This window comes from Schistocerca nitens, chromosome 6 (genome assembly GCF_023898315.1).
Source record: "Schistocerca nitens isolate TAMUIC-IGC-003100 chromosome 6, iqSchNite1.1, whole genome shotgun sequence".
NCBI classification, from domain to species: domain Eukaryota; kingdom Metazoa; phylum Arthropoda; class Insecta; order Orthoptera; family Acrididae; genus Schistocerca; species Schistocerca nitens.
In genome coordinates, this window is record NC_064619.1 from 687,956,868 (window position 1) to 688,028,956 (window position 72,089).

Sequence of the window (72,089 nt, forward strand, 5' to 3'; positions counted from 1 at the left end):
ACTACTCTGGAGATTCCGAGAAAATCGCAAGAGAAAGTTTCCGCGTCTATTATGTAACTGATGTACCTGTGCATAGGTGCCAGTCGTAAGAAGTCCTTGTAGTCAGGCTGTTCGTGCAGGAGGCGACGGTTCCAATTCCGCTACCATTTACTTTTTAATCTATATTTTTTTCATCACTGGTCACATCATTTAATTTATATGACATTTGAGAGGTAATATAATGACCAAAAAAGCAAAGTGCATTTTCATGAAGTTGTAGTCAATTTCATGTATCATTTGACTATTTGCTATTTGTAATTAAACTTTCAGGGACGAGGGACAGGCTTGGAAAACCCAAGTCAAACCTCGATGACTAGTGACATCAATGACGTTATTCACAATCAGTAATATAATAAGTGACAGTGTCCCAGACACAAGAGTAATGTACAATTACTCGTCGGATGTGCTCTCGACATCAGACGTTGCAGGATGATATATGTCGTACAGACGTGGAAAACATAAATTGTAACTTCAGGCAAATTCACGTTGTTTTTTTATTATATTATCTTTCAAATGTCACATAAATTAAATAATATGACCAGTGATGAAAAAAATAGAGTAATGATTACGTTCGGCAGGAGTCGAACCGTCACGTCATACACGTTCGTCTTATGAAGCTGGAATGTTTATCACTTGACCTCCAGGAATCTGACTTGTAGCATCAACCCATAGATACACAAGCCACATAACAAACGCGTAAAGCTTCTCTTGCGGTTTTCTCTGAATTGCCAGTGTAGTGCACCTTACTGCTTGCAGATTGTATTGTTTTAACGGCCTACTAAGAGCACACAAAGTTTGAAGTAAATCTGTCATCCCAACATCGTGGTCCCCCTTGCGAGTCTAAACAAACATTATAATGATGGATATATAATTGCAGTAGGCTAACTGAAGATGAACCAAATTGATAACGCATCTGGCGTGAATAAAGTTATAAAAATGGCTGGTTCCTGTATATTTTTTTTCAAGAAATAGTATAACAAAACATTTCATGGAGGACTGTGAGGCAAAAGACTGATGTAGTCATGTTAATTAATCCTTCCGTTACTGTCTGGTACAACAAATTCTTAATCTAAATGAAAAGCTTGAAAAGCTCAATATTATGGATCTTCTGGAGTATTATTTCGTTAACCAGTTTTCGGCTGATAAGGCCATCATCAGACTATAACATACTGCAGGTGTTAACGACGATACAGTACTGTCGAACGCTAGAAAAGGTATTCCATATGGATAGTGAGGAGAAAACATATGCAATGTCATCTTTGAGAGTGAAATAGTAATTGACAATGATGGAGCAAATCAGTAAATGAAGTTACATAGGACATACCGGGAATCACGAGTGTGTGTGTGTGTGTGTGTGTGTGTGTGTGAGAGAGAGAGAGAGAGAGAGAGAGAGAGAGAGAGAGGGAATAAGGCGGAAGAAGAGGAGGACAAAATGAACAAACAAATACATTCAACAGAAGAGAAGAGATACGTCTGGTGTAAACAGCCGAGCAGCTTATATAACAGTTTAAATTAAATTAACAATCTGAGTAAAACGAAACAAACGAAATACAAGAAGTACTGTAGAACATGAAACATCTACAATTTTGTGCTTTTCTTTTATGATATTGATCTACTTGAATAATTTTTTTTTATGAAATTGGCAACAGCTGTTACATATTTTAGAAATAGGATGACAAAGACTGTCTGTTTTTATTTTAATATTACAACCGATTTTTTTAGCAACCATCTTCAAGGTCTAAGAAATCAGGTATGTGTTACGTCCCACGTCTATCTTCGATGTGATATTTTATACCGTGAAGATGATAGAGAATCGAAACCGGTTGTAATCTCTCTCTCTCTCTCTCTCTCTCTCTCTCTCTCTCTCTCCCTCTCCCTATCTCTCTGAACGTCCTGACTGACTCATTATTGCGCAGCCCAAGCCGCTAAGGACAGAAACGTGAAATTTGGAGAGGGTGTTGATCTGATATTGACTCATGGTTTAAGAAGGGATTTTTCGAAATTGCACTCTAAGAACGTGAACTAGGGGATGAAAGGTTTTCTGAAAATTGTCGATATTAAGGTAATTTTGATGCTAGAACTACGAAAATTGGTATTTGTTTCCTCGGACCGAAATAAATAAATATGTGTTTTAGCATTTTTGGAAATTTAGCCCATATGGGGTGAAATAGTGGGTGAAAGCTTTTTTAACAAATAAATCATGAACTAATAAAGCATTTTAAAGCGATTTATGTAACATCTGACATTTGATTTCTTGGTTGGATATTTAAAAAGATACGTGTTTCAGTGTTTTTGGAAAATTCGTTACCAAAGAGGATGAAAATTTTTATGGAAGTAATTCATTACGAAGCATTTTTGAAGCACTGTCTATGAAAATATGCATGTGAATTCACGGTGGAAGCAAAAAATATTGTTTCAGGGTTTTTGGAAATTCAATCCCTGAGGGGGTAAAAATAGGTGATGAAAGTTTTTATGAAAATATTTCATTACGAAAGCATTTTTCAAACTAAATCTCTCAAAATTCGTATTTGACTTCTCGGCTAGAAACAAAAAAAAAAATGCATGTTTCGTTGCTTTTTGCAAATTCAGCCCCTAAGGTGGTGAACAGGGGATGATAATTTTTTCTGAAAATATCTCGTTATGTTAAAACATTCTTAAAGCAAAATCTATGAAAACTTGTATTTGAGTTCTTATTTAGAAATAAAGAAGTGAGTGTTGAAAGATGAGCCGGCAGAGGTGGCCGAGCGGTTCTAGGCGCTACAGTCTGGAACCGCGTGACTGCTACGGTCGCAGGTTCGAATCCTGCCTCGGGCATGGATGTGTGTGTCGTCCTTAGGTTAGTTAAGTTTAAGTAGTTCTAAGTTCTAGGGGACTGATGACCTCAGCATTTAAGTCCCATAGTGCTCAGAGCCATTTTTGTTGAAAGATGGAAGTTTCTATGGGAATATCACCACTAGACCTCAAAGGGTAATATTAACGAAGACCTCTTACTCCGACTACTAGAACCGCTTTTCGGTCAGAAGTACATTTGGAAAAGGCCATGCTTCTACGGCCTTAATTAGCGCCACAAGTTTAGAAGATGTTGCAGTCTGTGAACAGCATAAAAATTTGATTACATAAAAACAAAACAAAAAAAAAATCTCTGCGGTGCTCAGCTGGTGCTAAGATAGTAATAAAACAAGAAGACAGCTTTGTGTTATGCGCTTCCTAAAACTGAACTGCTCGGATACGGAATTTGAAACGGGCAGTGCTCTTTGAGTGGGAAAAGGAATGATCTTGGGCTGTCAGGGAACTAGCACAAAGAATTCCAAGTTTTCTTTTTATTTTGTTTTATTGTTTCCCTTTCGTATCTGTTCGCCGTTTCTTATTTATTTGCGCGGCACAGTCACAAACAAGATACAAAAGACAACTGGTGCACAAAACAAAAACACACATACAAAACGAGAACTCAGACCGAGCGTAAAACACACAAGTTCCGAGAACAGATAACGTACCGAGAGGGCGGCCTTGCAGCTTTCAGATCGGCCACAATGGCGTGCAAACAGCAAGCGGCGCGGCTCCGTTTATATGCGAAAGGTCGCTGGCGGCGCCGGAACGGCTGCTCTACCTGCCGCTACAGTAAGTAGACACAGTAGGTGTGCCGCCTAAGCCACACGCTGAGCGGCCCTTGAACACTAGCAGACTACGGCACACACAACGTGCCCCACCACCGTTAATTCTCGAGCACTACCTTAAAGCCACAAAGTGCATTCTAATTAGATTCAGCGTTCAATGCTTGTAGTATAAGAGTGGTCACTACGTTACGCAAAAGGACAGCTGCAACGGAAGATATTATAGGTCAGAATGCTCTATCCATTCTTTAAAATAGTGCAGGTAATGCAGAAAAAAGTCAACTAAAGACAGTAGGATATGGTGCCATTAAAGAACGTTAGCAATTCAGTGTGAGATAAATAACTACAGCCAGTGCTGAAGCGTGTAAACAAAGAAATAGTGTTTCTTGGAAAAAAATTAAATGAGTAGAAGAAGAGTTATTGTCGGAGTAGAAATACGATAGAGAAGAATATTGGAATTGTTAGAGTTAGTGCAGGACATCAAAATTCTGAAATTTAATTACAGAAGCAATGTTAGTTGTAGCATTCTAGCCAAGATAAAAATAGAAGCATTTCAACAGAGATGAAAATAGGAGAAAAGAATGGCCTTAAAAGAAGGTAGTACAGAGAAAACAAAAACAATCAGTAAGTATTTGGGATAGAAAAAGAAGTATGACGTATTTAGTTACAAGCGAACACATTAATCTAAGATAAATCGGACGTTAACACACAGGAAAGTGAAGGTGGAGGCAAAAGACAAAGAAAGAACAGTATGAAGAGAAACAAGCATTTACATAGAATTAGCATTAATTGAGAGGAATTATATCCAAGGGCAATTACCAGGAACAAAATGTTTGTATGATACATATAAATGGCAGAATAAAGAGAGAGATATTGTATACAGACACGAAGATGAGAAGTATTTCTCAATAAGATGAGTGAAGAAGAACAGCAAGACGGAAAAAATAGCTATGTAAGGTTACAAAATAGCAACGAAGTTGTCAAAAAGTTCACTCACAATGTTAAAAATGTTATCAAAACATAGAGAACAAAGAAGTATTTATTCAGCATATCAGCAACGAAGAATGTTATGAGACACATATTTAAAACATTATGGAGCCGTCTTGAATGGTAAAGAATATTGGCGTTAACAGTAATGAATCCAAGAGTGGGTTAAAGAGTTCAGAGATAGATGCAAGTTACATGCAAGCACTTGGTGCTCCAGCAAGATAACACCCACCCACGCCTTGCAAGCCACAAAGCCGCCTCTCGGTGCGTCGTTTTCCGGCAGCGAGACTCACGGGTTTGAGAACAGCGGAGTCCACCTCGGCGCAGCAGAACAGCAATAGTCCCGACTTCTGCAACAGCAACGACACTCACAAATTATTTATATATATAAAAAAAATTATCACCAGTCACTTTTGCGAGATCTGTTCTGATGCGCACGAGGTGGAAGAAATGAAGTCCGCTACCCAAAACCGTGTCATGTGTACGCTTGCGTCGGTTCACATATAAGTAAGTACATACATTTTTGATTATCTGTAATACAAAAAAGTACTTTGCAAAAGGATGGTAACGTAGAAGAACATGTACATCCCTCTTTGGACAGAGATAGGTAGAAGAGAGAGAGAGAGAGAGAACTCATCAAACAAAATAGAGTATTGTACCGTATTTACACAACCGAGTACATTTATTTACATTACCAATAATCAGAGGGAAAATATTTCGTGTAAGATAAGGAGCAGAAATCAAAATAATAATGCTATACATTAGACCCACTCGCTGTAAGATGCAGTACAGGAGAAAGACAGTAGGAGCAGGAGCAGACTGAAAGTATGCAAAACACATTATAGAGAATGATGGTTGTAGTAATTACGTTAAGATTTAGCAGAAGCATTAAGCTAACCTAAAACCTGATTCCTTTAAAAAAAAAAAAAAAAAAAAAAAAAAAAGAAAGAATCGAAAGCCGATGACTACAAAAAAAGGAAAGGAAAAAAAAAAATAGAAACGAAGAGGAAACTTCGAATGTTTGGAAATTAAGGAGAAGTAATGGAGTTTATCTGAACAAGGGTAAGATGCCAGAGCAATGAGGATGTGGAGATTGCTATTATTTGGACATATTTACAGAATGGATGACAACAGACTAACAGACTAACCCAAAAGACTTGAAATGTCATTGGCAAGATAAAGTCAACAACCACATGGATTGAAGCAGCCAAAAAAAAAAAAAGTTGGAAGAACCAATACAAGAGAAGAAGACGTTATGGAAAAGGAAATATTCCGTAGGGAAGCTTTAAAAATGGAAGTTTTCCAAGGCAGGAAGCGAAACAGGGAGGAAGTGGCCTAACGAGCGGAGAAAAAGAAACACTAATGTCAAACAATGGAGGAATACTGAAGGAAAAAGAAGTAACAAGAAAAAATGAAGAGAAAGTGCTATGTGCAAGACTATAGCGCAAAAAGAAAAAGAAGAGGAAGGAGGGAGGGAGAGAGAGAGAGAGAGATCATGATATCTGTAAACATTTAAAGTGGGAAAGACGTGTATATAAAAGAACATGAGAGAGATCAAAGTAAACTTATAATCGAAAGAAAATAGCTCAGTGACTCTCCTCATTGGCTCCGTAGATTGCTCATAGGACCGGAAGCGATGGTGCAGAGGTCGTGGTGCTGGAAGCGACCCAGAGACCACAATCGGGGTCTCACCGGCGGACTTCTCTTGCGGAGGTCGAGGTTTCGAATGTTGGACAACGCACTAGTGCTGCCATGTTGCTGCCCCGCTACTGGCGAGTATCCTGGCTACAGATTTCAACACTCACTCGCTTAATACGCGCAGAGTGTGTCTTTGCAACACGACGTACACTTGTAGCAGAAGAGATGTTGTGCAAGTCAGTACCGCTCCTAATTTTTCACTACTGTTCGCCTGTCATCAGTGGAGCGTCATGTGTTATGGATCGGCGACTGGTTGAAGCTTATCCTCAGTGAATCTATTTCGCCATTTCACTTTCTCCATTACATTTGGCAAAACTGTGACTGTAATACTTCAGATGTATGTGCATGTAAATTCCATCGTCAGCCACTAATAAATTCGGTGTATAAGAAACACTGGATATATCCAACATAACTGATTAAAATTTTGTACCAGCCATGGCAGGCATTAAAAACCGCGGATTTATTCCACAGCATTGGAAGTAAATTTATTTGTTAAGCTTATCCATTGCGGATATTGCAAAACACATGCCACTATATTCCAGTGTATTTACAGTCAAATTTATTTATCACTGAAGGCGGAATTAATAGTTACAATCATGCAGATTTTTAAAAAATTGATGCTTTTTTTTAATTTCATTCACCCCATACAGGAGAAACGTTTGGATGCTCTGGACAGAAACAGTTGAGATGTAATTACTTTCCTTGTGAAGACTCGATTTCACTTTTAGCAGATACAGTCCAGCTTTAGTGTCTTTAACTTTGCACTGAATAATTTTCCTGTGGTAAAGGCACGTCACATGGTGAATTTCGTCAGTCTACAGATACAATATTAAACACTGCCTTTTTAAACTGATGTTTTCTTTTATCCTGCAAAAGTAGTTACACGTGTCGTTAATACGATGTTCTTCAACTTGGAGAGATTTTGGTGATCGCTATAAGTATTTGTAAATCGTTGTGCATCAGTTTTCATTTTGATGGTATCTGGGAGCGGAGACGTCGTGGCATAATTGGCTGCAGACTTTGGTATGCCTCCTTGAACAAGACAGCAACGCTTCTCCGGAGTATTTCACGTAATATGTATACATTTTTGGTCCACTGACGGAATTTTTGGATGGCAGAAATGCAGACCTTGAGCAGGGATTTTCCGTTCTGACATAAGAAGTAATTACCTCAACGTTTTTAGCCCACTTTCGGAGCTATCGCATGGCACGAAATCTGAACTTCAGAGAGCATTTCTAACGGTAATTGCAGATTATTGACAGTCTCCCATAAGATTGGATAGTATTAACATATTTGGCCCTGCGCCGGACGTTTTGAGTGGCAGAAAGGCTGATGTTCAGTAGGCACTCCGGCGGAAATTACAGAGTGCATTTTGCTTCACACAAAACGTAAGTATCTCAAATGTTTCGGTCGACTGGAACTTCGATCGGTAGGAAGGCAGCTTCAGCAGGCAGATTTCCAGGCAATTTTAAAATACTGTGTGTCTCAGATAAAATATAATCGAGTGTGTGGCCCACTAATGGAAGTTTTTTGCGGTACAGAGACTGAACGACTGCAGAGGTTGTTGGTCCATTGTGTGTCTCGTTGGGTAAATATTGCACCTACAACGAGTGTGGGACCTGCATATTCACAGAGATCTCCCAATTTTCTTCCAATTAACACGTATGGGGGTGAGGGTTGACACGTTGAAATGGACGCCTTCCTGACCATACGGTAGCTAATCGCAAAGTGTTCTCCTGACAGGTGATGACACTCCAAAACGGCGTGGCTGCTGGTGGTTCCGGGTACCGACGCGCTTTTCCTACGGTCGACGGTGGACGGTAAGTTTGTGAGAGGTCAAGTCGGAAAGCCTGGCGCGGTGGTTGGGGGGTGGAGGGGCCCGGCGGCCTCAGTTGGCCTCCACGGTGACGGCCTCCTTGTCGGCGTCGGCCTTGGCGTCGCCGCCGCTCTTCTGGTCGGGCTTGTCCGCCGCCCCCGGCGCCGGCGCGGGGTGGGCGACGGCCAGCGGCACGGGCACCGTCAGCGGCAGCGGCAGGTAGTTGTAGCCGTAGTGCAGCAGCGGCGGCACCAGGTACGGGTTGTAGTGATACGAGTACGCCGAGTAGTAGTACGGGCTGTAGACGGCGAGCGGCGCCACGAGCGCGGCCGCCGTGTGGTTGGCCGCCGCCTCCGCCTCCGAGGCGTTCTTGGCGGCCGGGGGCGGCGCCGCCTCCTCGGCTACGATGGCGGCGGCGGGCAGCAGCGCCACCGGCCCCACCACGGGCAGCGAGACGGTGTCGGCGCGGCTCGGCGCCAGCCGCTGGTTGGTCGAGATGAGCGCGTTGTAGACGCGCGGCACGCGCAGCAGGCCCGCGCGCCCGCCAGCCACCACCGCCAGCAACACCGCCACCAGCTGCACCACCTGCGCGACAGACAAACAGACCAGTCACCACACAGCACGTCACCCAGTTCCCACCACCAGCTGCACCACCTGCACGACAGACAAACAGACCAGTCACCACACCGCACGTCACCCAGTTCCCACCACCAGCTGTGCCACCTGCGGGACAGGCAAACAGACCAGTCACCACACCACACATCACCCAGTTCCCGCCGCCAGCTTCACCACCTGCGCGACAGACAAACAGACCAATGACCGCACCGCATGTTACCCTGTTCCCGCCACCAGCTGCACCACCTGTGCAACAGACCAACACACCAGTCAGCCACCGCACCGCACGTCACCGCGTTCCTAACAACGCTACTGAACAGTGCCTTATGGTTGGCCAGGGTACTTACAGTATGGAAAACCTCCAAAGCAGCCATTATTTGGAAACCAGCACACAGGGAACTTTCAGATCCAGAGACTTACAGACCTACACTGAAGAGCCAAAATAACTGGTACACCGGCCTAATATCGGGAACAGTCACCGCACCGCACGTCACCCCGTTCCTAACAACCCTACGGAACAGTGCCTTACGGTTGGCCAGGGTACCTACAGTATGGAAAACCTCCAAAGTAGTTATTATTTAGAAACCAGCAGGCAGGGAACTTTCAGATCCAAAGACTTACAGACCTACACTGAAGAGCCAAAGAAACTGGTACACCTGCTTAATATTGCGTAGGGCCCCCACGAGCACGCCGAAGTACCGCAACACGAGGTGGAATAGACTCTACTAACGTCTGAAGTAATCCTGCAGCGAACTGACATAAGGAATCCTGCAAGAGCTGTCCATAAATCGGTAAGAGTACCAGGTGGTGGATACCTCCTCTGAATAGCACGTTGCAAGTCATCCCAAATATGCTCAATAATGTTCATGTCTGAGGAGTCTGGTGGCCAGCGGAAGTATTTAAAAGAGTATTCCTACGGCCACTCTTTAGCAATTCTGAACGTGTGGAGTGTCGCATTATCCTGCTGGAACTGGCCAAAAGTCCGTCGGAATGCGCAAAGGACATGAATGGGTGCAGGTGATCACACACGATGCTTACGAACGTGTCACCTGTCAGAGTCGTATCTAGATGTATCAGGGGTCCCATATCACTCTAACCGCACACGCCCCACAACATTACAGAGCCTCCACCAGCTTGAATGGTCTCCTGCTGACATGCAGGGTCCATGCATTCATGAGGTTGTCTCAATATCCGTACACGTCTACCCGCTCGATACAATTTGAAATGAGACTCCTCCGACCAGGGAATATGTTTCCAGTCATCAGCAGTCCAATATTTGATCTTCGTTGATCCATTATGGATCGTGGGACAACGGCTGGCATCAACTTCTTGAAGCGATAATTAACCACCAGCCGTATGCATTGTAGAAATTTATTTTATTTTATGAACTTCTGTGTGCTACCAGTTTCGGCATTGTACTGATGCCATCTTCAGGCCCCACTCGTCATAGTCGTCAAATCGTTATACACGGAAGGAGCCATATAACTGGATCCGTGAATCAATTCGTCCTGCAACACCTCCCGGTGGCCAGGCGACACGAAGTGCATAAAATAAAATAAATTTCTACAATACATACGGCTGTTGGTAAATTATCGCATCAAGAAGTCCAATATTTGTGTTGACGTGCCCAGGCGAGGCGTAAAGCTTTTTTTCGTGCAGTCATCAAGGGTATGCGAGTGGGCCTTCGGCTCCGAAAGCCCATATCGATGATGTTTCGTTGAATGGTACGCACGCTGACACTTGATGATAGCCCAGTGTTGCACATCTGTCACGCTGAACGAGTCTCTTCAGTCATCGTTGGTCCCGTTCTTGCAGGATCTTTTTCCGGCCGCAGCGATGTCGGAGATTTGATGTTTTACCTGATTCCTGATATTCACGATACACTTGTGAAATGGTCGTACGGAAAGATCCCTACTTCATCGCTACCTTGGAGATGCTATGTCCCATCGCTGGTGCGCTGACATAACACCGCGTTAAAAGTCACTTAAATGTTGATAACCTGCCACCGTAGCAATAACCGATCGAACAGCTGCGGCAGACACTTGTTGCCTTACATAGGCGTTGCCGACCGCAGCGTCGTATTCTGCCTGTTTACATATCTATGTATTTGAATACGCATGGCTATACGAGTTTCTTTGGCGTTTCACTGTATATGCCTAATAAACATCCTACAAATATTTAGGAGAAGCTACTGTATAATCGTTTGCAAACCCACAGGGCTCTCAGCGGTTCGATACAACACCAGTTCGGCTTCAGAATCACCAAGTCCATAGATGCTGCCATCAATCGTGCCCTACACATAGTTAATGGCACAACGCAGAAATACGCTATGGCAATAATGATTGACACTGCCGGGGCATTCGATAACTTCTGGTGGCCCGCAATATTTCAAAAGTCTGGTAGTATAGCAATCACTATACGGCAGTTTCCTAGACTACTGTAAAGACCGAGTAGTCTAATGGCAAACGGACAGCCGGAAAGTAATTAAAAGAGTTACCAAAGATTGTCCTCAAAGATCGGTCTGCGACCCCATCATCTGGGATATAACAATCTAACCCCTCCTACAACTTTTAGATAGGGATGACAAGTCAGACGGAATTGGCGTCTACGCAGATGACCTATTAGTTGTGGTCGCCACAAACAACAGAACCTATCTAGGAGAGAAAGTCAGTGGAATACTACACAAAGTTATAAAATGGTGTCACGACAACAAACTCAGGATAGCCGAAAGTAAAACAACATACACATTGCTGAACGGACCACTCCAAAGGAACCCTCCAGTTGAAATAGGAGACACGAACATAAAACTAGCACATGTCACGCGCTGTCTTGAGTTACTGACAGATGAGAAATTGAATTTTCACGAACTCATAACTAACAACAGACAAAGTAGAAGAAAGTCCTAAATCAACAGGTGAAGCTAAATTCAAAACAGTACAAAATGGTTCAAATGGCTCGGAGCACTATGGGACTTAACTTCTGAGGTCATCAGTCCCCTAGAACTTAGAACTAGTTAAACCTAACTAACCTAAGGACATCACACACATCCATGCCCGAGGCAGGATTCGAACCTGCGACCGTAGCGGTTGCGCGGTTCAGACTGTAGCGCCTAGAACCGCTCGGCCACTTCGGCCGGCCAAAACAGTACAGACTACCTCTACCAGTCCTACGGACATACCAGTGTGAGCTCTCCGAATCAGTACTCAGCTTTGCAGCCAGCACGTGGGCGCACAGTCATATCCTGGTTACCAACAAAGCATCAGTCAGACGAGGGCAAAGGAAGTGTCCTCGTACTTAGGCTACCTGGAGCCTTCGGCACCACTTCAGTGTATGCACTGTGTGTAGTGCTCAAAATATGCCCCAGAGATATCAGGATCAAATACTGAGCCGCAACGTAGTGGTTAAATATGGGGAGACTAGATGAGGTGCATGCAATAACTACACAGACTACATGTTACGTGAAAAGTTGGCGTCTGGTTATGTCACAAAGTTAGTGGGATGTAAGTAGTAAGAGACGTGGACTGCACGACTTCCTACCTGACACAAGAGAGCTGTTGAGAATAACAATCGGATCCCAGCCGGTATGGTACATTTCGTAACTGGACACTGACCTTATCCCACGCACTTAAACCATTTGAGTCTGAGACCGACACCTACATGCACATGCAGGGAAGAAGATTCCCCAGAACACGCAGTCTCCTTCCGCGACCAATATGCGAACAATAGAGGTATACTGCACTTAGACTACACAGAAACAGACATGCATATACAGGACGGATTATTTTAATCCATAATGGGGAATAACTCAGGATGGAGATGAGATACAACAAAATGTTTCAGATAAACGTTGTGGGTGGCAAAGAGGACCATGGCTGTGATTTTCAAGGTGATATGGAGGCTAAAATTATTTTTTTTAATGGAAACCCTACTACTTGATTCAAGATTCGAAATGGCAGGCAAATATTACGTATTAAATGATACATTATTCAAGGTCATGAAAAGGTCCAGTCGGGGACAAATAAGCAAATATGTTTTTAGTTCCAGAGGAGGGACACAGCAAAATACAATGTTAGACGCAAACTAGAAAAGGCACTCGAGGAATGAGAGGTGAGGGTTCCCATTCAACGACTTGTAAACCAATGATCGATGTTTTATTTATGTTTGGTCATGCAAATGCCACAATAACATTTATACGATATGATGTATTTATTTTTGCCAATAAACACGTTAACCAAGACTTAAAGTTCAAGTGTCTGTTTGCTCTTTCCAAATCCAACGTCACAAATATGGACTTCCATGAAACAAAACGCAACCTTCGAATGATCTTCGATAGTTACCTTTGAAATCATGGATATTGGTAATGACAAGTGACTCATTATGCCCCTTCCAGTCTGCATCTCACATTGTATTTTGCTATATCCCTCCTCTACTTCGAGTTAATCCCTAATAGCCACTTCACTCTCGGTCACATATTTCTTGCTATGGGTAAGACCTTTAAATTTAGGTCTAATGAAAGTGTGTTTCCTTTTAATCTAAGTACTACACAGACATTTCTTTGTAACAGAAATAAATTTCTGAATATTATTCGAGTGCTAAATATTGAAAGTACAAACAATGCATTCTCATTTAAGGTAATTCCTGAGATCTTTAAAAGCTTTTAGTGGAATCAGAAAGAAACAGACCCTTTGTAGTGCTTTATAGTCACAAAAAAATGTCCTGTCTATTTAGCTGAGTCCAAAAACTCAAAATACAAAGCGCAAAAAGTCCCTCTTTTTGGAAGATCCTTGGTAGTGTCCCGCTGCAGCAGTAAAGTTTGAAATCTGGCTCTGCCTACAACCTTCCTCTGTAATGGTGGAAAAGCGTGGCGCACCTCGACGTCAAACTCGGTCTCGGCGATGGGTCAAACAGAAAGGTGTCGACATATGGGAATGACAGGCCACAGTTCAGAACTTGTGGGTTAATGACGTCACACTGGCACCATATTTCACCACAATACCGTCGAATGGCGTCGTGGGCGAGTCACACGATGAGAAGATGGTGGGACCCACTCTTATCGACACTTCACCCCTTCTTTTCACGCCTCTGCGATGGTTCTCAAAACAGTGACACCCAGCGTTTTCCTACTGGGTTGACGACGAAAATATTTCAGACACAGTGCCACTCAGAATCGACTCGGAAAGCTGTCAGGAGGTGGCAGAAACGGCATCAATGAAACCGATACTTTTCTTGGAGCTTTGATTCCCACACATTTCGAGGTCGAAAAAGATGGTTTGCAGTGCGGTGAACAACAGAACGACTTTTTTTGACCATGTTCGACACAGCTGACACCCCATGGATGATTCAACCCTGCTCTAAGGCTATCGTGAGTCTGAATGCGATCTGTCCGCTTTGGAGTATAGAGCGACAGAAGTTTTTACTCTGTTGGACAGGGTGCAATCACCAGGGACCAGTAGAAACCGCTCGATGAAATTTAAACTAGATCCAAAGCACCAGAGAGTGTTCATACTTTTTCGGCCTTCCTGTTTCACGCACTCCAGTGATGTAACATGGAGGGGTGCAACATTGACATGTGCATGAATAAAACTGGATAGACCCCCTGTAAAACCTGCCATTTCGGCACCGCTTTAGGTGCCAGCCACGCACCGTCGTTCAGCACATTAAAAATGTACCTGCCACAGATTTCGACACCATTCAGCTGAGTCGTGTCTCGTGACTGCTCCAGCGTATGAGGAGTGTCGAAAGGGTTGCCTGCTCCCAGGCGCCAGAGCAGCAGCAGAGCGCTACTCCGATGAATGGTGTCGGGAGTCTTAAAAGTGCTGAACAAAGGTGCGTGGCTGGCACCTACAGTGTTGCCGAACTGGCCGGTCTTACAGAGGGCCTATCCAGTTTTATCCACTGTGTGACAACGTTCCACAGCCCCGTGATCACTCCACAGGCGGGCGTGAACAGCAGGGCCAAAAAAGCACAGCAGGGCCAAAAAAGCACACCCTTGCTTTGGATCGAGTTTAAATTACATCGCCCGGTTTCGATTGGTCCCTGGTGGTTGCACCCAGTCCAACAGAGTAACATTTGCTGTCGCTCTATCCTCCAAACAGGGAAGATCCACAATGTCCTTAGAGTAGGGTTGAATCGTCCGCTGGGTGCCATACGTGTCTAACATTGTCAACAAAGTCGATCTGTTGCTCATGGCGCGGCGAATCGTCGTTTTTAGATCGCGAAATGGAAAGTGGTGGTTTTATTGACGCCATTTATGTTACCTCATAAGGACTTCCTGTGTCGATTCTGAATGGTACTGTGTCTGAAATGTCTTCCTCAGCCATCCATAAGCAACCCGAATGGTTGCAACGTTGGGTGTCGCGCTCCATCGCAGAGGCGACAAAAGAAGGATGAAATGTGGGTAAGAGGGGCTGTAACGACCTTTCCATAGTGTGTTCCTTCCACAATGGCACTGGGCAGAATTGTGGAGAAATGTGGTGCCAATGTGACATCATTAACCCAGCTAACATCGTGCATGAAGTTCTGATCCGTGGCCGTTATATCGCACATGTTGACACCTTGCTGTTTGAAGCGCCGCCGAGGGTGACTTCGTGGTGCGCCACTCTATTTCAGCATTACGTAGGAAGCCACCTGTGAGCCATGTTTGACAATTGCACGTTGCAGTGGGAGACAATTACAGCGTTCCGAAAAAGTGATACTTTTTTCCGCCATGTATACAATATCTGTTATTTTTTGCTTAAATTGTGTAACTATTTTGTTTTATAATCTATCGATTATTTGGAGTTCCAGTTAGGAAAAGTGAGTCAAAAATAAATAAAATTCGTGAACTTTTATGTTGACATTGCTGAGCGAAGTAAATTGTGGTTTAAATGTGAAGAAAACTCACCACTAAGAAATTAAACTTAAGAAACTTTTCCATAAAGGTAATTAAGAATTAATAAAAGTAATCTAAATGTTTATGTATGCGACTGAAAAGGAAATCACACATTTGTCTGTGATATGAAAGACGCATTGTATTGATACAATCATGTACAATTTATACACATCTTCACCATGCGTATCGACAATTTTTCGCTTGTATGAAAACGAATTATTGAAATTTTTCTAGCCTTTAATGTAGCAAAATGTTTCAATCTAGAATCTTAGTCTACTGACTTCCAGGTATCACTTTCAGTGACTACAATTGGTAGTACACATAATCCTTCTTGAGAATGTGCCGGCCTGAGATTCGAGGTTTGAAAAGCTCCTTTAACCCCTAGGTAGAGAGACAGAAAAAGTCAGGAGGATTCAGAAGCTTACAAAAGTATTCGGAAATACAAGCATGTCAGTATTTTTATTAGGATATGGTAATGACCTTCGTGGAGGTGTTCCAGGAAAAAGAGTCGGCGCTAAGAACAAAACTTCACCTTTTGGTGATTTTTAAGCGCTGCTGGAGGGGATTTCAATCGAAAAGATTAAATTTCAGACAGATTTATACCAACTAGAACAATCTTAGACACTGGTGTCAGTGGCGGCTAGTGAACACACATCTGCGGTTATGTCGCAGGAGGGTCCCATGTTTACTGGTATTATTTCTATTAACATATACTCTCGCACACGTCAGCTTTCGCGAATAATTATCGTGCACCCTGTTTACGATTTAAAACTTCGAGGTTTCCTGGCGACACTGCAGTCCTGGCAGAGACACAAAGGACTTCGAAGAGCTGTTGAATGGAATGAATAGTCTCTCAGCAAAAGTAAAACAATGGCAATGGAACGTTGTCGAATTAAATCAAGTGAGGCTGAGGGAATTACGTTAGTAAATGAGACACTGAAAGCGGGAGATGAGTTTCGCGATTTGGGCAGCAAAAAAATCTGATGGCAGAAGCAGAGATGATGTAAAATGCAGATAAGCAATAGCGAGAATGGCATTAATAAAAAACAAGAATTTGTTAACAGCGAAAACAAATTTAATTGTTAGAAAATCTTTTCCGAAGTTATATGAAGTGTAGCTCTGTACGCCAGTGAAATGAAGACCATAAAGAGTTCCGACAAGAAGAGAATAGGTAGTTTTGATGTGTGGTGCTGCAGAAGAATTTTGAAGGTTTGATGGATGGAACTGATGAGAGGACACAGAATCGGACTGGAAAAGAAGAAATTTATAGTACAACTTAAAGAAAAGATCAGCTGACAGGTCATATCGTGATACGTCAATGAATCGTAAATTTGGAAATAGAGGAAACTGCGCAGGGAGACCGAAGCTTGAGTGCAGAAAGCAGGTTCGAGCGCATATAGGTTGCAGTAGTTACGCTGAGCGGCATAGGCTAGCGTGGAGAGGTCCACCAAACCAGTCACGACCGAAACAACAACAACAATAACAACGGAAGTGTTTCGTATGGAGTTAAAGAAAATCAGATGAATAGTATACTGCTGTTTTCCGTAATGAAGAAATGAGAACTGGCGCCGAAGGTGGACAAATGTATTGTAAAGCTGAGAAATTGTTCAAGAGTGGTGAAGACGATAAACCGATTCACCGCCAGCCGTGGCTGCGGGTCGCACGAGGAACTGCTTCCGCCAGTCACGAAGCAGACTCAGTAGAGTCACGACTGCTCTGCAAAGGCCGAGATCGCGGTGTGGCAAAGCCAAGCACGAGCCGTCTGAGCTATCGTCTGAAACACTGGAACTAGTCCGTGAGCCTTTACTGCGCGCCCCGTGTAAGCGAGAGCGCGGTACAGAAAAATAAGGGGAGTAAAGGAAAAACCCTTAGTTGCAAAATTACACAGGCGGTGGGTGATGCAAAGTGATATTCCGATCAAGAATCAGAAGTCAAATGTGAATATTCCGGACAGTACGGGTGAGGTAAGTGTTCGTCTGGTCAGCACCCGTGCATTGAATGTACCTCAGAGGTAGGCACATTTCCATCACCGTAGTAGCAAAACCAGTGTCTATAGATACCGTTGATACTAACTCATACATGAATTACGCGATACATTTGGTCACATACAAGTTGTCCGGAAACAGTTTGTTCAAATTGATACAGGAGATAGAGAACATCAAAAGAAATATATTTCGATAACGAACATATGGTCTCCGAAGCTAACATGTAATGCCGGGGGACGTTTTGTTACTGGTGCTGACGTAAGCTGTTGCGCCGCTGTCGCCGACTGGGAATGTGTGCTGACGTTCAAATATCCACAGCTCACTTGTTTGGTAACATGTGAAAATGTTTCAAATGGCTCTGAGCACTATGGGACTGAACAGCTGTGGTCATCAGTCCCCTAGAACTTAGAACTACTTAAACCTAACTATCCTAAGGACATCACACACATCCATGCCCTAGGCAGGATTCGAACCTGCGACCGTAGCAATCGCGCGATTCCGGACTGAGCGCCTAGAACCGCTCGGCCACCATGGCCGGCGAACATGTGAATCCACGACGTACTCGACCTGATGCTAATCAATGGCGATTCGGTGTTAATGTGCTGGCCGGCATTTTCGGTGGTAGGTTGATAGGACCGTACATTCTTCCATTTCACCTCAACGGACGGAGATGTCACATCTTCGAAACGGAAGATTGCTGGAGCTGTAAACGTTACATGATGCCAGCACGATGGGGCGACAGCCAATTTCAGCATAACTGTGAGGTATCTACGGATCGACCACCCGGGTCACCTTGTCTCACATGCCTGGATTTCCTCCTCTGGGGGCATGTGAAGCAGCTGGTGTATGAAAACGTTGTGGAAACAGAAGACCTCCTCGCTAAAGTTGTCGTCGCTGCTGGCACCATTGCGGACATGCCACGAATTTTCCAATGGACACGTCAGTCAATTGTCCGACGATGTACTGCGTGCATACACGCCAATAGTCGAGCATTCGAGCAGTTGCCGTGAATGCCACTCCTGTAAATGGCAAGCTAAGCTACCTACTGTGTTAATCGTCCTTAGCATGAGGAACTGGCGTCAGAGACTGTGTCTATCATAGGTAAATGCATTTTTTTATGCTCTCTACCTTCTGAATTAATTTGAACGCTTAGTTTCGGAACATCGTATATGCCTATTTCATTCAGCTTGTTAGTAATTGAAGTAATACTTGCTGTGAAGTAAACACCTATTTTAACGTATAATAATGAAAGTCTGTCATCACATCATTTATTTTAAACTAAAGGGAGTTATTAAAAACAAAATGGGGCTAATGAAATAACAAAATAAAACTTTATACTTCTTTTATGCTGTCTATTATATACGAAGATCAGTTCGTAGCAGCTGAGGAGAGCTCCGCCTACCATCCTCCAAGGAAGCCATGGGTCTGAAGATGGTTATATAAATATAACCGAAACCGGTCATCTATGTTATTGAGACATAAGTGTTGTGATCAAGACTGAACTTTAGTTAAAATACAATACTATATTCTTTTAACCCTAATTCTTAGATTCCTAAAATTATTGTATCATTTATAAAATTATTGTAATTAAAATATTTATTTTTCTTAAAAGTTGTCGATGGAAATGCGAAATTATAAATACGAGAGTTACGAGTCTGTTCTACGACTCTAGGCTTAGCTTGTGATCTCTGAAGATATTACGGCAGTCAGTCGGTGATGAACTTACAACTTGAAGCTACTTTGCCACTCATTTGAAGACGTTTGCCATTTGTCTCATTTGCCTGTGATGTTCACAAGTGACGAAAAAGGCGAAGAAATGTGTTTGATCATCACATAACAAACTCGACCTTAGACAACTAGCGGGAAGCAAAAGACAGAGATTCATTGTAGCTGTTTCTTCCCAATGACAGTTAAGTAGTGCAGGAATCGTAAATATTTATATCTAAAATGATTTTCATTTGTTTGATGTTTAATTTCCTTGCATCCTGATAGCGAAGGATCATTGCAGCATCACGAGGTTGTTTACTGTTAAAATTCGTGAGAATGTATCCTGAAAGAATAATCAACCAACCATGTTCAGAAAAAAAGAAGAGCACCTTGAATGATTAGAAATAGGAAGTTCATATTTACAGGAAATTTACATTAGTATGTTGTGCAGAAATGATTAGCATTTGAACCAGATCGACCTACGGGCTCAAGATCAACATGGATATCGCGGTGAAACATCACCTACCGATAAAATGTGCCTGCACCTCTCGTTGTCGCTATAAACCAAAGATAATGGATCAGTGTGACTTGAGCAGAGCTGCAGGATGCCTGGTAGATGTATACGCGAACCGTATCGTCAGATCAGTGAGTTTGAAAGAGTGCTTATTATCGACATGACAGAATCTGATGCATCCATCCGGGAAATTGCTGTTCTAGTGGGATGAAGTGTTTCGGCAGTGCAACGGGTGTACGCAGAATGATTCACGGATGGCCGTAGAATACGACGAGATGGGTCAGGTTACACCACGCAGACCACACCCTCCCCTTTCCCCCCCCCCCCCCCCACTCCCTGGAGAAGATCGATGCATCATCCAAATAGCATTGCAGGACAGAACTGCGTCCTCGGCTCTGGCGCAGCATGGAACAGGGTAACACATCGTACACTATCAGCGGTAACAGTCCCTGATTGATGACTGAATAAATGGTCTCTGGCTTGGAAACCAAGCATTTCCGGACACAAGTTCATTAGTCCCTTTGTTTCCCTATCGTCTCATCAATCAGTCTTTAGAGCTTGTACACTGTGAAAAAAAAATCACCCTGTATAACAGCATCATGCGCAAAAAACTCGTGTAACTTCCAACATTATTCACTTTGTCATTTATACGTATTGTGAAAAAATGTAGTTTTTGTAATTCTCCCTTGAGGTATGTTCGAAGTTACTTTTACGTCTGAAGGATTCTCTCCGTTAAGAATGTCATGCTGTGATCTGTTTGCTAGAAACTCTTCAGCCCATTCACAAAGCTGGTCTAATATTCTGTGAGCTCGAATTTTGTCCGTTAGGCAGCAGGAACACTGCATCAATTAGGCGCCGGTGTCTACTGCTCTCTGGTACTAGTGAACGAACAGAGTGAGCTAGGTTCCACACGATCGTTGTTTTAGGAAATCATGTTGACTCCTACACAGAAGGTTTTCGGTCTCCAGAAATGTCATAATACGCGAACATAAGACACGTTCCAAAATTATGAACACACCGACGCCAGAGATACAGCCGTATAATTTTGTGCGTCTATTCGACTACCCTTGAGAAATCGAGAATGGCCTATGTTTTTTTCCGATCATTGTGAGCGCTTCTCTTCTCCAGCAACTTACGGCACACTTCTGCTAGAAGAGGAGCGAGTTCTTTCGCATGCTTTATGCAAAATCGTACTGGTTTGCCGTCAGGTTTAGTGGACTTTCCTCTGTTGAGAGATTGCAGTTACTTTTCTATCCTATGATCAGTTCTTTCGATACGAATCATTTTGACGTTCGTGCGACAATTATAAGCCGCGCGGGATTAGCCGAGCGGTCTCAGGCGCTGCAGTCACAGTCTGTGCGGCTGGTCCCGGTGGAGGTTCGAGTCCTCCCTCGGGCATGGGTGTGTGTGTGTTTGTCCTTAGGATAATTTAGGTTAAGTAGTGGGTAAGCTTAGGGTCTGATGACCTAAGCAGTTAAGTCCCCTAAGATTTCACACACATTTGAACATTTTTTACAAAGGAAGGAACTACAGTGTGATCTGGTTTGATGTGGCCCGCCACGAATTCCGTTCCCGTGCTAACCTCTTCATCTCAGAGTAGAACTTGCAACCTACGTCCTCAATTATTTGTTTGACGTATTCCAATCTCTGTCTTCCTCTACAGTTTTTGCCCTCTACAGCTCCCTCTAGTACCATGGAAGTCATTCCCTCATGTCTTAGCAGATGTCCTATCATCCTGTCCCTTCTCCTTATCAGTGTTTTCCACATATTCCTTTCCTCTCCGATTCTGCGTAGAACCTCCTCATTCCTTACCTTATCAGTCCACCTAATTTTCAACATTCGTCTATAGCACCACATCTCAAATGCTTCGATTCTCTTCTCTTCCGGTTTTCCCACAGTCCATGTTTCACTACCATACAATGCTGTATTCCAGACGTACATCCTCAGAAATTTCTTCCTCAAATTAAGGCCGGTATTTGATATTAGCAGACTTCTCTTGGCCAGAAATGCGTTTTTTGCCATAGCGAGTCTGCTTTTGATGTCCTCCTTGCTCCGTCTGTCATTGGTTATTTTACTGCCTAGGTAGCAGAATTCCTTAACTTCATTGACTTCGTGACCATCAATCCTGATGTTAAGTTTCTCGCTGTTCTCATTTCTACTACTTCTCATTACCTTCGTCTTTCTCCGATTTACTCTCAAACCATACTGTGTACTCATTAGACTGTTCATTCCGTTCAGCATATCATTTAATTCTTCTTCACATTCACTCAGGATAGCAATGTCATCAGCGAATCGTATCATTGATATCCTTTCACCCTGTATTTTAATTCCACTCCTGAACCTTTCTTTTATTTCCATCATTGCTTCCTCGATGTACAGATTGAAGAGTAGGGGCGAAAGGCTACAGCCTTGTCTTACACCCTTCTTAATACGAGCACTTCGTTCTTGATCGTCCACTCTTATTATTCCCTCTTGGTTGTTGTACATATTGTATATGACCCGTCTCTCCCTATAGCTTACCCCTACTTTTTTCAGAATCTCGAACAGCTTGCACAATTTTATATTGTCGAACGCTTTTTCCAGGTCGACAAATCCTATGAAAGTGTCTTGATTTTTCTTTAGCCTTGCTTCCATTATTAGCCCTAACGTCAGAATTGCCTCTCTCGTCCCTTTAATTTTCCTAAAGCCAAACTGATCGTCACCTAGCGCATTCTCAATTTTCATTTCCATTCTTCTGTATATTATTCTTGTAAGCAGCTTCGATGCATGACCTGTTAAGCTGATTGTGCGATAATTCTCGCACTTGTCAGCTCTTGCCGTCTTCGGAATTGTGTGGATGGTGCTTTTCCGAAAGTCAGATGGTATGTCGCCAGACTCATATATTCTAGACACCAACGTGAATAGTCGTTTTGTTGCCACTTCCCCCAATGATTTTAGACATTCTGATGGAATTTTATCTATCCTTTCTGCCTTATTTGACCGTAAGTCCTCCAAAGCTCTTTTAAATTACGATTCTAATACTGGATCCCCTATCTCTTCTAAATCGAGTCATGTTTCTTCTTCTATCACATCAGACAAATCTTCACCCTCATAGAGGCTTTCAAAGTATTCTTTCCACCTATCTGCTCTCTCCTCTGCATTTAACAGTGGAATTCCCGTTGCACTCTTAATGTTACACCGTTACTTTTAATGTCACCAAAGGTTGTTTTGACTTTCCTGTATGCTGAGTCTGTCCTTCCGACAATCATATCTTTTTCGATGTCTTCACATTTTTCCTGCAGCCATTTCGTCTTAGCTTCCCTGCACTTCCTATTTATTTCATTCCTCAGCGACTTGTATTTCTGTATTCCTGATTTTCCCGGAACATGTTTGTACTTCCTCCTTTCATCAATCAACTGAAGTATTTCTTCTGTTACCCATGGTTTCTTCGCAGCTACCTTCTTTGTACCTATGTTTTCCTTCCCAACTTCTGTGATGGCCCTTTTTAGAGATGTCCATTCCTCTTCAACTGTACTGCCTACTGCGCTATTCCTTATTGCTGTATCTATAGCGTTAGAGAACTTCAAATGTATCTCGTCATTCCTTAGTACTTCCGTATCCCACTTCTTTGCGTATTGATTCTTCCTGACTAAAGTCTTGAACTTCAGCCTACTCTTCATCACTACTATATTGTGATTGAGTCTATATCTGCTCCTGGGTACGCCTTACAATCCAGTATCTGATTTCGGAATCTCTGTTTGACCATGATGTAATCTCATTGAAATCTTCCCGTATCTCCCAGCCTTTTCCAAGTATACCTTCTCCTCTTGTGATTCTTGAACAGGGTATTCGCTATTACTAGCTGAAACGTGTTACAGAACTCAGTCTTTCTCCTCTTTCATTCCTTGTCCCAAGCCCATATTCTCCTGTAATCTTTCTTCTTCCCCTACAATCTGATCTTAATGTGACAAAATTGTTCTTATGTATACTACAGCCAAAACAACAGGGCCAGCACACAGTTAATGGGGCAATTGTGCGTTTTAATGGCACTAACGTGGAAATTTTACGCCTGCCATGCGCGAAAACCAGAAGTTGAGTTTCACTTGAAGAAGCTTACAAGGGAAACTCCCCATCGCAGCTCCTTCAGATTTAGTGCTAACAGAGCTCAGTGGACAGCCCGTCAAAAACTGAACACAGATCAAGCATGAAAATGGGAACAACGTGTACTGAACTGTGAAGAAAGAAACAAAGCAAAAACAGTGAACAGTACAACCTCAAGATGCGCAACATCGAGCGAATGTGGATAGCTGCGGCGCCGTCGTTATATGGTCACGATGTTGAACTGCTACGCCCGAGGTCCGTTTTCAGATCTCCCACGTGCCCAATATTTTTCTCTGTTTCACGAAATTATAAACGTCCTTTCTGTGATTGTCGTGTATGTTCGCCGTATTCAAATTTGTGTCTTTGTGGTGGTGTACCGTCCGTTTTCGCCAGCGAGGTTTAAGCAAGTTTCCTACAGATCTACGTACCTCCTGTTTGTTTTACACAAGTACCACATGTTATGACTCTAGCGTTCCGTTTTGAAAGTTTTGACTCTTGACTCGCTTTGCTGTAACATAGTCCACATCCATTCTTTTTTTTTTCGTTTCTGTGAGAGGTCTATGCGACATGTCGCCTGCTGTCACTGTTTATCACTTTAGCTTGAGGCGATAATATATTCTTACCTTATGACTCATATTCTATAACCAATGTACGGTAGAACAATTGCAAAGGCTACAGAAGGAGATTGGACACGTCAGTGATCGAACGGAAAGTTCACAATTCTGTGTAAAAAAAAGGGGCATAAGGGAGATTTGAACACGGCTCCATCCCTTTCCACTCTAACAAAAAGACCACACAACCACGACGCCGCGATTCTTACAACGCGCTCGTTGTTGTGTATCTTGAGCTTGGACCATTCTATTTTGCTTCTGTTTTCACAGTTCAGTATACCTTCTTCCTGTTTTCATGCTTGATCTGTGTTCAGTTTTTGGCGGGCTATCCTCTGGGCCATCTTACCACCAAATCTGAGAGGGGTGCGATGGGGAGTTTCCCTTGTTAGTGCTTAGGAGGACGCAGAGGTTGGTACACGTGCACAGAAAGTGCCGTGTCTCCGCCGCGACTGGGAGGAAACGCGTGGATAGGCAAGCAGGAAGCTGCGCGTGCGCAGAATGTGTGTGAGCTTCCTGTGGGGTGCCGCTGTGTGTGTGTGTGTGTGTGTGTGTGTGTGTGTGCACCGGCAGTTCCGGCGTGCCCGTTGGTGCTGTGGTAACATCTCTGTCCGGTGATGCTAACGGGTCTTTAAGGACGTGAAGAAGAACGCGGGCGTGGAGCTAGTCGAGTTTTGTAACGTCGTAACGTAGAATTTTGCGTTGTGCAGCATTTCCAAGCGTGAAAAGCCCAATCAGCCACGCCGGATTTTTGCTTTATGGAGAGGAACGTGGTCAATAAGAGGCACAATCGCCTTCTATGTCAGAAGCAGAACATAGCTGGCGCCATAATGGATTACGTCGTTTGCATCTACATTTGGTGCTTTTCGTATTTTGGTTGCTACGAAAGTATGACTTCACAAGGCGCGAACTCACAAAAGATTTAACCAAGGCACGTCGTTTCTGGTACTATTGGTTATAATTAAATGTCAGTTAGTGACATATCGATGGTTAAAGCCGTCAGAACACCGTATCATCAAAGAAACACACTCGCAATTACGTCTGTCAATTATCAGCATTCGTACAATTCTGTAATAATTCAGCACAATTAACTATTTTAATATTAAAAAACTGTAGTCTCTGATAGAGGAGTAGATTATGATCCGAAATATTGTCAGTTCGCGTCCCGCTATATGAAAATATTACGAGTATTTTTATTCACCTTCATATTTTCTAAAACATCCTGGGACTTCGTTATCAATTTAATATAAGCAAATTCTGTAATATTCGATGTTGTGTAAGTATAAGAGCTCTCTGTGTTCAGGAGTGAATTTGTTCGATTTTGTGAAGGTGACATGGAAAATGGGCCAACGAACTGTAAGACTGTTATCTTCGTCACTGCTTTATATGCTCGCTGTTGAGTATTTATTTATTTATCCATCGGATAATCTTTCCAGATTGTGGCAAACATCATTTCTTTATACATATTGTGTGTACACACACACATACACACATACACACACACACACACACACACACACACACACACACACACACACACAGTACAGAAAATTTAACCGTAATATTGCAGTAAATAAATGATGCTTTTGCTTTATTTAAAGAAGGCTCGCGCTAATTGAAGTAAGAGATACCGCAATTTCTCGTTTCAGACCTCTTGTGTTACGCACAATTTGGCCGGCCGCGTTGGCCAAGCGGTTCTAGGCGCTTCAGTGGGGAACCGCGCTACTGCTACGCTCGCAGGTTCGAATCCTGCCTCGGGTATGGATGTGTGTGATGTCCTTAGGTTAGTTAGGTTTAAGTAGTTCTACGATCTGGGGGACTGATGACCTCAGATGTTAAGTCCCATAGTCCTCAAAGCCATTTGAACCATTTTTCGCACAATTTGAGAATCCTCCTAATTAATAGAAGCAGCAATCAACCTAGAATGTACTTACTGCTTCACTAAAACTTTTTATCGTATGTGGCAGACTATTGTAAGTTGCTATAAACCCTCCCGGTTAGCCGAGCGGTCTAACGCACGTTTCGTGACGGGTTCATTCAGTAAATTAAAAAGCGTACGGCGTTGGTCATCCGGCTAAAGTAGCGGAAGTTCCAAGAGAAACGTTGTGCATTATGGTGTGGTTTGTTGTTAAACTATACATTCCCAAGAGAGTATACGTTGGGGTGATAAAAGTCATAGGACATCTCCTAATATCGTGTCGGACCTCCTTTTCCCGGCGTAGTGCTACATGGTATGCACTCCACAAGTCGTTGGAAGTCCCCTGAAGAAATACTGGGCCATGTTGCCTCTATACCCGTACAGTCGTCCATAACTGCGGAAGTGTTGCCGGTGCAGGAAGTTGTGCACGAACTGACCTCAAGATTAAGTCCCATAAATGTTCGGTGGGTTTCACGTTGGGAGGTCTGGGTGCCAAATCATTCAATCGAATTGTCCAGTATCTTCTTCAAAACAGAGGGAAACATTTGTGACTCGGTGACATGGCGCTGTGTCGTCCAGAAAAATTCTATTGTTGCTAGGCAACATGAAGTCCATGAATGGCTGCCAATGGTCTCCAAGTAGCCGAACATAACCATTTCCAACAATCATCGGTTCAGCTGGATCAGAGGATCACAGCCCACACCATTGTGGAGCCACCTCCAGCTTGCACAGTGCCTTGTTAACAACATGAGTCCATGGCTTCGTGGGGTCTGCGCAACAGTATAACCCTACCATCAGGTCTTCCCAACTGAAATCGGGACTCATCTGACCAGGACACAGTTCTACAGTCGTCTCAGTACAACTGATATCGCCACGAGTCCAGGAGAGTCGAACGGACACCTTCGTCGTGCGTCCCTCATTGATGTCTACGTTCATTTCACGAAGTGTATCTTGTCTATTAGCACTCACAACTCTACGCAAAAGCCGCTGCTGTCGGTCGTCAAATAAAGCCAGTCGGCCCACTGCGTTGTCCGTGGTGAGAGGTAGTGCCTGAAGTGTGATATTCTCGTCACGCCCATGACTCTGTGGATCTCGGAATGTTGAATTCCCTAACGATTTCCGAAATTCAAAGTCCCACACGCCTAGTTCCGTCTTGCATTCCGCGTTCAAAGTGTGTCAATTCCCGTCGTTCGGGCACAAATCGTGTCGGAAACCTGAACACGAATGACAGCTCCGCCAACGCACTGCCCTTTCATACCTCGTATACGCGGTAGTATCGCCATCTGTACATGACTTTCGTCACCTGAGTGTAAATTACTTTCTGCTAGTTATACCTCGCGCAGGTAAAATTAGATTCCAACACACACACAGGCTTACCAAGAATCTACAGTGGCTTGCAGAATATATATCTACATGTAGATGTATGGGACATAATATAGTTGAACAGGGGAGCACCTTGTTGATGGTATGAACTGGACAGATGAAGTTTTTGGCATGAAACTACTAACCTTTGATTCTTAGTATAGTGACTGCACGATTTTGAAGTATCTGGTTTGAATGCTAAGTAAGTAAGTTTACTTCTTTTCCGTAGTGGTTTGAATAAAAAGAACATTTCAGAGGTTCAGGCAGATGTTTGCCTCCTCCTGTTCAGTCCTTGTTAGCTTCCCAATAGTGCAACAACTCTCCTACTTAACACGCACCGACTAAATGGGCAAGGTAATTTTCCAACAATTTAGAGTTGACAGAACTGCGCAACGCCTAGGTGGGACCGAGTGTGTCTCGATAGCGGAGAAAAATCTGTCACAGCTCGCTAAGAAATCACAGTTGCGCTTTCGAGTGAGAAGAAAAGATTTTAAAAAAAATGTTAGGTCCTATCATCACGTCCACGACGACGTCATTAGAGTTGGAGAATAAGTCCGGATTGCGAAAGGGAATCGACCGTGTCGCTTTCAGAGAAACTGTTGTGGGAATTGTGGAATTTACGGAAATCTTTCGAACCCTAAATCCCTATGATCGAACGGAGATTTGAACCGTTGTCACCCGCAATTTATGTCCAGTTAAGATAAGTACGAATTGAGAAAAAAAAACACATACAAATCGCATCAAATTACAGCTGCAATCGCTGTTAAACGTAGGCGCAAACCCATCTAGCTAGAGGCTGAAAGACAAACTCAAATTATTCCATCCATTTTGCTGATCGACCTCAAGGCACGTCGGGCGGATATTACGTAAATATGATATTAGACCAATATTACGACCTTCACGGAAAATTAAGGATTTGGTATGTCCAGTGAAGGGTTTGATGTGAGAGTGCCTCTGGTTTACAATTTGACGTGTGAACGTGGCGAAAATTACTTAGGGCAAACAATTCGCCATGTAGTCGAGCGCTGCACGGAATATGGACGGCACATCGAGGACAGAAATCTTGAGAAACCAGCGATAGCGGAACACAACCTCAGCGGCACAAGATTGTTTGAGAAACCGACTGGGATTCCTTAACAAAAGAAGCTGTATAAATTGTTATATTCAGTAACAATTTCAACAGAGACGTAGATTATAAACTGAGAAATGCCTACAGTCGACCCGCACCCCTCCAGATGACGTCAAATCGCCAACAGAAGCGAGTCACTCGATCAATAAAAGTATTTCACTCCCGGCAGACAGTCATCTCCTGACGAAGAGGATGATAATCTTCGAAAACTTGAGTTTTGACTCCGATCTGGTGCCGTCTGGACACCGAGAAGATTTTATACATGTGAGACCACTATCTCGCTTGGTAATGGAGAAGTCTAAATAAATATAAAAAGCCAGTATTTGAGGGTACAGCAGCTCTAACAGATATAGAAACTGGATTGAAAACGGAGTGGACTGGGGGGCGGGGGGGGGGGGGGGGGGGGGTGGAATGGTTGGGGGAGGAGGGGGAGGGAGATGGCAGTGTAATCAAAAACTTAAGATATGCGAATTGTAACGGGAACAGCAAGCAGTGAAGATGACCTTGAAAGTGTGCTGGGAAAAAACACGACAAAATGCGAAAAAGCTGGTCTGAGGGTAGATTTGAACAACACCAAAAATTTTGACGAATGAATATTAGTATGCAGATGAAAATCAGATAAATATACTGTTCTGGGCTCTACAACAGTAGTGATCAGTTTGTGTTCTGATGCAATAACATGTAAGCGACTTGGAAAAACAGTAAGTTGCTAAAGGTAAGGAAACTGTCACTATTGACCGAAATAAAAATGATTAAATCTATGATCTTTCGCGTAGTTTTGTACCGATGTGAGTCGAAGACAATGAAAAAAGTGAATCGCAAGAGAGTCCATAATTTTTAACTGTGGGTTTGGAGAAGGAGTCTAAGGATTTCATGGACTGGATAAGTAAGAAATAAAAGAGTTCTGGAAAAAATAAAACCAAAAATACCTTTGATGCCCAAGATACTACATTTCGTGAGAGGAGAAGACCCACTAGAAAGAACTGTGGTGCTCGGAAGAACAGAAGATCAGAGACGTAGAGGAAAACAAAAGGTGGATACATGACATATGAGAAAGCACCGGAATTACCTTGCAAGAACTATCAAAATAACATCCAGGATGGCATGGAGGGAAATCATTCAGCACTTAACCAGGCGTCGGAGACGTCAATATATACTAAATATGAACAATTATGCTTTACATAGAACTTACAGAAACTTTGGGTAAATTTGAGAATGGTTCCTTCAACAAGTAAACGGTCTATTCCAGTCTTCACATACTCCAACTGTGTTGGTGTTTCATTCCCAGTGCCACCGTAATGGAGACGCTGAACTTGACCTTCTTTGCCGTTCTCGACCTACACATTTTCTGAGTGACTTGTAAAAGACACGAGTTATTAACACGTTTGACCGAGAGCGGGGAATTCCTGTCCCTGGCTCATATGTTTTCCAGTTTCTAAATGGAATTTAATGCACCTTATCCAGCAGAGTCAACATCGATGGGAGCATTTTAACAAATAGCGATAATCAAGTATCCGATACAAGTAGTCGTACAAGCGCTTTTGTGCGAGGCGGCGAGGAACCTTGCGTATATGTTCGTAATCGGATTTCACCTACGACTTTACGCAGTTACAGATGAGTATAAAAACACAAAGTTCCTTCCACCCTTTCAGAGTTCAACGGCTTGAACAGGTAAGGCTCAAGGACGTAAGAGTTAAGGTTACTGTTAAATATCTCATCAAGAACGTGATCGTTAGACATGACCGTAAGTGCGGACTGATCGAACCGCGAAGGCAAACCACAGTGTCCTTTTCAAAGCAAACGTCCTAGTATTCACCACGTGTGAAAGAAGCCACATTGAACCAGGGTCTGAGTGACCGACCGGGGATCGAAGTCAATATGTGTAAGAGGCGAGATCGCAATAGTCGGCGTACTGGTTCCGACTAGAATAAAATTTTAGAGACGCCAGTACCATGAGTGCTCATGCTCTTCTAGAGTCACAACTATTTCGAATGCTTCCAGGGGGGTCTGTGCAGAGTATTTTCCGACGTTACGGCGGGAATTGCTTTGTCAAATAAGAGAATACGCGTGACGGCTAAATTTCAACACAGTGTTACCTCCGTAATCAACAGTCGATACAGCATGCTGTATTATACACTGAGGTGACACAAGCAGTGGGGTACCTCCTAATGTAGGGTCCAACTTATTTTTGCCCAGCTTAGTGCAGTAATTCGATGTGCCATGGACTCAACAACGCTCTGGAAGTCCCCAGGAGAAACATATAACCGTGCTACCTCTGCAGCCGTCCATTACTGTGAAAGTGTTGTCGGTACAGCATTTTGTGCAAGAACTGACCTCTCGATTAGGACTCATGTCAGGTGATTTGGGTGGCCAAATCACGCTCTCGAATTCAATGTTCTTCAAATTGTGGCACGGTGACATGGTGCACTGTCATCCATAAAAATTCCGTTGTCGTTTCGGACCATGAAGTCCGTGAATGGCTGCAAATGGTCTTCAAGCAGCTGAACATAACCCTTTCCGTCAATGATCGGTTCAATTGGACCAGAAGACCAAGCCCACTCCAAGCAAACATAGGCCACGCCATTATGGAGCCACCACCAGCTTGCACAGTACCTCGTTGACAACTTGAGCCTGTCGTTTCGTGGGTTCTGCCCCACACTCGAACCCTACCATCATCCCTTACTGAATGAAATGGGGACTCATCCAACCAGGACACGGTTTGCCAGTCATCTATTCTACAACCGATATGGTCACCAGTCCAGGTGATGTCGGCCATCTGCTACCCCAGTCCATTAACCGTAACTTTCTCCGCACTGACCTGACGGATACGTTCAAAGTACGTCTCACATTTATTTCGGTGTTTATTTCACACAGTGTTGCTCGTCTGTTAGCACTTACAACTCTACGCAAATGTCGCTGCTGTCGGAGGTTAAGTAAAGGCCGTCGGCCGCTGCGTTGTCCGTAGTAAAAGGTAACGCCTGAAATTTCACTCATGACAGTGTGGCTCTCGGAATATTTAATTCTCTAACGATTTTCGAAATGAGATATCCGATGCATCTATCTCCAATTACCATTCTGAGTTCAATGTCGGTTGATTCCATCGTGCGCCCATAATCAGGTAGGAAACCTTATCACGTGAATCAGCCGAGCAAAATGAGAGCTCTGCGAACGCACTGCCGTTTTGTATCTCATGTACGTGATACTAGTGCCATCTGTACATCTGCATATCGCTATTCCATGGCTTTTTGTCACCTTGATTATTGATAAATCCTACTACATTTGTAAGGTTCAAATGGCTCTGAGCACTATGGGACTCAACTGCTGAGGTCATAAGTTCCCTAGAACTTAGAACTACATCAACCTAACTAACCTAAGGACATCCCACACATCCATGCCCGAGGCAGGATTCGAACCTGCGACCACAGTGGTCGCGCGGTTCCAGACTGTAGCGCCAGAACCGCTCGGCCACCAGCGGCCGGCATTTGTAAGGAAAGAAAAAAAAAATCCGTAATCGCCAGAATATGTAAGGTAGTATTGTCGGATTATATATATATATATATTGTTGCGACAAGAAGAAACCACAGCTTTTTCATCCAGACACGAAGTCTTTGATTACGTAGCATCTTCATTATCAAATTTGCGCTCTTGTGCCCAGTCACGCCTACTTGAAAATTTAATAATTCTGCTTCGATTTCCAGAAACCGTCACAAGCCTTTCTGCAACAGCTTTCTCTGTGACAGAAACACCTGCAAGCTATATCAGCACCTTTAGTTAGGCACACAATTAAATATTAAAGTGACAGACGAGGGCTCATATAAAAGAACATTTATCTGCATCAGGAAACATTTAGCACGACAGTTCTATTATTCTTTTTATTTATTCATTTTTTAAATTCGATTGTACAATGGCCTCAGTCTCAATTTTTTATTGTTTTTTGTCGTAGTTTACGCTCGGCGCAGGTGAGTGATAATTGGTACTCCTAAGGCTGCTCGGTCTGTGTTGTAGTGCCAGCAATCGTTTTGCGTACTGTGACCACGACAGTTCGAAGCTCTACAGTGAAGACACTTATGTCCCACTGTGACGTCAGCTGTGAACGGTACCACTAACGCCATCTCCTAAAGCAGGAGGCGACGGGGCAAGCCGTTCACTTCCTCTGACCCCATAAGGACCTCCGGTAGCAGGCCTACTTTACACAAAGCGTTATACGTGACTGCATGAAACGACTAGGGGTCACAGAGAACTCTGCGACAGGCGTATGCATCGGGTGTTCCCTGCAATCCAATCGCCTGATCCATATGAGCATTAAACTGCCTGATTAGCTTCCAAAAGATCTTTCTCTCTTTGGAGACAGTCTTAAAGTTTTCTTGTTGAAAATCACTCCATGCTGTTTCCGGAACAGCTTGCAAAAATGTAACAGGACATAGAAGATTCGCCACTGAACACTTTGAGGCAGCGAACCTGGTGTCAGAGGAGCCTGCTTAAGCAGATACGGATGTAAACTTGTCTATCGCTTTGTCTACCATTACTGTTTTCCACCTTATTTACAACGACCATGGCTGTGGCCGACCGGTTCTAGGCGCTTCAGTCCGGAACCGCGCTGTTGCTACGGTCGCAGGTTCGAATCCAGCCTCGGGCATGGATGTGTGTGATGTCCTTAGGTTAGTTAGGTTTAAGTAGGTCTAAGTCTAGGGGACTGATGACCTCAGATGTTAAGTCCCATAGTGCTTAGAGCCATTTGAACCATTTTTTGAACAACGACAATGCGTGGAAATTTACTCGTACTGTGCTGTTTATTTGCATGTACATTCTTTATTTCCTGCAAGGAAACAAGGAGGACAAGCCTGATTACCAGGAAATCATGGTGCATCTTTTGTTTACTTTGTCTATAAGGTGGCTCTGTTGTATTTAAATTGATCCATGACAGAATGTGCTACGAATTAACGACAGAAACATTCATTACTCAGTGCTGTTCAGAGACATACAGTACAATACAGTGCCGGTACAGTATTTCCTGGCCGCTGGATTGGAAGGGGAGATCCTATTCCATGACCTGCGAGGTCACCTGACTTGAATTCCCTTGATTGTTTCCTATAGTTATACCCAAAATCACTTGTGTATGAGACCCCAGTGGATACGGAGATTGAAAGTTGCCGGAATTGTAGCTGCCTGTGATGTGTTTATAAACACAGCAGGGATATTTGTCAGGATGCGTCAGAAACTTGTTCACCGATATCATGCTTGCATTGAGATTGATGACCGTCAGTTTCAGAACACTTTGTACGATACAGTACAAATGGTACGTTCGCTGTGTCAATGATGGCTTTCACATTTAACTAATGTAAATAAAAAAGTACGCAGTAATGTGGTTTTTTTGCTATTATCTCCTTGACGGGCTTCTCCGACCCTAGTTTCGCCACCTCAAAGTGTTCAGTGGCGCATCCTTTATGTCCTGTTAAATTTTTGCACTCTCTTACGGAAACACCAAGTAAATGGGGTGTGGCGTCGAACTTTATCAATTCAAATTACTTTCGACTCGTTGAAGAAATTTATAATCTGCCTTCGGCTAACGCGTATTGTTGTAAGTCTACTTCAGCAAGAGGACAAGTGGATACTACAAGACGGACACAGGTCATTAGTAATTTATTAAAACATGGTAAATACGTAACTTTGGAAACAAGTAAACTGCACACAGATGACATGAAGCTGTTGACGCTCACACTTATAACGTTTAGCAATTCTATAATATGAATACGTGGCCTCCGTTCTTTCGGACATGTCCGAGAGAACAGACACCACGCATTCATTTAATTGACTCGTCTAGGCAGACAATGGATCCGCCTTCTTCATTGCGGATGCACAAGTACGTCCGATCTCCTACGGGAATCTCAGAGTAGCGCGCACCGAGCACATGGATATAGTCTACGGATAGGTGGCTCTAGGTGAGAACATGGGTCGACCTAGAGGTATGCCGAGATAATCTGCGCAGGTGCGATAACACTGTGTCCCGGAGGGCACGGTGATTAACGCACCTGCCTAGTAAGCAGGAGATCGCGGGTTCGAATCCCGATCCGGTACACATTTTCACTCATCGCCGCTGATGCAGCCGACATCAGCAATGCCTTTACTTTCTCCCCCCGCTCCCTTCCCCACCTTCAGTTTCCATATAATTTAGCAATTCATTACAGAATGTCAGTTTCAAGCCGTCCGCGGTGGCCGAGCGGTTCTAGGCACATCAGTCCGGAACCGAGCGACTGCTACGGTCGCAGGTTCGAATCCTGCCTCTGGCATGGATGTGTGTGATGTCCTTAGGTTAGTTAGGCTTAAGTAGTCCTAAGTTCTAGGGGACTGATGACCTCAGATGTTACGTTCCATAGTGCTTAGAGCCATTTTTTGTGTTTCACATCAGAGTCTAATTGACTTTAACATGACACAATGTTCAGTGTAAGTGTTGCAGGCCGATCCGTACTACGGCGATACCGTCGTCGCAAGCTACGGTTACACCTGAACCCTGATTACATAGCCGGCCGGAGTGGCCGTGCGGTTCTAGGCGCTGCAGTCTGGAACCGAGCGCCCGCTACGGTCGCAGGTTCGAATCCTGCCTCGGGCATGGATGTGTGTGATGTCCTTAGGTTAGTTAGGTTTAATTAGTTCTAAGTTCTAGGCGACTGATGACCTCAGAAGTTAAGTCGCATAGTGCTCAGAGCCATTTCAACCTGATTACAGAGACGGTTGGATCAGCGGCACTGCACTCGGACATAAATACGTAATTTTCCGGCTGCGGCGGAGTAAGGCCTAAAGGCGTGTCGAAGCCGATGTCTCCGTTTCGTTGTTGCGTCTGTCTTTACTTGTGGTGCGGTCTTGAGGTACCAACCTATACGTGAGACCTCATTCTGCTGACGACACCACAGATATTTTTTTTAAATTGCCGCCGGAGTAACATAGTTGGACGAGATTAACTCGGTTATATAAACATACACAGCAGGAGGACATGTGCTGTTGGTGCGATACTGTACCGCGTCTTCGACAACTAACCAAGACACGGTAGTCTGACAGAAATATGGAAACGCCAAGTGCTGAGCTCACAACCACAAAATGTTTAAAATATCACTAAACACAAACACTTTACGTGCCTTATACGGTGTGGAAACCCGTTACCGTTCAAAATAGCTCCCAAGTGTCTCGCACTGGATAAACACAGATACTGTTTGGTTTTCAAGGTCATCTTTTAGCATTCTTTCTGCAAAATAGTGGCTAGTTCAGGTAATGATATTGGAGGTGGGCAGGGAACATGCGCAATTCTCACCAAAGCAGCCGGCCGCGGTGGTCTAGCGGTTCTGGCGCTGCAGTCCGGAACCGCGGGACTGCTACGGTCGCAGGTTCGAATCCTGCCTCGGGCATGGGTGTGTGTGATGTCCTTAGGTTAGTTAGGTTTAAGTAGTTCTAAGTTCTAGGGGACTTATGACCTAAGATGTTGAGTCCCATAGTGCTCAGAGCCATTTGAACCATTTTCTCACCAAAGCAGACCACAAACGCTCAGTAAACCTATGTGGGGGCCAGGGTAGATGCGAAAGTTCACCTTCCTGCTCACAAAACCAGTCCTGGACGATACGAACAGGGGTTTTGTCGTTTTGGAACACAGCCTCACCACTGGAGAACAAATATCGTACCACAGGATCATGCAAACTGGTCACTTAATCTCTGTCAGTAATGCGACCTTGCGGCCCATGAAACACCACGATATGGCTGCCCAAATCCCCACTGAACACCAGCTATGTTTCATTTTGGGAACGCAAATCGGCCAGGAGGTGAAAGCCGTGTATAGCAAGTTTCATCCGACCAAATGATATTCTTCCATTGCTCCGTAGACCAGGTGTTATGGCTTGGACACGACGTTTTCCTGTCACTAACGTTTGAGTCACAAATGTGTGATTTTGGAACTTGACCTCGCCCTGCAGGGGTCCTCGGCTTCTGTAGCTTCCTTCGTACTGTTTTGGTGCTGACAGCATTCGCGAGTGCGACTTTCGGTTGTGCAGGGAGTTATACAGCTATCGTCCTCTTAGTCTTCGTCACAATCCTCTTCAATGATCGTCTGCGACGATTAGTCAATACATATTTTCGTGCGCGTTGTGACTTAGTGGATGATGTTTTTCCGCTTTACCTATGCAGGATATAAATCTTCGATACTGCGCCTCTTTAAACAGCAAACACTTCGGCTACCTTGGTTGAGGAAGCTTCCACATGTACGAGTACCATGAATTTGCCCACTTTCAAAGTCACTCAGCTCCGACATAATGCACTCACTACTGCACAGAACACGGCGACAGAAACTTGCGACGTGCTGAGGACACTGCACAGGTGGCATTCGTGGTGAAGTTCTACAGCGCAATCAGAAGGTTTGGCTACCACCTGTATTTACGCGTCTGTTCGAGAATACACTTCTTGCTGTGTTTCCATATTTCTGTCCAGCCCCTGTACTGTATGGAGTATATGTAAGTGATTGGAAGAATCTGTGACTAACAAAAACCAGTACATCGCACTGGAGTGCGGTGGTGCTATGTCCAGGAAACTACAGTCGCTGGATGATCGTGAGGAACGGGAGGAAGACTTGGACAACATTTCCGCTTGCTGTAATAGATGTCAGCTCTATTTAAATGTGGAATAATACAAGAAATGCTTATAACAAAAAAAAGATCGTATTCGATTACGAGGTTATTGGTCACATCTTAGGCACATCACATAAGTATTTAGAGTTAATGCTAAGAAGCGATATGAAACGGGACACTTAACCAAAACCAGTAGTAGTGAAGGCGAATAGAAGACACAGATTTGCTGGAATGTTTCTTGGGAAAGTGGAGTGCATCTTAAAAGGAGATTACATACAAGACATTGGTGCTGCGAACTTCGGTGTACTGAGCCTGTAGTCGTTATCAAGTACAATGACAGGATACATCGTCAGAATTCAGAAATGCTGTGCTATTATCGTTACAGGACGGTGTAGCCCTTGTTCGACTGCAACAGAGATGCTCGGAGAAACTGCATGTGAGTCCTTGGAAGAAAGACGACGAACAACTTGTGAAAGTATAGCTCGGATCCGTAAATGAGCGATCGTGGAATAGAAAAGCAACTGAAACTGCTGGGCCGGATGCCTAGAGGTTGTGCAGAGATTATGCGAAAGAGCGTGCACCTTTTCTAGCAGTTCTTAACTGTAGGTGGCTGGAGCAGTGAAGGTTGCTTAGCGACTGGAAAAAAGCGCAGGTCATTCCTGTTTTGAAGAACGCCCGTCAGACAGGCACGCATAATTATAGATCGCTGACTTCAAGGTCTTTCAGAATTATGAAATACACTCCTGGAAATGGAAAAAAGAACACATTGACACCGGTGTGTCAGACCCACCATACTTGCTCCGGACACTGCGAGAGGGCGGTACAAGCAATGATCACACGCACGGCACAGCGGACACACCAGGAACCGCGGTGTTGGCCGTCGAATGGCGCTAGCTGCGCAGCATTTGTGCACCGCCGCCGTCAGTGTCAGCCAGTTTGCCGTGGCATACGGAGCTCCATCGCAGTCTTTAACACTGGTAGCATGCCGCGACAGCGTGGACGTGAACCGTATGTGCAGTTGACGGACTTTGAGCGAGGGCGTATAGTGGGCATGCGGGAGGCCGGGTGGACGTACCGCCGAATTGCTCAACACGTGGGGCGTGAGATCTCCACAGTACATCGATGTTGTCGCCAGTGGTCCGCGGAAGGTGCACGTGCCCGTCGACCTGGGACCGGACCGCAGCGACGCACGGATGCACGCCAAGACCGTAGGATCCTACGCAGTGCCGTAGGGGACCGCACCGCCACTTCCCAGCAAATTAGGGACACTGTTGCTCCTGGGGTATCGGAGAGGACCATTCGCAACCGTCTCCATGAAGCTGGGCTACGGTCCCGCACACCGTTAGGCCGTCTTCCGCTCACGCCCCAACATCGTGCAGCCCGCCTCCAGTGGTGTCGCGACAGGCGTGAATGGAGGGACGAATGGAGACGTGTCGTCTTCAGCGATGAGAGTCGCTTCTGCCTTGGTGCCAATGATGGTCGTATGCGTGTTTGGCGCCGTGCAGGTGAGCGCCACAATCAGGACTGCATACGACCGAGGCACACAGGGCCAACACCCGGCATCATGGTGTGGGGAGCGATCTCCTACACTGGCCGTACACCACTGGTGATCGTCGAGGGGACACTGAATAGTGCACGGTACATCCAAACCGTCATCGAACCCATCGTTCTACCATTCCTACACCGGCAAGGGAACTTGCTGTTCCAACAGGACAATGCACGTCCGCATGTATCCCGTGCCACCCAACGTGCTCTAGAAGGTGTACGTCAACTACCCTGGCCAGCAAGATCTCCGGATCTGTCCCCCATTGAGCATGTTTGGGACTGGATGAAGCGTCGTCTCACGCGGTCTGCACGTCCAGCACGAACGCTGGTCCAACTGAGGCGCCAGGTGGAAATGGCATGGCAAGCCGTTCCACAGGACTACATCCAGCATCTCTACGATCGTCTCCATGGGAGAATAGCAGCCTGCATTGCTGCGAAAGGTGGATATACACTGTACTAGTGCCGACATTGTGCATGCTCTGTTGCCTGTGTCTATGTGCCTGTGGTTCTGTCAGTGTGATCATGTGATGTATCTGACCCCAGGAATGTGTCAATAAAGTTTCCCCTTCCTGGGACAATGAATTCACGGTGTTCTTATTTCAATTTCCAGGAGTGTATGTTTTATAGTCGTGCATTATGATATTCGTGGAGAATGGGTATCTCCTCTGAAAACATCAACGAGAATCCGCAAACAGTGGTCTTGCGGAACTCAGCTGACTCTGTTCCTCCACGAGATCCATATCGCCGTGGACATCGTTGTCCACGTGGCGGGCCGCGCGTGGTAGCCGCGCGGTCTCAGGACGTCCTGTAACGGCTCCCCCCGTCGGAAGTTCGAGTCCTTCCTCGGGCATAGGCGTGTGTGTTGTCCTTCCTAGCGTAAGTTAGTTTAAGTTAGATTAAGTAGTGTGTAAGCTCAGGGACCGATGACCTTAGCAGTTTGGTCCCATACGATATTACCACAAATTTCCAACTTTTCCAGGGTGCGGCCGTGTTCCTCGCCTTTAGGAAGGCATTCCGTACTGTTCCAAACTGTATTTTAGTGAGCTAAATTACAGATTTCCCAATACGGGAGCAGATATTCGCTGGACTCAGGACTTTCTTCCATGCAGAACTCAACAAGTCAGTCTTAAAGGGACAGACTCCATAAATATAGTGTCAGACATAAAAATAAAAAAAGAAAAAAAAAAAGAAACGCACCACGAAAGACTTATCCGAATAGGACGGAAATCGGTACATGTAATATGCATATGCACACAAAAGAATGATTACAATTTCAGAAAAACTGAATGATTTATTCAAGAGGAAGGGTTCCGCAATCTGAGCAAGTGAATAACGCATTGATCCACGTCACGGACTTATGCAATCAGTTATTCGGCTTGACACTGACGGAGTTATTGGACGTCCTCGTGAGCGATATCATGCCACATTTTACCCAATTGGCGCGTTACATCGTCTAAATCTCGAGGTGCTTGGAGGGCCCTGTCCATAAATCTCCAAGCGTTCTTAATTGGGGACAGATCTGCCGACTGTGGTGGCCAAGGTAGGGTTTGGAAAGCACGAAGACAACTAGTAGAAAGTTTTTGTTTCTCCAGCCAATTGACTGATGGTCCGCGAGACTTCAGACGTTAACTGCGCAATAAAATAAAACACCTACAGCCGTCGCTTTGATATTATTTTATTATATTGCAACCAATTACCGACCCGATACACCACCTTCAGGCATTCAGATTGTGTACTAAATCACCGAAACTGGTTGCAACATAATAAATACCATTAAAACCATGGCTGTAGGTGTTTCATTTTATTACGTTAAGTAGTAGAATCTCTCGCCGTGTGCGGGAGGGAATTATCTTGCTAAAATGTAAGCCCAGGATGGCTTGCCACGAAGTACACCAAGACGGGGAGTAGAATATCGTCGTCGTACCGCTATGCGGTAACGGTGACGCCGATGACAACCAACGTTCCATTTATAAAACTCTTTCTTTTGAGTAAATCATCTAGTTTTTCTGAAATTGTAATCATTAGTTTGTCTGTACCTGTACATCACATCTACCGACTTCCATCTCTTTCTCATAATTCCTTCGTGGTGAGTCCTTTTCTTTTTTGTTTGTTTTTCTTTTTCCTAGAGTGTATAGAGCTACGAGTGTACGAGTAACTAAAAGGAGTGTTGTAGGGCCACCACTATTTTATAGTAACGCTCTACTTGACAGTGGCCGAGTCTCTTTGAGTCTATTCGAGGACGATATCGTTGTCTATACTAGAGGAATATTAGCACGTGAGAAGACTATAGTGAGAAACAGTAAGACTTGCATGGGACTGACGAGTGGTGCATGGCCTGGCAGACGACCCTGCAAAGTGTTGCGCATAAAGAGGCGAGGAGATACACTACACTTCTATTATGCTATAGGCGACAAATCACTCTAAAATCTGTGCAACAACCACATAAAAAACAAAAAAACTTCCTCCGTACAGGCCTTCGAGGCTCAAGGTACCGACCGACCGCCGAGTCATCCTCAGCGACAGGCGTCACTGGATGTTGATATGGAGGTTGCATGTGGTCAGCATACCGCTCTCCCGGTCGTTTGTCCGTTTTCGTGACCAGAGCCGCTACTTCTCGCCAACAGCGCTCCGAAGACCCGGCCGGCCACCCCTCCAAATGCCAGCCAAGCCTGACAGCATTTAACTTCGGTGATCTGACAGGAAGCAGTGTTGCCACTGCGGCAACGCCGTTGGCAACCACATAAAACATAGGAAAAGCAGACGCCAAGCTGAGATTCATTGGGCAGAATCTTACGGAAACGCCGGCCGGTGTGGCCGAGCGGTTCTAGGCGCTTCAGTCTGGAACCGCGCGACCGCTACGGTCCTGCCGCGGGCATGGATGTGTGTGATGTAGTTAGGTTATTTAGGTTTAGGTAGTTCTAAGTTCTAGGGTACTGATGACCTTAGATGTTAAGTCCCATAGTGCTCAGAGCCATTTGAACCATTACGGAAACGGAATTCGTCCACGAAAGAAATGGCTTTTAAAATACTCGTTCAACTGATTCTTGAGTACTGTTCACCTGTCTGGGACAGTTACCAGGTTGGCCTAATACAAGAGATAGACGAGATTCACAGATGAGCGGCGCCTTTAGTCACGGCATCGTTTAGCAACTCGGTGCGAGACCGTTAAGGAGGTGCTCAGTGGGAGACGGTACAAGAGACGAGTTACGTACCACCAAACCGTTTTCTGCTGAAAGCGGGAGAGCATACATTACAAGAGGAGTCGGCCAAGATTTTTCTTTCCCCCACATACGTTTCGCGAAGTGATCACGAAGAGAAAATTTGATGTCATACGCAGCTTTACCGCTCATCATTTTTCCTACGCCATTCGCGAATAGACCAGGAATGAGTGGAAAAGAAAGTGGTAGCAGAAGTACCCTCCGCCATGCTCCTTCAGCTGGCTTGCAGAGTAGATGTGTAGATGTCGACCCATAAACTCTCTTGGGTACATATGGAGTGTCTATATTGGAGGAAAATTCAGAGAGTATTCTACTTCTACTCTGTACACGCGCTTTGGGATGGTGAGGATATGGTAACAGAGATTATGTCATGTGCAGAGGCGCGTACGCAGTAGTTTTTCCCTCGCGTAAGTGAATGGAATAGGACATAAAAGCGATAAACTAAGCAATACAGTTTGCAATAATTTACATAGTGTAATTGTACACGTTGTTGTTTAGTCCAGAGACTGGTTTAATGCAGCTTTCCATGGTACTCTACCCTATGCAAGCTTCTTCATCTCCCAGTACCTGCTGCAACCTATAGACATCCTTCTGAATCCGTTTAGTGTATTCATCTCTTGTTCTCCCTCTACGATTTGTGCCCTCCACGCTGCCTTCCAATACTAAACTGGTGATCCCTCGATGCCTCAGAATATGTCCTACCAACCGATACCTTCTTCTAGTCAAGTTGTGCCACAAATTTCTCTTCTCCCCAATTCTATTCAATACCTCCTCATTAGTTATGTGATCTACCCATCTAATCTTCAGCATTCTTCTGTAGCACCACATTTCGAAAGCTTCTATTCTCTTCTTGTCCAAACTGGTTATCGTCCATGTTACATTTCCATACATGGTTACACTCCATACAAATACTTTCAGACACTTCTTCCTGATACTTGAATCTACACTCGATGTTAACAAATTTCTCTTCTTCAGAAACGCTTTCCTTGTCATTGGCAGTCTACATTTTATATCCTCTCTACTTCGACCATCATCAGTTATTTTACTCCCTAAATAGCAAAACTCCTTTACTACTTTAAGTGTCTCATTTCCTAATCTAATCCCCTCAGCATCACCCCATTTTATTTGACTACATTCCATTATCCTCGTTTTGCTTTTGTTGATGTTCATCTTATATCCTCCTTTCAAGACACTGTCCATTCCGTTCAACTGCTCTTCCAAGTCCTTTGCTGTCTCTGACAGAACTAGAATGTCATCGGCGAACCTCAAAGTTTTTACTTCTTCTCCATGAATTTTAATACCTACTCCGAATTTTTCTTTTGTTTCCTTTACTGCTTGCTCAATATACAGATTGAATAACATCGGGGAGAGGCTACAACCCTGTCTCACTCCCTTCCCAACCACTGCTTCCCTTTGATGCTCCTCGACTCTTATAACTGCCATCTGGTTTCTGTACAAATTGTAAATAGCCTTTCGCTCCCTGTATTTTACCCCTGCCACCTTCAGAAGTTGAAAGAGAGTATTCTAGTCAACATATGTAGACGTATAGAAGGCAAGTTCAAGCTTGCTATTAGCAGAGCTGATGTATCCTCTCAGGTACCAAACGTTGAGTGCGATACTGAACAATGAAAGACAGTTTGTCCTTCCTGCCGGTACTGGCGACTCGGGCTGCTAGGCGGCGGCTAGCGGTAACTGCTGACGCCTCGCATCCATCTGCCAGCCTCCCGGCAGTCGTAATTGACTACTGTAGCTTGAAGCTATCGCATGTGTTTCCGTTCAAGGCAACGGCAACTGATAGGATAAACAGACTCGGCCGTGAAATTGCTCATCCGGCGTTTGTCGTTGGATAGACTTTTATGTAGCAGACTCAGCGGTAGCGGCCGGGGCCCACAGTAAATACGCCCCCCCCTCCCCCCCCCCCCTTCTGGCAACAAATTTGTGACGTCACACTACTTAGTTGTGTTGCCCAATATGCATCGCGAACGCTTGGCTACGTCCGGGGCCAGGCGGGAAACTAGTATGTCAAAGAAAAGGTACTCAAGAAAGTCCTTAACGGTGTCATATGTTTTCTATAGCGCGAGTGTATGTAAACGCGCAGCTGCGAAGTATTAAACTGGTTTGAAGCAGTAAATCACTCACAGCTGGAGACGGTCGCTGCAGTTCGTTTAAGACCTGCAGGCTCACGTGCGGTGTCGGGCGCCACAGTGCCCGTATATCTCACTGGTCCCGAGTAACAGCAGCAGCGTGACATCGCAGTACAAACAGCACTTTTGTTACCACGAACTTCCCCGGATGGGGCCTGCCGGCCAACAATGTCATACGCTCATTTCCATCACCATTCCCGCTTTGCCCCTGACATCTTCCCCTAGAAAGGATGCTGCAACATCTGTATCTACATACATACTTTGCGAACTACTGTGAAGTGCGTGGCGGAGGGTACTTCCCACTGAATTTCGTACGAGGAGAGTCGTAAAACTACCGAAGGCTAGTCAGCGTAGACTAGGGTAGTTGTCCCTCTGTTCTTGGCCAGTTATGACTACAATCGCGTTACCTGTGTGTTGCGTTATCTTATATCGATTGCTTTGTTCACATATGCGATCAGTGTCTTACTACATTCCTCTGGAAGACAGAAGCGGTGAACCGTCTAGAAATGAGAATGCATAAAGGACCACGAATCTACGGAACATTTTTGTTCTACATAGGTATACTCTTGCTGTTACTTAAAAACAAGCGGCATAATTGAAACTGTCAGTCCTTAACTCAGGTTCTGTTCGAAAATTGTAACTTTGTAACGTGAAGCAGATGGATGTTATAGTAAAAATTAATTTTAAGAAAAACATACAGATTTATCATATAGCGCTAGAAAACGCAATTTCCTCCACAGAAAGGTAAAATTAAAAAAAAAAAAAAAAAAAGGAACGCTAAACAAAAACGTGTCGAACTCCGCTTCAGTATTTCATCAAGTTTATATAAAACATGTTACTGTTATTCAACACTGTCGGACTTAGATGCAATAATAAGAAACTCTCGCCTTTCATCATGATGAAGAACATTCCGTTCAGTACAAAATAACAATAATTACATAGATTTTAAATGTTTGCACATGTTAACTGTATTTGCATCAAAAGTGGTTGTCTTGGTTACATGAGACTGCAGATTATATTTTTTAGTGATGTAAAATACACCATGGTCTAACGCTGAACCATGTTCGGTTCTAGTTATGGGAAAACCAAAGAAACAAGCGAACAAAAAGCAAAGAGAAGCTGTCGGCTCCCACTTTTTCTGGCATACGGTCGTTTTCCTTTCACGACCAATGCTGCCAACTACTACCGGTAATTGAACAATTTACTACGTCATTCATGTACTGTACTAAAACTACCGAACCGCGCTTTGATAGAGTGCAACTCTACCTATGACGAGTTCTCCCCGTTCCAATCGCGTATAGAACTGTGGAATAGCGGCTGTTTGAACGCCTCTGCGCGTTGTAATCAGCTGAATACTGTCACCGATACGTCGGGATTGAACAATGTCTCTAAATTCTCCACTTAATACTGATTGTAGAAAAATTATGCAGCAGGTTGTAACAACTACATCTACATTGTGCAGGCCACCTTACGGTGCGTGGCGGAGCACACTTCCGGTGCCACACTACCTGTTTTACCTTTTCTATTCCATTCGTGAAGCTCTGTATTAGCTCCAATTTCTCGGATCTTCTGATTGTGGTCATTTGGCGAGACGTACGTATGTGAGTGGAAGTAATTTGTTTCCAGAGTCTTCCAGGAACGCACCCTCTCGGAATGACAGTGGTAAACCGCTCTGTGACGCACCACGCCTCTCTTGCAGCGTCTGCTGCCGTAGTCTGTCGAATATCTCCAAAACAATCTCGCACCGACTAAACGATCTTGTGGCGAAACGCGACGCTCTTGTATCTCGTCTCTATTAACCCAGCCAGGTAACCGTCTCAGACTGAGAAACATCACTCATGACTCAGTCGAACAACTGTTCTCTAAGTTGTTCTCTAAGTCGCTTAATTCCCGTGTGACTCACATTTCCCTTCATTCTTCCAAGAATCACGGTGCTTTTCCTGCTAACTGCTTTATGCGGGCATTGCCCTTTAGGTCGCACCTAATGATTACTCCTGTGGTATGAACGTTCAATCGACCGCGGTCCGTAAGAGATATCGCTGGACCCGCGAGTCGCGACTCTTGCTCGGGACGTCAACTAGGAATGTAGCATAGCCTTCAGCTGATAGGAAGCAACCTCTAACAATGCGCTTAGTCAAGTACGGCATAAGTAATGCCTCTTTAGATATGTTTGAAATTATATGTATGCAGCATATGAAGAAGCCTGTAAGACAAGTACAGTATATATTATTTTTTACCAACGACCACTAATTATTTCAGTCGTTGCAGATACAGACTATGCAGCCAGCTGCCAAACCTGCAATGTTTGTTTCTATTTAGCATTGGCCACCTGTCATCATAACAACTGACGACGAGAATCATAACAACTCCTTACAGCAGTTACTGTTTCCAGTGATTTGTGGTGATTAGTGTAATCATACAGTGCTCGATCTCTTCGTCTATTTATGCGCAATACGTTCCATTTATTTACGATCAAAGCGAACTGTCGGTTCCTGCACCTATCAGAGATTATATCTCCTGCTGGTCTACTTACAATTCGCTACTGTCTTCCTATGTTAGTCACTTGATACTGGTTCTTGTAACTTTGTTAGGTGGCATTTGCGACGTAATTGATGTCTAGCTTCAAGCGCCTGCTATTTCAGATTTTTCACGATTTCCCTGGCGTCATCCCGTGGGTCAAACAAATCTGTGAGGACTCGTTCTGCTCTTCTTTGTTTACGCTCAGTATGACCGCTGACAGAGGTCCATCAGCCCATCCAATCTGGCTGCGAATGGGCAGTTGGGCAGTAGTGGGCGGCAGGAGAGGGTGCGAAGAAATGGGTGAAAGGGGCCGGCGGACAGAAGTAGGAAGAGAAAATGATGTCAGAGCTAAAAAAAAAAAAGGACTCGAACTTGTACAGAGAGCGAGAGCAAACGAAGATTGTTTATTGGTTTACCAGTCACTCAACCGGTCTAAACCTTGCAAACATTAAGAGCACCCAACGAAATAAAAAGAACTGCACTTACTCATGAGTTTCGTTAGAGATAGAACACATCCGTTGCGACGTTCGAACGAACCATTCCAGCGCAGATGTTAAGTGACTTACTGCAATATCTCAAATGTGTGTTGCAACGGTCCAGTCATCCCCACCCGCCCCTCAAATGGAAATCCTACAAGCGGTAGACAGTGATGACTCAAACATTAATAATTAAAAATCAAGACAACGTTGTGAAACTGAATTATTATCCATAAAGTACACGTATAGTTACTACCGAGTACTTAGTATCGAGAAATGCCAAATTCAATATGTACGGGCTCGAACATAAAAAACTACTATTTATATAAGCCACAACCTTTGTGTGATAACAACTAAAGTAAAGAGCAATAGCATTTATAACAACTCTCATCATAAGTTAGCTTCAAGTTCGTTAACTAAAATTCAATATTACGCAGGAAGAATATTGCGCTTTAATATAAAATTTTTCACGATAATGTAGTCACCAGCTAAAAAATGTTCCTATTGGAGCACAAAAAACGCGAATATGTTCCTGTTTATTTAAAAAAATGGCTCTGAGCACAATGGGACTTAACATCTATGGTCATCAGTCCCCTAGAACTTAGAACTACTCAAACCTAACTAACCTAAGGACATCACACACATCCATGCCCGAGGCAGAGAAAATCCCTGACCCCGCCGGGAATCGAACCCGGAAACCCGGGCGTGGGAAGCGAGAACGCTACCGCACGACCACGAGCTGCGGACCTGTTTATTTAAAAGACACTGACTGAAAAGTAGGGCACCAGCTCTCTCATTCTACCTTCATCAGTACCTTTTAAAAATTTTGCCAATAATTTTGGCATGCACACATATTCGGTTTTCTTTAACAAGCGACTCACCTCAAACTCCCAAACGCTTCCCTATCTGTAACTCACTCACTCCCACTACTCCATCGCTGTAAGTCGCTGATACTCATTAACTCCCTCACATTCACTATCTCTTTGCGTCTCTCTGTCATTGCCTCCTGAATCACAGCCACAGTGCCCTTCGTTCTGTCCTACTTCTACAGTCTCCGTGTCACCACCTCCCTCTTGTTCTCTGTTACTACTAATATCTCGTTTCCTCCACACTACTGCTGCTGTCTCTTCTCACTGTCACTTCTCTCTTTTTGTCGTTGTCATTGCTATATACTCTGTTCTCATTATCACTAGCTCTCGCCCCCTTCCACTTTGTTTCTCTCTTTGTCTCTCCCCCCCCCCCCTGGCGATATCACCTTCGCTCCTATCCTAGCACTGTCCTGTCCCTGTAAACTATCTACCACTGCCCTCTCCCTCTCTCACACTGCCACTCGGCCATTGTCTCCATTGCTCTCTCTATAACACAACCATGAATGAGGCAGCTGGCACTCCACTTGCAGTCTTTAAAAAAAAAAAACGGGGACTTACTCATTTTTTCTGTGCTCTGACGGCGGTATTTCTTCACTGGCTTCGTTCTTTTCCCTGCACCAGCAATAAAACAAATGTAGTGGTCAATAAAATTTAGGTAGTTTACTTGTGAGAAACTGAAATAACGCAAAACTACTTTTAGGCCTCCGACCGCATTTTGCGTGCAAAAAAATTTAATATGTACTTCAGTACAACAACAAGGGGTTTCCAAATGATATCGGAGGCACTATACATCATATTTCTCTGCGCCAAGTTGCTCCATAAACTACGTTTTCGCCTCAAGCTTGTATTTTACGACTGCATGCAGAATAACTTTGGACCTCTTTCTCGAAAACGAATAAATACACTACTGGCCATTAAAATTACTACACCAACACGAAATGCAGATGATAAACGGGTATTTATTGGACAAATATATTATACTAGAACTGACATGTAATTACATTTTCACGCAATTTGGGTGCATAAAGCCTGAGAAATCAGACCCAGAACAACCACCTCTGGCCGTAATAACGGCCTTGATACGTCTGAGCATTGAGTCAAACAGAGCTTGGATGGCGTGTACAGGTACAGCTGGCCATGCAGCTTCAACACAATACCACAGTTCATCAAGAGTAGTGACTGGCGTATTGTGACGAGCCGGTTGCTCGGCCACCATTGACCAGACGTTTTCAGTTGGTGAGAGATCTGGAGAATGTGCTGGCCAGGGCAGCAGTCGAACATTTTCTGTATCCAGAAAGACCCGTACAGGACCTGCAACATGCGGTCGTGCATTATCCTGCTGAAATAAAGGGTTTCGCAGGGATCGAATGAAGGGTAGAGCCAAGGGTCGTAACACATCTGAAATGTAACGTCCACTGTTCAAAGTGCCGTCAAAGCGAAGAAGAGGTGACCGAGACGTGTAACCAATGGCACTCCATACAATCACGCCGGGTGATACGCCAGTATGGCGATGACGAATACACGCTTCCAGCGTGCGTTCACCGCGATGTCGCCAAACACGGATGTGACCATCATGATGCTGCAAACAGAATCTGGATTCATCCGAAAAAATGACGTTTCGCCATTCGTGCACCCAGGTCAGTCGATGAGTACACCATCGCAGGCGCTCCTGTCTGTGATGCAGCGTCAAGGGTAACCGCAGCCATGGTCTCCGAGCTGATAGTCCCTGCCGCTGCAAACGTCGTCGAACTGTTCGTGCAGACGGTTGTTGTCTTGCCAACGTCCCCATCTGTTGACTCAGAGATCGAGACGTGGCTGCACGATCCGTTACAGCCATGCGGATAAGATGCCTGTCATCTCGACTGGTAATGATACGAGGACGTTGGGATGCACCCCGGCGTTCCGTATTACCCTCCTGAACACACCGATTCCATATTCTGCTAACAGTCATTGGATCTCGACCAACGCGAGCAGCAATGTCGCGATACAATAAACCGCAATTGCGATAGGCTACAATCCGACCTTTATCAAAGTCGGAAACGTGATGGTACGCATTTCTCCTCCTTACACGAGGCACCACAACAACGTTTCACCAGGCAACGTCGGTCAACTGCTGTTTGTGTATGAGAAATCGGTTGGAAACTTTCCTCGTGTCAGCACGTTGTAGGTGTCGCCACCGGCGCCAACCTTGTGTGAATGCTCTGAAAAGCTAATCATTTGCATGTCACAGCATCTTCTTCCTGTCGGTTAAATTTCGCGTCTGTAGCACGTCATCTTCGTGGTGTAGTAATTTTAATGGCCAGTAGTGTATATCTATAAAAGTTTCAAGCTTGTTTGAGATCGGCATATTAAGAATACATCGTAAAAATAACACCCATTTGCTGTACATTGCCGATTCGGGTTCTGGTACCATAAAACATTTTTGAAAACAGGGAGATGGCTCTTCTAGATAAATGCCTAGACAATGTACCGTCAAATTTTGAGCAATTTTCTGTGATCATTTAATATGTTTTGTAGGGAGCACATTGTGCTCATGTGGGAGCGATCTAGATGCTTGTAACACAATAAACTGGGCAGGCCGGCGTGGCCGAGCGGTTCTAGGTGCTACAGTCTGGAGCCACGCGACCGCTATGGTCGCAGGTTCGAATCCTGCCTCGGGCATGGATGTGTGTGATGTCCTTAGGTTAGTTATGTTTAAGTAGTTCTACGTTCTATGGGACTGATGACCTCAGAAGTTAAGTCCTATAGTGCTCAGCGCCATTTGAACCATTTTTGAACACAATACACTGGAAGGCAAGATCGTAGGAATTCTTTTTATTCCATGATTACCGGTTTCGGCGAAAATAAATCCGCCATCATCGGATCTTAGGACACATACAGGTTACAACATCAAGGCAAACAATTGTGATATTACATTTATAAGCAACTATTAATATCACTATTATTTACCTTGATGTTGTAACCTGTATGTGTCCTAAGATCCGATGATGGCGGCTTTAGTTTCGCCGAAACCGGTATCATGGAATAAAAAGTATTCCTGCGAACTTGGCTGCCTGTTTATTGTTTTACAAGGTTATTTAATATTTTGATTTCATCTCGTAACGGATTTTACATGTGGAAGTCGTGTACCTATGAATCTCTGTATTCTGGAAAGAGATAAATATAACAAGAATATTTTCAAGGTTGTTCGATATTTGGATCTCAGCAATATACTGCAAAAAAGCTGTCTTGGAACACTCGGCTGGGTTTTGGTCCGGTGGTGACGGCGAAAAATAGAAAGAAAAAAGACATTTTGCCGGGTTTTCCGATGAACCACCCATGAACCAACGGTGCATCCATAAGTTCCATCAAGACCATCATAAACGACATTAAATCCAAAAAGAAGCAACCGATTTGCACCGTTTGCATATGCAGGGGGATGTTTGTAATATTCATACTTTTACTCTATATTATAGGATAGTTACAGGAACATGATCCTTCTGTTGGGTATACAAATCGTCCTTTGCCCCAGGCCTATCCGAAGCACCTGTCTCTACCTTTCTATCACCAATATAACTCGAGGGGCGAGAAGCGGTAAATCTCGTTTTTATGAGCGGCGTTTTGGAATATATCAGGTATTCATGATGTCGGATGCATGCTGAGAAACAACGTCTCATTTACGCAGCTGGCACAGCAAGTAGATTATAGGTAATATGTCATATAGATTTTAGAAGCATAAATAGCATAGAAGTGCACTGTACCGAATCAGCACGCACCTGAAACATAATCTTACAGTTAGCGTGTGGCTTCATCTTTTGAAAATTACACTATTGTAAAATGACGGTTACATGCGTAATGACATACTCATTTACAGCTGACGTTGTTTTCTTGGTCATCAGTACTAAAGTAGATTTAATGCAGCGCTCCATTACTGTAGCTTGTCGACTGTTTTCTCTTTTTCAACACACCTATCGCATCCCGTATCATCAAGGCCTTGCCTTATGTACTCGTATTTAGGTCTGTAATTACAATCTTTTCCATCTGCTATTCCTTTAATTATAGTTTGGAGCGTAATTAATACCGGCAAGAACGATAATTCGTAAACCTCTGCGATTTTAAAAATCTTTTTATATTGGTTTATTGTCCGGCACAATCATAGAATATGTCTCAAGTAAATTACCGATTTTGGTCGTCATCACATATTTTCAGATCATAACACGTAGCAGTAGATCATTTGCAAGCACATTGGAATAACCGCCTTTCCCACGCGGTTTTCTCAATGTGCTTTCAAGTGATCTACTGAATATTCGTATGATCTGACGATGGCTGGTGATGACCGAATTCTTTTGAAATTGTATGTGATTCTGTTGGACAATAAACAATTTAAAAATATTAGCGTATATTTCTCTAAAGTTGTAATGTTCTTTATTTTATTTTATTTTTTTATTTCATTGATTGACCGTATTTTATTTCATCGATTGCGGTGTAAATTTTTTTTTTCGTTTTTCGTTTTTTCACGCTACATATTGATACTCCTGCTGTTTCCTATGGCAATATGCTCCACGTTATGCACAGGGGGCATCGGATATTTGCTAACGGAGGTTACTGGCCGGTCCTAATCACACGACCGTTAGTTTACTTTAATTTGGGTACCGATTGTAATTGGCGTGCTGAGATCAAAAAAGTGTGAATTCCTATGGGACCAGACTGTTGAGTTCATCGGTCCCTAGACTTACGCAGTACTTAAACTAACTTACGCTAAGAAGAACACACACACCCATGCCCGAGTGAGGACTCGAACCTCCGGCGGGAGTGTACTGAGATCAAAAAGCGATCCATTAATATAGATAACTTTCAATGTGCCTAACTGACTTTCCGTCATATGTTTACCAGCTCTGTTACGCAGTTAACGACTTCAGCTGGAAACGCCGTGCTTAATGGGCAATGCAGCTCTTCTACTCAGTCGTTCAAGCCTCCGGGGCTGAGGAATTTTCCGCTCGTGGCGTGATCCAGCGCACACTGGCTGCGGAAACAGACGCCTCGCTCTCCCCTCCTTTCAGATAATCTACCGCTGCGCCTGGACACGTCGTAAACCCGCCAATTGGTAACCAGCCCACGGACAGCGTGGAATGATAATGCGGTACTTCGAGAACTAGCGAGCGTGCTTGGAAAAGTTAAGGGTCTCGATACGTGTGAAATGCACATGGAATATTACAGCTAATCTAGTCTTTGTAGACGGCCGGTCTGACCGAGCGGTTCTAGGCGCTTCAGTCTGGAATCGTGTTACCGCTACGGTCGCAGGTTCGAATCCTGCCTCGGCCATGGCTGCGTTTGATATCCTTAGGTTAGTTAGGTTTTAGTAGTTCTAAGTTCTAGGGGACTGATGACCTCAGATGTTAAGTCCCATAGTGCTCAGAGCCATTTGAACCATTTAGTCTTTGTAGACATGTTTAATACGGCCGATTGTAATTGACGTACTAAGATAAAAACGCGATCCTCTTAAACAGATAACTCACTGCACGCAGCTAACGACCCCAAGTATAGACAATGAACTTAAGTAAAGTTGCTGTTCTGCTGAAGCATTGAAGTCTCCGGGAACGAAAAATTTTGCACTTGCGACGTGCTCCAAGGCCCTTGGCAGAGGAAACAAGACGCTTCTCCCTCGTCTGAGGTTATCCTTTGCTGCGCTCGTATACACGTCGTAGGGCAGCCAGTTCAGCTCACGGGCAGCGTAGAATGATAATGCGGGACGTCGAGAAAGCAGCGAACGTGCTTAGGGAAGTTAAGGGTGAGAACACATCTGAAATGCACATCTAAACCGCACGCTCCGTGTTCTGAGCTAGACGCTGACGAACGTCTGCGAGGCACGTTCACGCTGGCGGAGCAAGTGAAAGCTAGTGCTGACTGTGTGACCTCCCGGTGCGAAAGGCCGTTCCCGATACCCGACTGGCGGCAACTCCCCCGCAGAGTGCGGCGCGGCACTTTAGCGTGTCCACTCACCTTCATGGTCCCGTTGCGGCGCCGAACGACGTGCAGTGTCGCGGCCGGCGGCGGCCGGTGCCTTATATAAGGTTGCCTCCCCCTCTCCCCCTCCCCCACCCTTCCTCTCCCACTGGCAGCTGACCATGCCCCTCCCCCGCCGCCTAGTCACTCAGTCGGCTCCGCGAACATTAACAAGGTCGATGCCGCCTCATTCAATGTTTTCCTGCGGAATAGCTGACGCCCCGTTTTCTGAAGAGAACTATCGCGGCTCCCTTTTAAATTTGCCTTAATACTCTTTGGCATTCCAGTCTTGAATGTCGTAATACCACACTGCTTAGATAAATGCTGTCGTACGACTGTTTCACCTCTCTTACAACACTACAGCGTTAGCTTGAACGCTGGACGCGTGACTAGAACCGTTCTGGTGTCCTGGTTTCAAACACTGCCACAACTCGTGATTCTAATTTTATACTGTTTCTTTAAACGCTTTATGGTCGGGAGATGCTATCTTACATAGCTACCCAAGTGGTTCTGTTCACCGTCTTTGTGAAAATTGAGCCAGGACTTTTTCACTATAGTCGACATATTCGTCACGACAAAGCAGCAATTGTATTGATATTTAAAACAGTTCTTACCTATTCTTCAGTCTCAGTTGCACAGTTTTAAATATATGACATATTTCGATCTATCTGGATCATCTTCAGAACTATACACTTTCGTGAAAAACCAATAGTGTCTATGTCAGAACCTCATATCAGTGCTCTGTATGTGCCAGAAATTCGTACCAGAAACTCAGATCATTACTATGATAATAGGTTCTAACACAGACAGGACTTGTTTTTGATGCAATTACATAATTCTGCAGATGATTCAGATAGACCGAAACGTGTCTCCTATTCAGAAAGATACAACTGAGGCTGGAGAATACATGAGAATTGTTTGTGCGAGACCTACAGAGATCACATCAGTACTATGTTATGAAGTTCTGCCACTGACTAGACGGGTTTCTGGTGCAACTAAGTAGTTGATCATCCAGAGAGATCTAAACATGTAATGTCTTTAATAATGTGCAACTGGGACTGAAGAATAAATGATAATTGTTTCAGCCAAATATACAGCATGTACGAATGCATGCATTCGCGGCGATATCCGTTAGTAAAACATCCTCGGATTTCAAGCCGCGTCAAGTGGTTTACTGCCCACGAGCTTTCGGCAGAGATCTACTCTGCCATTGTCAAGTGGGTGTGCCGGCTGCTGGTGGCCGAGCGGTTCTGGCGCTACAGTCTGGAACCGCGCGACCGCTACGGTCGCAGGTTCGAATCCTGCCTCGGGCATGGATGTGTGTGTTGTCCTTAGGTTAGTTAGGTTTAAAGTAGTTCTAAGTTCTAGGGGACTTATGACCTCAGCAGTTGAGTCCCATAGTGCTCAGAGCCATTTTTTTGCCAAGTGGGTGAATGTGGTGTGGTTGTCACTGCTGTGCTTACATAGCCGCGTCGTCGCTCGTGACGTCACTGGTGCTCGGTCCCGCACCATATATGGTAATGTTTTGGCCGCGCGACCGCCGGGCCCGCTTCAACTCCCTCAACACCGGATCCCACGGTGTAGTCAGCTGCAATCCACCGTCTCTATTGAAGGTGTTGTCAGAAATTCTAATCTCTATGGCCTCGTTCATCACGCTATCCCAGAAGTTCTGAGGATCTCAGTACAACGAGCTGAAACCGTCTCAGACACTGAAAACTTCCCGCAGGAATTGAGTCACTTACGCAAAGTTTTTAAGGAAAACGGTTACAACAACAAACAGATCTCACAAGCAGTGTCATCCAAGGAAGAAGACCTCTGAAGAAGACACCAAGCAGGTTTCATTCTTACCATTTTGTGGTTCGACAACAGGGAAGATTAGTCGGCTCCTGAAGAGGCATAAAATAGACACAATCTTCAGGCGATCTGGCAACTAATGAAATCTGTGAAAGACGATGTAGGCCTCAGAACGCCAGGAATTTACACGAAACCGTGTGGATGTGGGCAGTTCTATGTCGGCCAGACTGTTCGCACTGTTGAACAGCGCCGCATAGAACATGAAAGATGTTACCGTCTGCGCTATCCCGAAAAGTCAGCTGTATGCTCTGGAAAACGGACAGCGAATTGCATTCGATGAGACGTCTATTATTTAACGGACTAATGGCTTCTGGGATAGCGTAATAAACGAGGCCATAGAGAATTTCTGAAAAAATGGCTCTGAGCACTATGGGACTTAACATCTATGGTCATCAGTCCCCTAGAACTTAGAACTACTTAAACCTAACTAACCTAAGGACATCACACCCATCCATGCCCGAGGCAGGATTCGAACCCGCGACAGCAGCGGTCGCGCGGTTCCAAACTGTAGCGCCTAGAACCGCTCGGCCACTCCGGCCGACCGACGCATTTCATTCTACATTTCATTTACGATGTAAATGTAAGCATTTGTGTTCTAACGGTTGATATTTACGTTCTAAATATGCCTTAGTGTTGCAAATTTGGTTGTGCAGTACAAATCTGGTAAGAAACTAGGTTTATCGTGATCCTGGAACGACGACGTGGACGTTATAGTTTCCTGTTCCCATCGGGTTGCTTGATATCGGTGAGGCTAGCGCCATCGCTTACCTACACCGATCCATCTGCCAGGTAATGTTTGGTCAAGATATGCCCGGACAGTGCCGAAGAATCCGGCGGTGGGCCATCTTGTTGGAAGAAACCCACGCGTCGGATTTGTAGCGGAATTTCATCAGTGCCATATTCTTGCGACATCATTATTTGACTACATGAACTACAGCCAGCTCGAATACCCGTGTTGTTGGGGTAGCGTTTTTCAATAATAATCAAAACGTCCTCGGTCCCCAGTTCGAAACCCGCCATCGCTTACATTTTGATTAACAATAAACTTTGGCAGCCGAAGACTTCCGGCATTAAGAAGTCACCCTCAGTCTCCCAACGACCTTGTCAAAGAGGGCGGAGGAACGGACAAAGGTTCAGGACACTCTCTTGTCCTAGGTGTAAGTAGGCTGTTTAGGTTTTTATGTTGGTAACGCCATGTGCTGTGTGCAGTCTATGGCTGGTTTGCATTGTTGGAATTTGCTATTGTAGTGTTGGGCAGTTGGCTGTTAACAGCGCGTAGCGTTGCGCAGTTGGAGGTGAGCCGCCAGCACTGGTGGATGTGGGGAGAGAGATGGCGGAGTTTTGAGAGCGTATCATCTGGACGTGTGTCCATCAGAGACAGTAAATTTGCAATATTGGATATCATGAACTGATATATATATGATGACTTCGGAACATTATTAAGGTAAATACATTGTTTGTTATCTATCAATATCTTTCATTTGCTAACTATGCCTATCAGTATTTAGTGCCTTCAGTAGTTAGAATCTTTTATTCAGCTGGCAGCATTGGCGCAAGCTGTATTGCAGTAGTTTGAGTAACGAAGATTTTTGTGAGGTAAGTGATTCATGTAAGGAATAGGTTATCGTTAGTCAGGGCCATTCTTTTGTAGGGATTTTTGAAAGTCAGGCTGCGTTGCGCTAAAAATATTGTGTGTCAGTTTAAGCACAGTCATTTATAATTTTTCTAAGAGGACGTTTCATAGGGGTGCGAAACTGCCCCTAAAGACGGAAGAATAGCAGTGATCAATGGCATGAGGATGCAGAAGACAGTCGAAACAGCTGCATTAAAGACACGCAACGTTTATCCACAGGACATTTAAACTGAAGAAGTTTTATGTTGATGTCTCCACCGGCAAAAAATTCCAGTCCCCCATTCGAATCTCCGGGACGGGACTGCCAAGTGGGAGGTAACCATGAGAAAAAAAATTAAATAATCAACGAAAGGCGTGGAATGTCAGAAGCTTGACTGTAGGACGGTAACTATAACATCTGAAAAGGGAAATTCAAAGCGCCAATTTAGATGTAGTAGGCGTCAGTGAATTGAAATGGAAAGAAGACAGGGACTTCTGGTCAGATGTGTGGTGTCACCGCCAGACACCACACTTGCTAGGTGGTAGCTTAAAATCGGCCGCGGTCCATTAGTACATGTCGGACAAAAGTGTCGCCACTGTCAGGATCGCAGATCGAGCGCCACCACACGGCAGGTCTCGAGAGACTGACTAGCACTCGCCCCAGTTGTACGACGACTTTGCTAGCGACTACACTGACGAAGCCTTTCTCTCATTTGCCGAGAGACAGTTAGAATAGCCTTCAGCTAAGTCCATGTCTACGACCTAGCAAGGCGCCATTAGCCTTAGATAGCTTGTATCTAAAGAGTCTCACTTGTATCGCCACAATCTCCAGGTGTCTCATCAAGAACGATGTATACAAAGGATGGATTAAAGTTAAGTATTCAAGAAGCTACGTACTTTTCTTTATAACATTCATTACGTATCCTGTTTCAAACCTCACTCCATCCTTCGTGAGTTAGCGCGTGCATCTTGGCCGCCTCTTTCAATTAGTGTACGTAGTGTTGGCAAGTCTGCCGACACTACAAGATGAGTATAAAGTAATATCAACAGCAGCAGAAAATGATATAACGGGAGTAGGATTCGTTACCAATATAAAGGTAGGGCAAAGAGTATTTTACAGTGAACAGTTCAGAGATAGGGCTGTTCTTATCAGACATCGATAGCACACAAACACCGACAACGATAGTTCAGGTATACATGCCGACATCGCAAGTTGAAGAGATGGAGAAAGTATATGAGTATATTGAAAGGGTAATACTGTACATAAAACGAGATGAAAATCTATTAGTTATGGGGGAATGGAATGCAGTTGTAGGGGAAGAAGAAAAGGTTGCAGGAGAATATGGGCTTGGGATAAGGAATGAGGGAGGAGGAAGACTAATTGAGTTCTGTAACAAGTTTCAGCTAGTAACAGCGAATACTCTGCTCAAGAATCACAAGAGGAGGCGGAATACTTGGAAAAGACCGGGTGATACGGAAGGATTTCAGTTAGATTACATCATGGTCAGACAGAGATTCCGAAATCAGATACTGGATTGTAAGGCGTACCAAGGAGCAGATAAAGACTCAGATCACAATATTGAGTGATGAAGAGTAGGTTGAAGTTCAAGAGATTAGTAAGGAAGAAGCAATACGCAAAGACGAAGGGACACGGAGGTAGTAAGGAATGACGAGACAAGCTTGAAGTTCTCTAATGCTATAGATACAGCAATAAGCAATAGCTCAGTAGGCAGTATAGTTGAAGAGGAATGGACATCTCTGAAATGGGCAATCACAGAAGTTGGAATATAAAACGTACATTATGTGATCAAAACTATTGGGACACCTGGCTGAAAATAACTTACAAGTTCGTAGCACCATCCATCGGCAATATTGAAATTAAATATGGTGTTGGCCCTCCCTTAGCCTTGATGGCAGCTTCCACTAGCGCAGGCATACGTTCAATCAGGTGCTGCAAGGGTTCTTGGGGAATGGCAGCCCATTCTTCACGGAGTGCTGCGCTGAGGAGAGATATCGATGACGGTCGGTGAGGCCTGGCACGAAATCGGCGTTCCAAAAGTGTTCTATAGGATTCAGGTCAGGACTCTCTGCAGGCCAGTCCATTACAGGCATGTTATTGTCGTGTAACCACTCCGCCACAGGCCGTGTATTATGAACAGCTGTTCGATCATGTTGAAAGATGCAATCGCCATCCCCGAATTGCTAGTCAACAGTGTGAAGCCATAAGGTGCTTAAAACATCAATATAGCCCTTTGCTGTGATAGTGCCACGCAAAACAACAAGGGGTGCAAGCCCTCGCCACGAAAAACACGAACACACGATAACACCACCGCCACAGAATTTTACTGCTGGCACTACACACGCTGGCAGATTCGCCATACCCACACCCTGCCATCGGATAGTCAGATTGTGTACCGTGATTCGTCACTCCACACAACGTTTTTCACTGTTAAATCGTCCAATGTTTACGCTCCTTACACCAATCGAGCGAGCACCAGTGACGTCACTGAAGACAGCGCGGCTATATAAGGACGGCAGCAGAAATCGTTCTATAGTCATCACTTGGCAATGGCCGAGGAGAGCTTTGCCGAAAGCTCGCGGATTTTAAACCACTGGACGTGACTGGAAGCCCGAGAAAATTTTTGCGGTTGATAATGGAAGCAAGACTAAGGAAAAATCAAGAAATGTTCATAGGATTTGTCGACCTGGAAAAAGCGTTCAATAATGTGAAATGGTGCAAGGTGTTAGAAATTCTGAGAAAAATAGGGATAGGTTATAGGGAGAGACAGGTAATATACAATATGTACAAGAACCAAGAGGGAATAATAGTTGACGACCATGAACGAAGCGCTCGGATTGAAAAGGGTGTATGACAGGGATTAGTCTTCCCCCATCCCCCCCCCCTCACCCTCCCCGATACTGTTCAATCTGAACATCGAAGAAGCAATGACGGAACCAAAAAAAGATTCAGGAATGGAATTAAAATTCAAGGTGAATCTCGCTCATTCGCTGATGACATTGCTTTCCTGAGTGAAAGTAAAGAAGAACTACGTGATATGCTGAATGGAATGAACAATATAATGAGTACAAGATTGGATTGAGAGTAAATCGAAGGAAGACGAAAGCAAGTAGCAGAAATGAGAACAGCGAGAAACTTAACATCAGGATTGATGGCCACAAAGCAGATAATGTTAAGGAATTCTGTTAGCTAGGTAGCAAAATAACCAATGACGGACGGAGCAAGGAGAACACCAAAAGCAGAATAGCGCTGGCAAAAGGGGCATTCCTCGCCAACAGACGTCTGCTAGTGTCAAACATAGAGCTTAATTTGAGGAAAAAATTGTATGCTGGTAAACATGGACTGTGGGAAAACCGGAACATAAGAGAATCGAAGCATTTGAGATGTGGTGCTACAGACGAATGTTGGAAATTAGGTGGTCTGATAAGGAATGAGGAGGTTCTGCGCAGAATCGGAGAGGAAAGGAATATGTGGAAAACACTGATAAGGAGAAGGGACAGGATGACAGGACGTCTGTTAAGACATGAAGGAATGACTTCCGTGGTACTAGAGGGAGCAGTAGATGGTAAAAACTCTAGAGCAAGACAGAGATTGGAGTACATACAGCAAATAATTGAGGACGTAGGTTGCAAGTGCTACTCTGAGATGAAGAGGTTAGCACAGGAGAAGAATTCGTGGCAGGTTGCATCAGACCAGTCAGAAGACTGATGACCTCAAAATAAAAGCTCAAAGGAGTAGAGCCCTATTACTTCGGTGGCGGTCACAGCGCGCCAGACGTTCATCTTACGACAGTCACGTTCATGTTGCTGAACTTGATGAGGATGTTCACTGCTCCAAAGAAAGGTGTTATATTGTTTAACAAATCCACTTGTGTGAAAGGAAGCCTCTTCGCTGGAGGCAAACACCTTCCAAAAGTTCTAAATATTCATTCGTTCAGCTAAAATTTGACAGAATTCAACTCTTCTGCTCCTTTGTTAGAGGTTGTACTAGTTGGCTGTGATGTGGTCGAACTGCAAGATCGTATTTCAACATACGCCACTCAGTTCGTTGGGGAAACGCAGTTTCAAAACTAGACCGTCTGGTTGGTATTGAAGGGCTCTACAATATGCTTTATTCTAAGACGCCAGTGTTCATTTCAGATCTTCCTGGACTTGGACATTCTATCTTTTCTTGATGATTATTCGTTTCTAAAATTTTTTCATAAATGCGGCGACCTGTTAAACAGCTTGATTAGTCATGTAAATCGGTCCCGAAACATTCTATGAACCACAATTGGTGAACCTCACACTTCCATCAAGTTTGCTACACCTTTTCTTTCCTCCAGCCTGAATCGGTGAGGCATTATACAATCCCGCCTACAAAACAGAAAAAAGCAAAGTTCGTGGGAATTACAGCTGAATGGCCTATATTCTAAAGTTTAATTAATTATTATTCGCCGGATCAGGCGATGAACAATATGAAGCAGAGTCCTGATTTAGCTTTCCTTTGTGCCCGTATTTTGTCAGACAGGGCTCTTTTCTGCCCCTCTATCCAAATTGCTCTTTGGGCTTTTCTACCAGGTCAGGAGCCCAGTCGTGAATTTTCTACGTAAATATACTTCTCTCTGGTATATCAAGTTGTGTTATTCTTGTTAGTTTCAGGTGTTCTTTCACTGCAACGATCCATTTTATTTTCCAAATTTAGCTTTAATGCAAGTTTCGCAGAGTTTCTCAAATTGCTAGTTAATCTTGTTGTTTCCATTGTTTTGATTAGTCCATACAATTCGTCATATCCGAATACAGTCGTATTGGCATACTTTATAATTTATTTATTTGTTCTAAGTCTTTACGTTCCTTCCTCAGTGTAATTTGTACCTAAATTTTTCCTGATGACTTTTCTTCCTCTCCGTTGGATTTCTTAAATGTCTCTCTTTCTAGAATGAGATTTTCACTCTGCAGCGGAGTGTGCGCTGATATGAAACTTCCTGGCAGATTAAAACTGTGTGCCCGACCGAGACTCGAACTCGGGACCTTTGCCTTGCGCGAGCAAGTGCTCTACCAACTGAGCTACCGAAGCCCGGTCTTCACAGCTTTACTTCTGCCAGTATCTCGTCTCCTACCTTCCAAACTTTACAGAAGCTCTCCTGCGAAACTTGCAGAACTAGCACTCCTGAAAGAAAGGATACTGCGGAGACATGGCTTAGCCACAGCCTGGGGGATGTTTCCAGAATGAGATTTTCACTCTGCAGCGGAGTGTGCGCTGATATGAAACTTCCTGGCAGATTAAAACTGTGTGCCCGACCGAGACTCGAAGGTAGGAGACGAGATACTGGCAGAAGTAAAGCTGTGAGGACCGGGCGTGAGTCGTGCTTCGGTAGCTCACTTGGTAGAGCACTTGCCCGCGCAAGGCAAAGGTCCCGAGTTCGAGTCTCGGTCGGGCACACAGTTTTAATCTGCCAGAAAGTTTCGTCTCTCTTTCTGTTTAAAATAAGTGTCTCAGTTCCATTAAGACAGTCTGATTTGATGACTGTGTTGTAGTGTCCTATTTACACGTGTTTTGCGATGGACTTTTCCTTATGGATGTCTCTTTTGAGCGTGAAAGCAGTTTCGATTTTGTGACAACGAATTTTGTAACTAATCTCTGCGAGGCCCGTATTCTTAATGGTTTCGCTTAAATAAGTGAACTGAAAAACTCTCAATTTTCTTACATTTAGTTTATACAATTTTGGGTGCCAGGTTGTTGTTAGACACTTTTTTTGAACTATATTTGAAACCATGCTCTTTCCACAATCTTTTTAAGACATTCATTGTTTTTAGTGTCCTCCCAGAGAATTGGTTGGTGAACTGCAAAAGCTAAGCACTCTATTGGTTCTTTGTAATTCGAATTTTTAGTCAATTTTAAGCTCGGATTTTAGTTTCACCGACTCTTGGATTGCTGTTTTTAAGACACAGTTGAAAAGCTGTGGAGAGAGTCCATCATCTTGTCTCACTCCTGTTTTAATTTCAAAATGTTCTGAAATTTCTCATGTGAATTTCTCATCTGAATTTAACTAATGTTAAATTCAGGTGAAAGCAGAGCTTGTTCCTTAAGAATTTTTAATTTGTTTAATTATTGTGCTGAAGTGTAATATCGTACATAGTTGATGCATGGTTAGTGCATACGTATTCATCGCACTTGAGTGGTAACATAATTTTAAATCATCCTGCACATTTACAAAGAAAATGAAAGCGATAAGTCATCACCAGCGTCAGCATTACCCATCCTCTTAAGTTTCCTGTGTGTTAGAGTTACCTGCTACACTCGTACGCATGTAATCTACCCACTTACCAATAGGTCGTCGTCTAGGGCTTATTAAGTTTCTATTAAAAAACTTTTTAAAAAGTATCATTTCTTCGGAAGATGTATGTTTTACACATACAATTGTGATCCAAACACATTCAACTGAATTAATATTACTAAAATATAATCATAATGCTCGATTCCCCACAACTTCGGAAATATTACTACCTTGGTGGACATTGAAATTGCAGCTTGGAGTATTTATTTAACCTGATCTGATTAGGGCCATAAGGTCCTCTTTTGCATCAGACCAGTGCTTCACACATATAGTAGCTTTTCTACACCGTAATTACCTAAAAAGTAAAAATTTTAATACGAAAAATAGTATTAAAACGATCTGGATTGCTAGAGTGACAGTGTGCGTAAATCATGCTGACTACGATGTAATAAAGTTAATACTGACACTACTTCTACTAACGCTGACGCTGCCACTAATAGTGACGACAACAACAATAATAATAACGATTGTGATAGTGGTAGATATAAAACATAGCCGGCCGGAGTGGCCGTGCGGTTCTCGGCGCTACAGTCTGGAACCGCGAGACCGCTACGGTCGCAGGTTCGAATCCTGCCTCGGGCATGGATGTGTGTGATGTCCTTAGGTTAGTTAGGTTTAAGTAGTTCTAAGTTCTAGGGGACTGATGACCTCAGAAGTTGAGTCCCATAGTGCTCAGAGCCATTTTTTTTATATAAAAATAATTTATAGATGAACAGGAGAGATGTTATCTGGTATAGCGATTTCTGAGGAAAGGAAATTTAAGGAGATTGCACCAGCTAAGAATAGTGGGAAAAGGAGGAAGATCTGGTTGGAAAGAAGGATGTACTAGGGTAGTGACAATGGTAATCCTATCGTCGCCTTAATAGATATCATTAACTGTATTCTGAATCAGGGTATGTTACGCTGTTGTCTAATATCAAGCGGAATGTTATTCCATAGTTGGGCTGCTGCTACTGAGAAAGGCTTCGACAAAGTGGCTGAACAGTGGAATGAACAGAAAGGATTTTTCTCTTCATAAGACAGTAGAGAAGACAGAGCGTATGGAAATCTCTGCTCTCGCCTGCACGAAGGCAGGATAACTGTGCATCTGATGGTCAAATATGATCTAAGAGTGGAACATCGCAGATATAACGAACACAGGCATTCATGACCGGTTTCAGGCGCCGTGAGCTATCCTGAGAAACACCTTACAAGGTAACATCGCTGTGATCAGTAACTGGAATTATGTTTACACAAATTTCTTTTTCAGGTCAAGAGGGAAGAGCTTTTTGTATTTTGTAGGGCATGGAGAGATGCTACGTGCTCAGTCCAATTTAGATTTTCATCTGTTGTTACGCCTATACTCTCTGCTGAAGCAGAGAAGTTAATATTTGTCCCATGTATACTTAGAGATGGTAGGGATTCCGGATATTTCGGGAATGGGTTTTGGATGGGTTAAGCTTTAAACTTATATCTTGCGCCTATTCTGATAGAATGCGCAGGTTGGTACTGTGATTCTCCATAGTTGTATTCAGGTTCATTGGTTTTATACTCAGATACAGCTGGAGGTCATCAGCGTTCATGTGATATTTACAGTGTGACAAAATTGGTGACATACAATTGACATACAATGTAAAGAGTGTAGTTCCTAATACTGAACCCTGGGGGACGCTGATACTACCTGACTTCATTGAGGAAGCAAATAACGATACCTGCCTTATTGTACGTATATAGCGCAGCAGAAAAAAATCATAAATAGTACGTAGGTGATTTGGGGGACACAAGGTGCGAAACTGGGTACACACTGCTGGCACCCTTATTAACTATAACGGCCCTGACCCATCTGGGCAGTGGTTCGAACTGAGCTTGGAAGACAGACACGGGCGCATCATTCCATGACTGCGTGACGCTACAGGTCCTCAGCAGATATTTTTATTCATAGCGGCTGCGCGGTGGTGGCGTCCAGTCTCCTGGCAACCCATGACCATATGTGTTGTCAGTGGGTGAGAGACATGGAGAACGAGTTGGCCAGGGCATATGTTGAAAACCCTCTGTATTGAGGTACATCCGGAAAGCACAAGCAACATGCAGTCTAACGATATCTTGTTGAACGATAACGTCACGGACACCTCGAATAAAGGGCACAGCCACTGGCATTTTAACATCTACTGTCCAAATTATCGGCTGTGTGAAGAAGAGGTGATCGTGATTGCACTCCTTGCCATGACTCCACATACTAGGCCATATGGTGATGAAGAACGCAGTATGATAATGTTCTCCATAGGAAGCATCAGACACGTATATGTGCATTGCGGTACTGCAGACAGAACTGGGACTCGTTTGAAGAGGCGTTTTGGTGTCTCCGTGTTGTCGATGGTCGTTGTGCTGACAGCCTGTCGCGTTCCACAAGTCGTCGGGCTCTCTGGATGGAGTAAGTGTACGTGAAGAGGCTACGTGGTACTGCACAGCCAAGTGAACGATACTGGTACATCTGCCACTCGGGCGCTAGTCGCGTGGCGCTGGTCAGTTCCTACACGGCGTTGAATATACCTACGCTGAACGTATCGATTCTACATTCGCACGACTGTCGTCAGACCCTGAGCAACGTGAGCAACAATGTCGTGGAACGACGCAGCTCGGTTTCGACAGGCCGTGAACCTCCAGCTGTCGAAGTGCGACACCTCTTGGTATGTTTGTCATTCTTACGCCAGGAATAGCACAGAAAGGTACCTTCAGTAGGAGACTCACTTAGTTGCAGTATAAAACCGCGTTATTTTCATACTTCGTGCTATCACTCATGTCTACTTTAATAATTTTCCTGTCATTTTTCATGGCAAATTCACATAGATAAAATAAATCACTTACATTTCACCTATAGAACACTTCTAATGCACGTCCTGGCAGTAGTTTTGGTCAAACATAATGTCACTCTAGCAGTGACGTCATTTACTACTTCCCCTCTGAAACCTTAGAAGTCTGCAAGAGAAGTTGTGAAACTCGCTGTATACAGGGGTTGTACAAAAGTATGGCAACACGGCGGGAAACCGCTGCTTGAATAGAAATGCAAGTGGTAGTCGAGTGTGCAGTTTACGCTGCCGCATTTGACCACGAACGGCACGTTAGCAAATGTCCTCAATATGTTTTACAGAATGGCAATTATTCATATATAAGAAATAAAGTCGTCATAACTTCTGAACGATTTAACATTTGGGTTAAGACGATCCAACTGCATGGTTGGCCGCGGGGCACAATGGGAATATGCGCTGCACGGAATATGCATTGTATGGTTTGGTTTAGAGACGAAGCCCACTTTCATGTGGTTCGGTTCGTCGATGAGCGAAATTGGCGCATGTCGGAGACTGAGAATCCGCATTTTGCGATCGTGAAGTCTCTTCGCCCTCAGTGGGTGACTGTGTGGTGTGCAATGTCCAGTCACGGAATAATTGGTGCGACGTTCCCTGATGGCACGGTGACTACTGAACCGTAGGTCAAAGTTTTAGAAGATGATTTCATCTCCATTATCCAAAGTAACCCTGATTTCGACAAGATGTGATTCACGCAAGACGGAGCTCGACCCCATCGAAGCAGGAGAGTGATGTCCTGGAGGAACACATTGGGAACCGCATTCTGGTTGAGCGGTACCCACAGGCCACTGGCATGGGCCTCGATTGGCCTCCATATTCTCCGGATCTGAACACATGCTACTCCTTTTTATGGGGCTATATTAAAGACAAGGTGTACAGCAATAACCCCAAAACCATTGCTGAGCTGAAAACAGCCATTGAGGAGGTCATCGACAGCATCCATGTTGCGACACTTCAGCGGGTAATGCAGAATTTCGCTATTCGCTTGCGTCACATATACGCCAGTGATGACAGGCGTATCGAACATATAATAACCTAAATCCGAATTCTTGTAGTGACGTTTACATGTTGAATAAAGTGTGTGCACGCTGTAGTTTGTATTTAATTTACAATTTTTGTATAGTTGAATAATAGTCACCCTGTAAGTGTCAGTCGTGATCAGAACATTGTACTGTGAAATTGTCAGTGCATTATTACGGACGCAAGTGAATTCGAACGTGGACGAATTGTAGGTGCTGATATACTGGGCGCTTCCGTAAGCAAGTTAGCAAAAGTGTTTGGTATTTCGAGAGACACCTTGTTGGAGATTTTTACCGCACACAAGGAAAGCCGGAAAACATCCTTTCAAGTCATAACGCGGTTGAAAGTGTGTGTTGAGCGATCGAGGCAGACCGTCATCGTAGAGCATTGTGATGACAGCTGCTAAAGTCAGCACAAAACAATGTCGCACTCGCGAAGCCTGTCAGGACCAAAACAACACGAAGGAGCTGCATAAGCAGGGAACTGCAGGGCGAGGTGCAGTTGCAAACCCAGGCATCATCGATGCAAATGCCCGTAACAGGAAAATGTTGTGACGCAGTGATAAAACCTGGACTGTGGAGCAATGGAAGAAAGTCATTTGGTGGAGCGAGTCTTCTTGCACACTGTTGCTAACTTCTGCCCGAGTTTACGTTCCAATATGCGCTGCATGGAATATGCATTGTATGGTTTGGTTTAGAGACGAAGCCCACTTTCATGTGGTTCGGTTCGTCGATGAGCGAAACTGGCGCATGTCGGAGACTGAGAATCCGCATTTTGCGATCGTGAAGTCTCTTCGCCCTCAGTGGGTGACTGTGTGGTGTGCAATGTCCAGTCACGGAATAATTGGTGCGACCTTCCCTGACGGCACGGCGCGGGTTCAGTGGTGATTTGTGTAGCCATATCGTGGTACTTCGCAGGCCGCATGATTGCTCCGCAAGCTCGCGTTACTGACAGGGTAAGTGACCGATTTTTGGATGATTACGTGATACAGTTTTTGTTCTGCAATGGTGAGGCTATTTTCCAAGACGACAAAGCACCCGTTCGCACAGCTCTCATCGTCCAGGACTGGTTTTGTGAGCACGAGGATGAACTGTCGCATCTTCACTGGCCATCACTGTTACCAGATGTCAATATTATTGAGCGTTTGTGGTCTACTGTGGACAGAGGAGTACGTGGTAGGTGTCCTCCATCATTTGTACCTGATTTGTCACTATTTTTCAAGAAGAATGGATAAGATTCCGCTGAAAGCGATAGAGGACGGGTATTTATCCGTTCCGAGAGGACTGGAAGCTGTTTTGAATGCCAACTGTTTTCCTACACCTCATGGTAATGTGTTGTGTTTCTAGTGTTCCAATATTTTCCTCCAAGCCATGTATATTCTGTTCTGGCGTAACGATAAGCGCCGGCGGGACGATCAAGAACGGAAGACTGGAGAGGGCTGTGAGGCAGCGTCAGCCTGTAGTACGCTGACGAACCCCTCTCTAGGACGACACCGAGACAGGAGCGGCCTCTACACGAAGAGAATACGAGGTGCGGCTAGAAAAAAACCGGACTGATGCTGGAAAAAACTTTTATTTACAATTATTTACAATTTCATGTTATCTCCTTCAATGTACTCTCCTCCTCGGTCTCTACACCGCTCCATACGAATTTTCCACTGTTCATAGCAATGCTGCAGATCATTTTCGGTAAGTCCATACATTACTTCCGTCGCTTTTTCTTTTACTGCTTCAACAGTCTCAAATCTAGTTCCTTTCAAAGCTGACTTGACTTTAGGGAAAAGAAAAAAGTCACAGGGGGCGAAATCAGGTGAGTAGGGTGGATGATCTAAGATCGGAATGTTGTGTTTTGCCAAAAACGTCTTCACTGACAACGCACTGTGAGCTGGGGCATTGTCTTGGTGAAGGATCCATGACTTTTTTCTCCACAAATCGTTCCGTTTTCTCCGTACTCGCTCACGTAGGGTAGCCAGGACGCTAATGTAGTAATGATGATTCACTGTTTGTCCCTGTGGTACCCAATCAATGTGCACAATCCCTTTGATGTCAAAAAAAAAAAATCAATCATCATTGCCTTGAATTTCGATTTTGACATTCGTGCTTTTTTTTGTCGTGGGAGAACCAGGAGTTTTCCAATGCATCGATTGGCGTTTAGTTTCGGGATCGTAAGTAAAAAACCACGATTCATCGCAAGTAATAACATTTTGTAAGAAGGTGGGATCACTTTCAATGTTTTCCAGGTTGTCAGAACAAATCATTCTTCGGCGTTCCTTCTGTTCAATTGTGAGACACTTTGGAACCATTTTTGAACACACTTTGTTCATGTTGAAACTTTCATGAAGAATCTGCCTAACACTTTCCTTGTCAACTCCTGTTAACTCAGACACTGCTCTGATTGTTAAACGGCGATCTTGTCGAACAAGTTTACCGATTTTTTCAATATTTGCATCAGTTTTTGCTGACAATGGTCTGCCAGTGCGAGTGTCATCACTGGTGTCTTCGCGGCCATCTTTAAATCGTTTAAACCACTCAAACACTTGTGTTCGCGATAAACAATCATCGCCGTACACTTGTTGTAACATTACAAACGTTTCACTTGCAGATTTTCCTAGTTTCAAACAAAATTTGATGTTAACACGCTGTTCTTTCTGTACACTCAACATTTTCCGACGCACAGACAAAACGTCAACTACTTAAAACAGACGCCACGGGCAGACTGAGTGCAGGAGGCTGATGAAACTCGAGCAGTAGGCGGAGCGAGAGTCACGTGACAGGCCACGCGACATTCAGCCTTATTTCATTCGTTTTATTGTTTCACCAGTACTAGTCCGGTTTTTTTCTAGCCACACCTCGTATAAGCGACGCGCCGCCTAGTCGCAGCGGAGTGGAAGGCGAGCCATCATACAAATGCTACAGCAGTGATTTATGAACTGTATTGCTTTGCTTGAATTGAAATTGTATAAACCGAAGGACATTCATTATTTGCATGTCGCCAGTTGCTTGCGACACACATTTGTGAATACGCAGAGTTAAGTATTGTCAATTTAACTTACTGTAATAAACTCCATTAATAAGATTTGCTTGAATTGTCTAGCGATCCGAGAAACCAGCTTCCTAAGCACCGTATATTAGACAAGTGGATAGGATACTGCATATTCAACCGTCAATGCCACACATTTTTCCCAAAGATCATGACGACACTAGCAGATTGCATGTTCGCTGTTTCGGAAACGTTCCATCTTGAAAATCGCTTCGTCATCATTCTGATAATGCCTGGCACGCAGTGATTTCTTCATCCGATGAAATATGACGTGGATGTGCCAGCAAGTGAATACGAGGATGAGGCAGAATTTGACAGCTCAAAAAGGAACGAGTGTGACTGCGTCCTGCGCGGTGTCGCCGGCCGGAGTGACCGAGCGGTTCTAGGCGCTACAGTGTGGAACCGCGTGACTGCTATGGTCGCAGGTTCGAATCCTACCTCGGGCATGGATGTGTGTGATGTCCTTAGGTTAGTTAGGTTTAAGTAGTTCTAAGTTCTAGGGGACTGATGACCTCAGAAGTTCCATAGTACTCAGAGCCATTTGAACCTTTTTTATTTTTTATTTTTTTCGCTGTGTCAGCCGTGGCGCTGTCGTGGAGCACAAACACGCACTCGTGCAGATTCGCACGATGCTCCGTCGACAGCCTCCCGTAAGATCGGAAGAAGAAATCTGTAGTGTGCTCGTGAACATGCCTTAAGAGGAGGAGGAGATTAGTGTTTAACGTCCCGTCGACAACGAGGTCATTAGAGATGGGGCGCAAGCTAGGGTGAGGGAAGGATGGGGAAGGAAGTCGGCCGTGCCCTTTCAAAGGAACCATCCCGGCATGTGCCTGAAGCGATTTAGGGAAATCACGGAAAACCTAAATCAGGATGGCCGGAGACGGGATTGAACCGTCGTCCTCCCGAATGCGAGTCCAGTGTGCTAACCACTGCGCCACCTCGCTCGGTCATGCCTTAAGAACGGAATCTGTTAGCATCGTAGTATATCAGGTCCAGAGAAACACCATCACCTCGCTTGGTCATAGTTGGGTTTTAGCCTCTCTCGGCGGCAGTGAATCCACACGTTTCCAGCGCTTGTTTAGTCGTAGT

At 44.3% G+C, this 72,089-nt stretch overlaps 1 protein-coding gene across 1 annotated transcript; it reads right to left on the reverse strand.

The window, feature by feature from the left end:
* Positions 1-3,351: 3,351 nt before the first annotated feature.
* On the reverse strand, positions 3,352-54,325 carry LOC126262527 (uncharacterized). The gene is made up of 2 exons (XM_049959200.1): positions 54,295-54,325; positions 3,352-8,736 (listed from the first exon to the last, which is right to left on the reverse strand). The coding sequence occupies exons 1-2, from the start codon at positions 54,298-54,300 to the stop codon at positions 8,224-8,226; spliced, it is 519 nt and encodes a 172-aa protein (XP_049815157.1). The 5' UTR covers positions 54,301-54,325; the 3' UTR covers positions 3,352-8,223.
* Positions 54,326-72,089: the final 17,764 nt, after the last annotated feature.